This window comes from Ixodes scapularis, unplaced genomic scaffold (assembly GCF_016920785.2).
Source record: "Ixodes scapularis isolate PalLabHiFi unplaced genomic scaffold, ASM1692078v2 PGA_scaffold10__122_contigs__length_95168666, whole genome shotgun sequence".
NCBI lineage: Eukaryota > Metazoa > Arthropoda > Arachnida > Ixodida > Ixodidae > Ixodes > Ixodes scapularis.
The window spans coordinates 21,605,272-21,676,350 of record NW_024609836.1 but is presented as its reverse complement, the minus strand read 5'-3'; the positions used below and the strand labels follow the sequence as shown (position 1 = coordinate 21,676,350).

The window sequence follows — 71,079 nt, the reverse complement described above, 5'->3', positions numbered from 1 at the left end:
ATCTAGGGTCTTGCAGTAGAGTGCGACTAGTATTTCCTTTTAGATCACCATGGGTTGGTCCTGCACCTCTTCCATAGCTGTGGCCCGGTAAGTCAGCGCGCAGGCCTGCTGGTGAGCAAGTTTGTTGCCCTCTACCACGGAGTGGGCAGGTACCCACTTAAATTCTATGGGCTCCTTTGGGGGTCTTTCGTTTTCGAGCACCTGCAGCGCTTTTCAGGGCACCGAGCCCGACTGGAAGCTCCGGTATGCTTGGTGCGAGTCGGTGATTACCCTGGTTCTGCCCGGCAATAGGTAACCCCGTCTTGTTCCGCAATGCTTCGATTACTCTTTTAGCAAGTGTATATATGTACCAGTTTTATTTCACACACACTTGTTCTCACTGTTTATATTACTCACCAGCCCTGTAGGTATCAGCCACCTGTCTGTTCATATGTTGATCTTGTATTTTTCATGTACTCCTCCTCTCCCCCCCCCCCTCCCCCCCCCCCCCCCCCCCCCCGCTCCTTATGTAATGCCCCTGTTGGGACCTTTGAAATTACAATAATAATAATAATAATAAAAAAATAAAAACATAAAAAATAAAAAAAACTGCCAGTAACATTGGAAGAATTTAAGAGCGGGGCTGGGGCCAACAAGTTTAAATTCCTGTGCCGGTGCAACTTCACACATAACTTGAGCACATTATATAACATTCCCACCCATCTGATCGGCATTCCTAATACGTTTTATTTCCATATGCTCAGTGACAATGTAAGCCAGTTTTAGATACTATACTTTTATAGTATTACTTTTCCGTACTTCTCACTGCAGCGTTTTCATGGCGAGCATACTGTTTCCCAGATCACGAGAGCCGCGCACAAGTAGCGAGCCTCAGCTTGGGCATCTAGGACATAGTACGTAGCTGTTGTGCGTCTCGTACGCACTGCAAAATTTGCGTAAAACAATCCAAACTTCTTTCAGCAAGCGCTGTGACCCAAGGGGGTATCGGAGGTCGAGTGTGTTGGCGCACCGCAGCTCGTACGGCGAAAGGTCCCGCTGCCAGGGATCCCCACCCCTACCCGTTTCGATCTATTGTGAGGCGCAGACCCCAGGCTAGCAGTCGTACTGTAGTGGCTGAATTTTCTCATCTACAGCCTGAAACGGTGTCGCCAAAACCTAGACAGGCCGATCGCACGCTATTTAAAATAGTGAGCGTCTTATTTTCTTCCGCTGTGCCCAAAATGACGACAGTGCATGCGATTGAAAGACCAGCGGATAGGCGGGCTACCACTCTTGCCTTCGAATCTTTCGGGAGTCGGGCACCTGCATTTGCACGATGACTGAAGAAACAGAAAGAAGCGACGTCAAATCACATCGACACAGAATCACTCCAAGCTTCCTTGCTTGTGCCCTTTAGCTTTGTGCGCCGTCAGCCGTATCAACGCTAATCAAAATTAACAACGCCTGCCGCGCGCGCTCCGCTGCTCATACAAACAACAACAAACAATCAGGGTATTTTGCTGCACAAAGTCGCTTCCGCCAGTTTTAGCGAAATGCGGAGCTCAATCCCTGCTCAACTGACGTTATTCAAGGTATTGAATTTGGCGTAAGGATAGTGTGTTTGGGGTATGCGAAAAAGACTACGGTATTGGCTATGTCGTACGCCGAAACGACTACGGTATTGATTTTGGCGTACGCCATAACCACTACCGTAGTCGAAGCGGAGGGGTAGTGAGATCGGCGTCCTACACCGGCACAAGACGACGACACCCGACGACTCGCCTCTGAGAGCAAAGTGGCAAAGTTATGGACGCTCATTCAAAACAAGATATGAGCGGGGAGATTTTGGGCGATAGCTAGCGCCACCTGCCATAGGCACCCTGTTTCGGTTTCGGTTTCAAAACCGAAAAAGATAAAATCGCTTTATCGGATACAAATAGTACTTAAAACCACTAAAATCATCGGAACCTGAATTCGAAAGGTAGATTGGAGATAATGCTGCCTATCGCTTTGATACAAAATCTTTTTTTTTTTTTTTTGCTGTTGCAAATGAATTTTCGAACATATTTATTTTTGCACGTGATTAGGGATGCCGCGAACCACCCTAGGTTCGATTTCGAAAGGTTCGATATTTTCGACCCGAACTGATGCTCAAATTCGAACGGAGGTTTGAATTAAAAAAAAATTGCAACTTTCCTAAATCACGGGGTTTCGAAATCAAAAAGTTCGAAGCTTTCACGGTTTCTAAAAGTTGGGGTCGACTATTTCGAACTTTTGTTTACTTGAGGTTCGATAAATTTGAAGATTTCGAACTTTCCTAATTTGAAATTTTAGAGATTCGAACGTTTCGAATTGCTTTAGATCTAATATTCGAAAAATCGAGCGTTTCGAATTTGTAAAGACAAAGGTCGATAAATTTGAAGATTTCGATTTTCTTTCTACACAAAGTTCGAAACGGTCGAAGGTTTCGATTCTCTTTCAAAGCTAAATTTAAAAAAAAAGAAAAACATTTTTGAAGGTTTAAAATTTTTTTGATGTCCAAGTGCGCGAAGTTCGAAGTCGGGTTTTCATGTTCCGCCACCAGTTTCAGTTCCAAATAACGTTTTCAGGCCACACTGGTTTTCACGAAATCAGGTTTAGAAAAGTTCGGGTGTGATATTTAGACTGAGCGAAGTTGGTCAGGCAATTGAATGACACAACGAGTGTCCGGGATGTGCTGGAATATTTTCCAGTGCAGAGTGACGTGTGACGATAGATCAGTAATTGTGACCGCCAGCCCGGGGTGGTCATTAACGTGCATCACGAAGTAGTGATTCTACGAACGCACTGTTTAACGATACTCATCCAGTTCGAAACGGCCGGGGGCAGGCAGGTGGTTGAGGCTCAGAAAAACCTTGAAGTGATCTGGCAAACTGCCCCCTACCCCTTTGCGCGCTGGTAGTAATCCGATCGAACACCGCCCGAGTGACGCTGGCATATAGTAAGTTTAGTTTGTACATGATGCAAAATCCTGAGACTGGGAATGAAATTTTGAAGAAAAAGTGTAAGAAGGCAGAAAGAAGGGGACAGGACAACGCCTCAAACTCAGCTCTGGGAATGAAATTTGAAAGAAAAAGTGCCAGAAGGCAGAAAAAAAGGGGACAGGACAACGTCCCAAACTCAACTCAGCTGAAAACTCAGCTCAGGACAACATCTCAAACTCAACTCAGCTGAGTTTGATACGTTGTCCTGTCCCTTTTTTTCTTTCTTCTTACACTATTTCTTGCGAATTTCATTCCCAGTCTAGGGATTTTGCATCATGATAAACATACACCAGCTCGCCTGTATCTTGACAATTATTTTGTTTGTAATTGCTTTGGAGGTTTATTTCCCGGGGCGGAAGAAACGCCGAGCAAAAAGCACAGAAGCTGATGCAACTTGAGGTCGAGGAGCGTTCTACCATACCAGTGGCGTCGGAAGAGGAAAAACGCGGGGGGGGGGGGGGGGCAGTCCCTCCCCCCCCCCCCCCTCCCAGATATTTCGGACTGTGAAAGAAAACAATACAGGGAAAGAGGGCATGGTCTAGCTTCTTTTAATCTGAAATTATTTATGCATATGTATAGCTACTGTCGCTCTTCACTGCATAAAAGATCGCGTAGATGGTCATTGTTAGAAACTCGTTGTCAGAAGGCACCACTCGTCACATGCTCGGTGGCTCGAAAGTTCAAAGCTATGTCTTTTCGACCTAAATAACTGTGCCATTGGTAAAAAATAATCAATAAATAAACATAACAATAAATGCAAAAATAAAAAGCTGGAGAGAAAAAAGAACTATCAAGAACCAGCCGGAAGTGTTGTATTCTTGCATATTCAGAGGCCCAGAACTATGAAACAAGTTTCTCCCACCAAAATGTGTACAGGCCAAAAGAAACACGTCCCAAAAACGTAAATTGAGAAAAAAAATGTTTTTTTTTTTTTTTATGACGTGCTGAACCTGAACAATTTTAGAAATCTTCCCCAATGAGTTAATTTGTTCCTCAACGGGGGAAACAAAAAAAATACATTATTTTGTAATCTGCAGATGGTAATGATATGTACTGTTTCTGGTGTTAATTTAACTGCGATACCTCAAAGAATGTAGGCGAAAAAAATTACTAAGTTTAGGGCATAATTGCCCGTAGGTACATGTTTGGATATTTCTTCGAAACTCGTCTTGAACAACAATAATCATATCTTAAGACGACACTTACCTAGACTATACATAGATCATTCTTAAAAAGTTTAACATCTCTACCATAAATATCTTCGGCTTTAGCGCGCTTGAAATATGGCACGAACGACAATTGTCAAAAACACGTCGTCCTTCCTCGCTCCTTCGGGAATCTATTTCTTTAAAACCAAGCATGCCAGATGATTGAAATGAATGGCATTGTCTTTCGCAAGGAATGCGGCACCGCATGTAAAATTGCGAGAAGAAAAAATTACGAATGTACCTCACTGCTTGAATCCAAATGAAACCACCCGCCGGTCTTTCGAAGTTCGACGAAGTTCGACCTTTTACCCTAAAAGCTCGAAGTTCGTCAAACCTTTGACGTTTCAGGAATCGAAAGTTCGACAATTTTTGAATTCTGTAGATTATTAAGTTCAAAAGCTCGAAAATTTTCGAATTTCTTAGCGTAGGAAGTTTGAAAGTTCGAAAACCTTCGAACGTTTTAGTGCAAGAAGGTCGAAAGTTCGAAAATCATCGATTTTTTAGTCTATCAAGTTCGAAAGTTCGACAAGCATCGAATTTTGCCGGGTAATAAGTTCGAAATTTCGGAAAGCGTCGAACTTCTTAGTTTAATAGGTTCGAAAATTCGACTTCCGTCGAATTTCTCAATATGGAAAGTTCGAAAACTTGAAATCTTTTGAACCACTTGAATCGATCATCGGAACTTCGTTCGAAAAAAATTCGCAGCATACCTACACGGGATTAAATATAAAGATGGACGACTTTAATTCACAGTATGATTGAATTTGTTTATGTGCCTAAATCTTGTCACTTTACCTGTTGATATTTCACGCACAGTTTACGCCATATGGAAATAAAAGGGCACGGCGAGATTGGTGCGTTTTCCACCCATCGGAAGATAACACGCCAGCTCGTTGTCCTTTTTGAGCATTGCACGGCGATCCGGTACGCGAACAGTTAGAAAGCAGTCCGCCAGTGTCGTAGCCAGGAAAGGTTTTCAGGGGATGCTTTCCTTTGCCCAGACCATTCAAAGGTAGAAAAAAAAAATCAAGAAAGAGGAAAAGAAATCCCGCAAACACAATTTTAGTTGCTATTTTTCTGTTTCTCAGAAGACAAGAATTCAAGCTTTTTTATTTCGTCCCTCCGATCTTTAAAGAGGGGAACTTTACTGTGGAACAACGAAAACACGCAATCATAAAATATAATAATGCGCTTTGAACAAAAAAGTCTAGACAGGCTCACAAAATATTCCGGTGCGTTCACTTCTATGCGGAACACTGGGGTATCCAATGACTGAAAACTACGTAAGAGTGCCAAAGAATAGCGAAGTTTAGAATACGATTACACATAAAAACTCCAATGCGCACCGACCGGGGCAACGAGCAAGTGAAACGTCACGCTCATTGTTCCTGCGCACTAGTTTTCAGAAATGATCGTGTTGTGGTCATGTTTCGGGTTTTTTCCGTTCTTCGTTGTTGTTTTACGAGAAAGTGGCAGAGAAAAATACCAGTTTCTATCGTTTTGTGGGGTCTAAACATTTAGTGGAAGCCGAGGTCGGTCGATCGAAAGAAACGAGAGGACCCTTTCGGAGCTGTCTTAGATGTTCCCGTGAATGTTCAAAAGCGCAACCCCTATACTCCGTTCACCCTTAGCTGAAACTAAAAGCTCCGCCTTCAGCGCGAGCTTTCTGTCCTTGCTGGCACAAGTCTGAACGCGCAGGCGCGCGCAAACAAAGCACAGCGGAAGCCAGCGAGCTCGCGCTGAAGGCGGAGCTTCTGGTCTGAGCTAAGAACGGAGTAGCAAGCGCTCCGGGAAGTTGAAGCTCTCAGGTATGGCTTCCGTCTTCGGAGTCCCGAGGCCGAACGTTCCGCCTCAGCGGCGCTAACGGGCATGGTGGCCAGGATTTGCAGCAGGCGGTTGACATTAGAATACAAGACCTCGGGACCAAGGCAAGTTGTCTCTACCGGTGACACGCGCTAAGCGGTGCGGTCCCTTCACATCTGTGTCCAAACCAGAACTTCCTCAGACAGTTTGTTTAATAAAACGAATGCTCCGCACAGGCTGGTGATTGGCCCAACCCGAGGATTGCGACATTGAAACCGACGTCGTTGGCCATGACATTGCTCTCGCCTAGGGGGACGATGTTGCCTGACGTGAATGTGCCGACTCTGTTGGAGACGTTGATGGCACGCTTGAAGTTGTAGGTCAATAATCATTCTTTAAAAAAGCGTCAAGCGACAGCTTTGGCTATTGAATTAATTTCTAAGAGTCTATACACTCCGTGCGACGCGACTGGCGCGCCGCCGCGCGGCCGGTACCGAAGGTAGGCAGTGAGTACCCCAGAGAAAACGAAACCGAAACCACGCCGCGTACGTTGGTACGCATTGAAGTCGGAGTGGTGCGGTTGCGCTGAGTTCACAGCATGAAGTGCTTGCTGCCTGTGCTGCGTCATTAAGTGCTTCAATAGTTATGCGTCGTATCTCGTGGAGACAAAGTTTCACAGTTTTTCACCTCGCCGATGTTTTGTGGAAAAGCGACAACGATGTAGCCGTGCCGTACGACGCGAGAAATTTGGTCTCCCGATCATGTCTGCCACTGTGTCGGCACGGCTGACATGTTCTAGCTACACTTCCGCTTTGCGCTCTGCGTTTGTTTTCGTACCAGTAACGCCTACATATGTTAGCGCCGATGGGACGAACTGAAACGCCATCCCACACTCGCTGGTATGCAGTGCCAATTTCGTTGGAGGAATGCCCTCCAAAGAAGTTTCGTCCCCATCGTCCGTGTCGATGATATTTCCGGACAAGTATGGCACGCAATCTGTACTTCATGAAGAAAAATTCAAACGGTAAAAAAAGTGACAAATATAAATCTAAAGAAAACAACAATGAAACTCGGAATCACTGGAGATTCAACGTTTGAGTATGGAAGTTAATGTGGTGTGCTTTCTTTCTTGATCAGCCTTCTTTTGGATGTGAAAACGCTGACACCCCGAGTTCTGTAGACAACAATTTTGTTTTTCTCGGCTTTAGAGCCACCTATTGCAAAGTGGTTCGAACTGGATTTACCGTCCACTGGTCCCTTCCTACCTGTAATGTGTGCACCTCCCACGATGAGTGGTATTATCTGACAGCCTTTGACGGTCAAAGCCAGTTCCCATTTAGTTACGCCGCCCAAACTAAATTTCCACCTGGTTTCGCTATGCCAACTCTTTTTGTTATAATAAGTGTTGTGCCAAGTGACGGTCATGTCAAAATACCTGTGCGCCGAAAATCAGCACCTCGCACAACAGGTTATTACACAACAGCAGACCGCAAAAGCCCTTGGCGGGCAAACCGTGTTTTGGCCGACAACTTTGTTTTCTCGGCTTTGGAACCACCTTTCGTAAAGTTGTTTCAATTGGAAGTACAGTCCACCCTAGTCCCTTCCTACCTCTAAAGTCTCCACCTCCCCCGACCAGTGATATTCTCTTGACAGCCTTTTCATTGCCAAAACCGGTTACCATTGAGTTACGCCGCCCAAACCAAATTTTCACCTGGTTTCCCTATGCCACCTTTTTTTTTATAATAAGTGCTGTGTCATGTTACTGTCAAGAACAAGCACCTGTGTGCCCAAATCTGCGCTTTACACAGCCCGCTATAACACAACATTTTGGGTCGAATAATGGATATCCCGTACAGCTCTGTTTCTTTATTCATTAGAAACCTAACTTTCACACCTGCTGTCTTGAAGAAACTTGGCACACTTCGTGCACAAACTTAGTGAACATCTCACTCGCCTCCAGATATCATCGTTCCAGCAGTCCTAGGTTTACAGCGACGAGCGAAATAAATTTCCCACCCAGAGCAATCAAGGTGGCGGCCGTCTTGTTTTTCGGAATTCGGCCGCAACTAGAGAAATTACCCCTAATAACGACTCAAACTCAATATATAAGAAGTGGAGAACAGCTAGATGCCCTTCTTAGGTCTACACAAGTAGTCATGCAACGTCATCCTCAACTTATCGGCTCAAAAAGCAAAAGTTTCGCCCGTGCGCGCTTCCGCCGCCACAGCTTGGCATGCGAAAAGGCGCCGCAGGCTGCTGAACGCGCCTCACAGTCGAACGCCAGCTCCTCCGCTAGCGGCGCTGCGCACGTTTTTCAAAGCGCCCCCTATAGTTCCCGCACGGAGTGTATATACGTAAAGGAACTTTCACGACTCACGTGTTGAACGCAAGATTATAAACATTACCCACTGCAGCGATTAAAGAAGTAACCTGGGTACGCTTTGAAACCAAAATAATTATGAGCATTCCAAAGTGCTTCTACGGTGCATGCTGCCGCTTTTCTCTCCCGCTTCTTTTTTTTTTTTTTTCTTTTTTACATTTTGGTATGCTTCCAAAACAAATAAAAGACGGGACGAAAAAAAAAGAAAGCTAAGCTGTTTGTCATTTTGTCGTCCTGTTTGTAGGGTTGTAGGGTTCGCAAAGTCAAAGTATTCCTATTCTGAAATTTTGTTTCGCTGCCTTGATAGTGGCGTGGAGTCCTTGAGGCTCAAAGAGTAGGGGAACTTTAGTCAAGCCGCCTGCATTCTCCGAGGCGAGGCCAGCGTCCTTCGAGGTCAGGATTTCGCGGCTTATGTGACGTCAGGAGCGGAGTCATCCGCACCTGCGAGCCCGAGGAAAGGCTTAGGTTGCTAATAACACTGTCGAGTTTAGCGAGAGCTCTTCGGAAAGCCGGAGCCGGACTTCTAATTCTCACGCTCACGCAGTCCACGGACAGTGTTGTCATCTTCGTTTTGCTTTGGAATGTTCCGGCCCCTCGCCGTAGTGGGTTGTCGAACAGAAAGAAAAGCACATAGAACTTTTAATGCCTTCACAAAAAAAAAAAAACTGACAATGGAAAAGGGAAAGGGGGAAAGAGGAAAACCATGCAATTTCGAAGGTGTTTCGACCCTTGAACACGACCTGGCTATGCCACTGTCTGGTTTATCAGCGCGGCCAACCAGCGCACCCCGACGAGCATGCGTGTCTTCGCGGCAACCGCGTCGTATTTACACGTACCGTATGTCGGATTCCCAGTCGGTACCTTTTCGTTCCCGTGGTTTGGACCCGCTTCAAAACAACGATTCGGGGTAGTAGTTAGCAGATCGAAAACAAACAAATGTTGAAGGATAACGAATGCAGACCAGCATTTATTTTCTCCAAAATCTCACAAAAATGTGACAAAACACAAATCACACTATCGGGTTTGTCGAAACTAGCCGCTTGGCAGATTTTCCGGAGTGGTGTCAAGCGACTGTGGTGATTCCGCCGGAATGCTTCGATGAAATCGATATTCCACAGCGACCTCTTTCTGACAGATGGCCAGTCTGTTCGCCGAGTCAAGAAACTGACACCGATCGAAGAAAGCGGACGAAGCCTAATTACACAACGTACGCGTTTGAAATTGTAGCGCAATTCACAGAACCTTTACAAACAATGCAGAAATTCAGTCCCGTTTTCATCGCGTACCGCTACTATCGTTTACCTAGCCGAAACACTCCAGATGAAAATTTCTGGCCGGCTTGGTTAAAATGTTTCACTGGGTCCACCGTTCCCGTACATTCGATGGCGCTTGTTTCGACCGGGAACGGCTGCCATTACGTACGACTAGCATATGATAAAATATAGCACACATGAGGTCATCCTTAATTCTAATTAACTCTACACACTAAAAGTTTTTACACCTTCAAGGGTGTAAAAGGGGTGTTTTGGCAATTTACACCCTTGACTACACCCCTTTAGCACCCTTAAATCAGCTACTGCACCCACATTATTGTACCGAGAGGGGTGTTGTTTCGTGTTACACCCTCCATTTAGTGGAGGGTGTGAGAAGGGTGTAGAAGAGGGTGCTAAATAATAATATGAAAGGATTTCTGAAACCTTATATGTGGACCTCCCCATAAATATATAGGTTAAATTTATGCTTAAAAACATCGGTTGTTAGCAGTCGTTTTTTATAATGTTAGTTGTAATTCATGCAAATAGTTGATAATAAAGTGCCTCTCCTGCGTGCAATTTTTTGTGTTCACAAAATTTTATACGAGTTCATATTCAATTTTCTTAAAAATTACTCCATCCACAAAAAATTGGAAACCAGGGAGAAATTCTGAATGCTATCATTTTTTACAAATATTTATTGATCGAAGTGTAGCAGTAAGAAAATCAGTCTCCAGTTTACTTCTGACAACACAACATGAAATCAAAATATAATATGTTTGACAAATATTCATGACATGCTGCCAGAACCTGTCACATTACCATGTCAACCTATGAAAAATATTGATTTGAAAATATGACGACATGCACAAGAACTCACACGCATAAAGAAGCAGAACCCATAAAAAACCAGTCCGAGACATAAGACTTCCTAAAATATGGGCTAATGCAGTATCCTGGTGTAGATCACACAAAATCTGGAGAACCAGGAGAAAAAAGGAGACATTTGACTTTACTGTCGACAGTGACATCATTCTATTTTTACATTTATCAAAAGAAAAAAACCAAGAAAAATAAGCTGTCTTGTCCAACCATTTTAAACAATCAAAAAGCTAATTCTACTCAGTGTGTGTTGTCCAACCAGTTATCGCAGCAAGAGTCAACTGAGAAAAGGTGACAGTTGTTTTCACTGCCTGTTTTTCGACTGTCTCTCATCGTTGTTTAGCTAGTTTCTGCAGAGAGCACCAGAACTGAGTGGGCTACCATTCAATGATCCATGAAATCTCATAGCAATGAGTGACGTGCGCTTATAACAGTCTGTCCTTTGTGCTCCCGCATGTATAATGGTTCTGTTGTACAGTCTGTAAGTGATGTTACAACTTTGAATTCTTGCGTCGCACGGACAACATAGACGTGAAAGTGCTCGTCGAACCGGACTGTCTCAAGCACATTCCCCAAAGATAAAAGCACTTTGTTAACATAAAAAATTTGACATATATGCAGAAATTCGGGCAGAGCATCGTCAGGAACACTTTGGACAAGAACACATCCTGTTTTGTAGACCCTGCCTTCTATGCTCACAGAGTTCGCTACGAATGAATCAACAGTTTCAAGATCATGCTGAGAGATAAACTCCTTGACGCATTCAGGAAGATGTTCACAAAGTATGGGGCGACAACCTGTTGTGATGGGAACGCTCTTCTCACCAACAGCTGCAAAAGAGAAACACTGCAAAAACTGATGCCTCACTGCTAGACTGTGCGAAAGACTCTTAAAGTTGCGGATTTTACGAGCCATGTCTTTGAAATATTGGTGCTTTCCCTCGAAGCGCATCGCCCAAAGTTCAACTAATGGTCCAAACCTTTCCATGCACGACGGATAGTGAATAAGGTAGTGCATTTTGCAAGGAACTTTAACAGATGGGAACAATGTCTTGAAGTCGAGACAAAAAAAATGAATCTTCCTTTGCAGGTAGCCAATGTGCGAGACTGGGATTTTCCGGCTCATGATGATATCCATGATTTCGCGAAAAAGCAAGTAAAGTTGCCATACTTCGTGTTCTGTTGGAACACATTCGCCAACGAAAAAGGTTAGATGACGAAATAGGCAAAAGACCTGCGTGGCTGATCCTTTCATGGTTGCCTTTCCTTTAAGAAATTCACTAGAAATAGGCTCTGGCTTATTTCGCGCATCACAAGGGTCATAATTCCACTCACTAATTTCCTTGTTTAACTGTGCAAGAGTAAAAAGTCCTTGTGATATTAAGGAAGAAATGATGTGTCTTAGTGCAAATGGTATAACACCCTCGTGCAAGTCGTGCATAACGTCAGGCGGAAAATGCTGTGTGGCATTGAACCCCTGGCATGTAAGAGCACAAGCTGCAGTGACCCCATACAATGATGCAGTTGGCAGTCCAGCCTTCAACATGTTCATATGATGCTCGTGACCTTCCGGTGTGCGCAGCACGAAATCGGTCTCCAGGTGCTTGTAGTTGATTTCACAGTGCACGGCCATGCAGAACCTGCAAATCCTACCTTTGTTGAAACTACGTTTAAAGCCTCCCATTCTATGGCTCGACAGATTATCCCCAGTCAAACAAAGACTGACCCTCTCATCACTTTTCCGTTTGCAACTATGCCTTCAGTTTCTAATCTGCTCACATCCTCAAGCAAAGGTGCAAGAATCTTAGGCAGACCATAGGAGTCCACATGGTGGTCATTCACTAAAAGTGCCAGGTGCATTCCTGATAGCGCAGAGCGGAACCTTGCAGGAAAATTCAGCACTGAGAAATACACGGCGGTCATCTTATGCTTTCCTCTTTTGCTGCCCAAAGGGTTGCACACCTCAAATTCATCAGTATATAACTGCAGGCAGATTTTGTGATGGTCACCTTCAAAGTAGGCATGGTCGCGAAATGCAGTGCCATCAAACACAGAACACATATGGTTGTCAACCTTTGTGTAAGCATTAAAGTCACCCGATAAGGTTGGATGTTCAAGGATACACGTGAGGAGATCACAGAGCGGCACATACTCCATGGTGTCGTCTTTTCCATTGCTGTTGGTTCCTAGCACTACTGTACGGGGCTCAACAAGTGGAAGATGTGTCCTCCAGAACGCGTTCCGGCCAGCTGTCGTCAGTAGCCGGTCCAGTTCGTCAACACAGAATAGCTCCCTCACGTTGGCGGCCACCTCGTTGTTGAGCTGGAGTTGTTTATGTTCCAAAATGGATTTTACGAAAGAAATCACATCATTTGTGATTTCATCTAAGGTTGATTCTGGAAGTCGCCTTCCCTCTTTCCACTTGAGAAGAAGGAGAGCCAGCTGCTTTACACAGCCGCTTGGACCCTGGGTGGATTTACACACTTGTGAAGTCTCTGTACGCAGCTCCTCTTGCCTTTCTTCTGCGTCCGGATTACTCTGTACACCAACGTCATCACTTTGAAAGGCATCCCCAACACTCGGTGCTGCATCCACCAGTTCATTCGCTCCCACGGCTCTTTCTCTTTCGACTGATCCAGGGTGATTTCTGTACACATGTTTTTTATAGGAAGCGAAGAGTTTAAATGTCCGCATGCAGCCACTTAGGCCGCACACCCAGTTGCTTTCGTACCCATGAACTGAGTGAAAGTGCCTGAATAGTGCCCTCAACGAAAAAATGTGGGACGCACACCTTGGGCACCGGAAGTATCGGACACCTGGCATCTGAAAAGAAAGAAGCCCTCTTTTCATTGATATGACCTTCGTTACGTAAGTTTGATGCTCACACTACACGCAATCAACAAGAGGCAAAGTGCAATGTAACGTTTCTAAACCCGAGAAACACCGAAAAAGGAGATGCACACACAAACGAAAAAAAAAAAAAAAATACACGCAGTCTCTAACACAGCTGTGAACTCTTCGAGACGGTGGGTGTGTGGTCCTTTTCCGTGTCTCATTTCTGTCCTCTTGTGTTTAAAGTTTACCAACGTTTTAAATTTACCTTCTTGCCTGTGCCTTTACTCTTCCTTCAGTTGCACTGACATGCAGGTATCGAAGAAATAAAAATCGAGAAGAGACAGAAAGGACAAAGTCGTGCCTTGTCCATCCTTTTCCTTTGTGTCTTTTCTGTCCATGTTTTCATTTCAAAGGACCGAGGAAACATAAAGAGCACAATCTCTTCCGACATTAAACATTACAATGTGGCGTGAAGTATGTAATTGCAATAAATTAATTTCTGCGTCAAGATAAACTAAGTTGGAAGTAAGTTTAGAGAAGATAAATTATATCATATGCCATTAGTCAGTATCATATATAAAGTTACTCGCTTCTTTTTGCCGTACTGAGTCATCGCTTGCGAACATGACTCTAAACGACAAAGCATAATTTTTATTTGGAAATATTTGTAAAACATAGAGCACGGCCACTAAACACGATGACAGGGTACAAGAAAACACATATTTTCAACTTTCAACACACAAAGTATTGTCGAGTTAGAGCAGGGGTAACCTCGCTTTACTGCAGTGATGTGATTGGCCTAAGCCGTTTTGGAGCACCCTCTGGAGCAGCCAAAACAGAGTTGTGGAACAGCAAATCTGGCTTTTGGAGCAGATATCCGTAGAGAAAAATATATATTCATTTCAAGTAGTGGACAAACGAAGGACACATTGCTCGCCGCAATCAACCAATTATTGTTAACATAGACCACCTGGGAGTCTTTCAACATGTAACTGAAATGCCAATGACATGACACATTTTGTAATGCTTCAGTTTGTGGCGATAGCCATTGAAAAAAGAAGATCGCGTGGAATAAAAGTGCCACATCAGCTCGATTTTGGAATTTGTCAGACGTAGCCGCTTTTCGTCTGTCTTTTTCTACATTTGGTGACCCGGACGTGATACAAATATATCGGACCACATGTTTAAATTTATTTGAAAATGACCAGCTTAGTAGTAGATATCACATTATTAGGTTTATTAGTAATACAATAAATGGAAGCAATCTCCGACTGATGAAGCACGTAACTACTGCCTTGTAATGCAAAATTGTCGCGCGAGCAGAGATGGCTGTTCGATCGAAACCATGCCACTCCTCTCCGCCTCAACTAATTCCCAAAATTGTATGCAAAATGTAACTGTCCAACATACGAGAAAAAAAAAAAAAAAGTCCAGCGGCACGTTCTTGCCAAGGCGGCAAACGAGGTACAAGCTAAACACAGAAAGAAAGAAAGAAAAAAAAAAAGAAAGAGGAAAAAAAAAAAAAAAAACCTGAGCGCATCGATGCAAGACATCGCGAGCCAGGATCAAAAAGTTCTTGGATCGGTTTGTGCAACGACTGAACTCGAGACAAATAAGCACGCTGTGCGGGTTCAGCATGCGGACATTGCGTTCTTTGCTTTAGCTCACTTCTCTTCACCAACTTCCTTTCGCGGCTCATTTTTCACGTACCCGGGTACGTCTCGAAAGAAAGCCTACCGAGATTAACCTAGGTAATCAATACTTCGACACTGCAGTCTTTGAGCTTAAGGTATGTTTGTAGTAGCGCATTAAACAAGAACAGGATTGTCCTTACGTTTCAGTTCAGAAAGTGCCATTACTGCAGTGACGTGGGGACGGCAACACCCGATGTCGTGCGACCACAGTGACTGGAAGGCAGGGACCAAATATGGTTGGCCACGGCCGTTGCTTTTAGGAGCGAGTGCTTCAGCCCATAAAATCACTCCCGCCGCGCAAAAACATGGTTTCGTTTCACAGCATGACGGCATGGCTGGTAACCAGCACGCTAGCGTCGTAGCGTCCGCACATGCCCATGTCTATGATTAAATTTTTTTTAAAAGACGCGAGACTAGAGACGGCAGGAAAAACCATGCAAGACCAGATGAACGATTGATGCAGGGTACTGTGTCGGACGGCTGCTTGAACCACCTAGCTCATGTGTGCTCAATTACGGTACCCGGTTTAGTTTCGGTTTTCAAAGGCGACCAATATTCGTCCTTTGGCGCAGGCTACCGTAGCAGGACGTAGCGGGGTTAGCCCCTTGGCGCAGTTTGGGGCAGCAATCACATCAGTGCTATAGAGAGTGGCTCCAGAGAAAGCCGCGTGAAGGGAACGGTGCGAAAACGAAACTTGCCGAAATAGCGGGAAAGAACGGAAGGAAAGGCGGCATCCCGATTTCTTTCCCACCAGCATGTTCATTCGCCCGCTCCGCCAAGGCTGCCAATTTTCGGTGGCTCTGCTCTGAGGAAAAAGCTGACTTTCTCTCTCCCCGGCGCTTCTTCCACGGCGAGATTTTGTGGCGGGTGGAAGATAACGCGGAACGCAGCGTGCGTCAAATTGACAGGAGCAGGCAGAGACCGAAATCAACGCGTCCTGGGTCATATATACCTTTGGATGCGTACGACGTCGCTCGGATGTGATGCTCTGCAGTGGCTGTTTCGTTAGTCAGGACGGGAAACCGAAGCAAGTGTCCACACGGCCACACCACGTGAGTGGGGACAATGTGGTCAGGACGGGGAACCGAAGCAGGTGCCCACGCGGCCACTCCACATGAGCGCAGCCAACGTAAAGTGAAGCCGTGACAGCCCTCCACGCGCTGCGAGCAGTGCCAGCAAATGCTGGACCAGCGTTACCAGATGGAAAAAAAAATCGAAGTCAGTAGATGGGCCCCATACATATCAGTAGATCACCAAACAACCAGTAGATACTAAAAAGAAAGTAAAAAAAAGACCTTTGTGTATTTCTCATTGGTCTTAATACATAACATAACATCATAAATAATATACTAAGAAACACACGTAGAAATTAGTTGCGTTTTTTGCTTGCAGCATTTTTTTTTTAATTCCAATTTCCAGCGGCCAGGTGTAAAACACATTTTTTTCCAGAAAGCAAAATGATTACCCTTAGTACTTTCCAACGATGTAGGTACACATCGCGACACTGTTAGCACGAACACGACATTGGCGCATTTTCGCATTTTATTTCTAAATAATATTAGCAAGCACGAAATTTCATAGCTTACATTATAGAACTAAATGAGCTCTTTCCGTAGCAATAATAACTTGGATGACATCCCTTGGTTTCAAAGAGAAAAACTGAAAAAACCGGCGATCGCTTGTTCGCGCTAACAGTGTCGCGCTCTGTACATTCCCATGCTGTATTCAACGAGCTTGTATATACTTTTTTTCTTTTTGGAGGGGGCCGGAGGTGTAAAATGGCCGCTATCTGAAGAGTTGCCGCTTCTCATAGTACGTGGACGACACTGATCTCTATGACAATTGTGGACGAAACCAAGCAAAGCCAAAGACGTATCCGTTCCGAAAGTACGCGCGTACGCGCCTGCGTTGGCCATTGAGATCAGTGGCGTTGGCTGCATACGGCTTTGGGTAGATGAATCGAAGGATACGTAGATGCATATGTATAGTTTCGTTCCTAATAATTTCACATGCGTTTGATGGCTAACATGAGAACAGCCCTTCAAAATTGTGCATTGCTGTGCCCTTGAAATGTTTTTTCATTCTGTTGAAAAGAGGTCTCCGACACTCCACTCAACTTTGGCGGGGTGGCGGAGAGCAATATAGAGATCAATGGCGGAGTGTGGCAAAGCCGGCAAAGCAGCTCGACCATGAGCTCGGCGCTCTATGCGGTGCAAGGTGCCGCCATTACTTTCTGGACGTTGCCTGTTTACGCCGTTTACGTATCCTCAATTTTGAGAGCTGTCGAGTAGTAAACTTGTTAGTGAGCGCGTTGGTAATGATATAGGTTTCAGAAAGAGTTATATACGTAAAGACAGGGGACGGGACAACATATCTTTCAACTTTCAACAAACAAATGATTTATTGCCGGACGCTTCTCCTTCGGAGCTCCACTACAGGAGAGGGAAAGTTAAAAGGAGGGAGAAGGGAAAGAGGGGGCAAGACAAGGCCCCGGGAGGAAACTGCGGGAAAGTAAAGCGCAGAGACAGCGGGAAGGAGAGGAAGGAAGGAGGCATCCCAATTTCCCTCTCAGGAGCAGGGACCACTCGCCCGGCCCGTCAAGGACGTCAACTCCGGTCTAAGGAATGTCACCTCCCTCGACAGCCCGCTGTGTTCGCCCCCGCAACGGTCTCCCTGTGTTCTTACACCTCCCCTCATCGCCCTCCCCTCTTTCCCCATCGCCTCCCCAAGTCGAGCTCTGAGCGGCTAGCCGCCCCAGTAAATCTGTAGCTGCAAGTCGAAAGCTGTGTCGTCTGTTTCGTCCTCTTGTGTGTTTCTTTCGTTTTAAGTCAATGGAAATGTTCTTCGGCGCCTCTTTTATGGCGTACGCCTCCACGATCTCGCGCCCGTAGCGGTTCTTGATGGCCCCCTTGGGAGCAGGGGCGGATTTAGAGGGGGGGTCCGGATGTCCTGACCCCCCTCTTGAATTCTGCATGTGTAAAATTTAGGGCGTGAAACGAGGGAGAGGGGGGGGGGGGGTCCTAAACATGTGGTGCGCTGACCAACACCTGACCCCCCCCTCAGGAAATTCCTGCATCCGCCCCTGGTTGGGAGTCCTCGTCGTTTTTTTTTTTCTATTTCTCTCCTATGTTCGCGCAGGTGGCAGTTGAGGCCGCGCCAAGAGGCACGCGGCCCCTTTCGTTCCCTGCGCGGTCGGACGGGTGTATTCCGTGCCCTTCTCGTGCGGGGCAGAGTACATCGTACAGACGGGCCGCTGCCTCAACGACCGCCTGCGCGAACATGAGAGAGAAATAGAAAAAAACGAGGGGGACTCCCAACACCCCATGGTCCATCACCTCAAGGTTTGCGCTCCATGTGCCCCCGAGTTCCCGTCCGCGCGTGTTCTGGGGGCCAACAAGAACCGCTACGGGCGCGAGATCGTGGAGGCGTACCCCATAAAAGAGGCGCCGAAGAACATTTCCTCGGCCTCGCTGTCGCTGTCGGAGAGAGAGGTGACATTCCTTAGACCGGAGTTGCCGTCCTTGGCGGGCCGGGCGAGTGGTCCCTACTCCTGAGAGGGAAATCGGGATGCCTCCTTCCTCCCCCTCCTTCCCGCTGTCTCTGCGCTTTACTTTCCCCGAGTTTTCTCCCGGGGCCTTGTCTTGTCCGCCCCCTTCCCCTTCCCCCTCCTTTTAACTTTCCCTCTCCTGTAGTGGAACTCCGAAGGAGAAGCGTCCGGCAATAAATCATTTGTTTGTTGAAAATTGAAAGATGGTGTTCTCCCGTCCCCTGTCTTTACGAATAGTAAAGTGTTTTTGTTTAAATTCTTAGTTTTGGCGCGGTTTGTTCCTCAAGTATTTTCCGGAATATATTCTGTGCTTAAGCTACACTAGGTGGCGCAAGCTGCCACATATACACCATTAACCATCGGTTCAGCCATCTATCCACCCACAGCCTTTGTTCTGTTTGGCGCGTTACTTGCGGTGGTGACGAATGACGGTTGGCGAGTTTACCGAGTTGACGAGCCAAACGAATGTCAGTATTTTCGCGCCTAGCTGCTCGCGTGGCTTTAGCAGCGTTCGACAATGCCGCCCGTGCGGTGTCTGGTCACCGTGCCTCACCTAAAGGCTGCCAGGTCTTTCAAGCTCGAGGATGGATCGGTAAACTCTTTGAAACATGCGGTGGCTACGTGCCCCGTTCTTGGGAACTCCATCAAACTGTCTTCTGTCAGGTTTCAGGCAAGTGCCTCGTTTCTGTTGACATTTTCCCCGTGCTCGAACTGTAGCAGGTCACAGTAAGCTAAGTAAACGAAGGATAGAGAAGACACCGAACTGCGAAGCTGTGAACCACCTAATCCAGAAAAAAATATCCAAGTGATAAGATTTTAGCCGCCTAAACCACCGTCATCTTCGAATCTATCTTGGAAAGGGTACATGTTATATGAGGAAATGACGTTTTAGCGCGAAGAGTAAAGTATAGACCGCATGAAAGCGATTTGGCGAGTGACGAGGCAAGCGTCGGTGAACCCGCTTCGCTGTCGCTCGGTCACTCGCGCGACGAGGCAATCCGCATGAAAGCAACGGGAGCAAGCGACATTGTAATCCAAAAGGAAGTGTCTAGAGTTCCGTCCAGGCGGAACGATGGTCGCCACTAAAGTAACGTCCAAGTTGGGTCTCGTATAAAGCAAATGTTGAAGGCTAGTTTCTGAAGGAGTAAAGCTATACGCACTCCGGAGTGCGCTTCGGACGGAAATGGCTACACGCACTCTGCGGAGAGCTCATGCCGCTCGGGTCACCCTTTTCGAATGGCACGTGTATCGCTGGGGAGCCCGCCTGCGTTCCCCCCGCTTCGCGGCGACAGTGTGAGGCTGCTAATTACAAAACGTAACCAGTACACGCCGCTTCGCGGCGTCCAGCCGGCAACCCAAGCCCCGCTGTCCCCGATCGCATCAGGAAAGGGAGTCCCGTACCATTTAGTTTTGCGAAGTTTCGTCGGCAACGAATCTTTTAGTGTTCACCGGGGAAAAAAAAAAAAAAAAAAAAAAAAAAAAAAAAAAAAAAAAAGTAAATATTGCCAAATGCTTCGACAAAACAAAATGTTTGAGAAAACGAAACAAAAAGAAAGTGGGACCACCGCGGATCGAACCCACGTCCACTAGCGTACGAAGCTGACACCTTAACCACTACGCTATGCCACCGCTTAAAAGAATGAGTTGTTGTGACTATTCCTTTTATATGAGACTAGCGGAGTGCGTATAGCCATTTCCGTTTGAAGTGCACTCCGGAGTCCGTAGGCTTTATCCTTTCTGAAGTGGTGGTGTAGTGTAGTGGAAAGGTGTCTGCCTTACACGCAGCGGGCCCGGGTTCGAACCGCAGTGTGGGTTTACTTCTTTTTTTTTCTTCTCGATTTTTTTTTGTCGGTATTCACATTTCTCTTTTACAATTATCTCTGAAAGACATGAAGGCATGTTGTCGACGAAACTTCGCTGAACTAAATGGCCGGAGGTGCAATAGGGCATAGCGGGTTTGGGTTGCTGGCTGGGCGGCGTGTACGGAGGGCTAAGTGGGTTAATAGGGAGTTTTCATAGACCGTTTTCGCCGTCCCGCAATGCCCTACGCAGCTTGCTATGATGTCGGAACTCTACAGTCAAGGGCATGGGCGCACAGGCGCAGTAGCGGCTTCTTCGTTGCAGAGGGCTTAGCGGTGAACGAAACATGGTCTACGAAAACTCCCTCTTAGTTTTGTAATTAGCAGCCGCATACTGTCGCCGCGAAGCGGCGTGAATGCAGGGGAGGGGGGGGGGGTGTTAACGAGCCCCCCAATGATACACGCGCCGTCGGAAAAGGGTGACCCAAATGGCACGAGCTCTAGCTCCGCGTTCCAGACGGAACTCTAGTAGCAGCTATCGTTCCGTCTGGAACGCTAGCCACACCGTACGTCCAAATCGCCGCCTTCCCTAGGTTCACAGGGGCGAGAGAGGAGGGTGGGGGAGAAGGTTAGGCATATCCATTTCAGTGCTCTGTCTGGACGTAACGCTAGCCACAGCGTTGGACGTAACGCTAGACACCTCTTTTTTTTTTACTTTTTTTTTGTAGGGCATTTGACAATATTTACAGTAAGCTCTCCACGTCGTGCGTATGGCCATTTCCGGTCAACGTGCACGAGCTCGTGCCTATAGCCTTTACTCTTCATTGAATAGGACTGATTTGAGCCAGCACATATGAGAACTGAAAAGAAGCTAAGTGCCTCTGGAGCTGATTTACTAACTATATAAAAATATTTTTGGGTTAGATATATGTGAAGCTAGTCCATGCGCATACATTTTACAGATGCTGGATTTGGTATTTGAAGAATACATTGACCTTGCTGCGGACGACGAAATACATGACATGGCTAAAATCACTCTCCTGCCCATTGTAACTGTCCCAGAGGGTGGGCCAGGCTCATCTTCCACTCAGGTATTTGGTTTTGCAACAAGTTCAAGGTATATCAAGCATTAATGAAAAAAAAAAAAAAAGAAACGGTTTATTACTAGGAATATAATCACAACTGTGATAGGCTGTGTCTATACGAGCGTTTTTTTAATTTTTTATTCTTTAAAAATTTTTTAATGGTGATAGCTATGTTAATGCCGCCTTCACTGTATGTTTGTGGAGCTTGGTGCCTGATTATGATTGGTAGAAAAGCGTCCTGTCACTTCTGTACGTCCGTCACTATCCAGCAAGTGTGACGCCGGCGCCTCCAGCAGACACGCTGTCTGTCGAGATAGTGGCGAAGGGCATGAAACACGGGCGTCACTTTTTTTTTTGCATCATAATCAGGTGCACCTTTCAGCGTGTGGTTTTGAGTTAACCCTTTAGACGCCGAGGACGAGTCTGACTCGTCCACGGAGTTCGTCCCGCAAATGCCAAGGATGAGTGTGGCTCATCCGCTCGTTTCAGCCCGTGTCTGTAGTGCCAGCGACGAGGCACGCTCGTCCAGTCTATTTTTGTGTTGAGAATAGTTCTCCCGCTAGCCAGCAGGAGAAAAAGCGAACCAGAATTTCGCTAATTTTTGCATCATTTTGAGAATTTATCATGCTCCTCCGGCAACATGGGTTTTTAAAAATGGCGTCTCTTTCGAGTGGTGACATGCATCGCTCGTCTAGTCGGAAGCGCGTTTCTTTAGTTGATGATGAGTTTTCTACAGGGTGAAACAAGGAGACGGCACGCTCTTTAAATCGACCGGAAAATTCGGTTTCTTAACCTATCGCGCTACGGCTTTGTGCAGCGTTGCCCACAGATGGTGCATATTTTTTGTAAAATTTGCAAAGAGCGAACTTACCCGAGGAAAAAGTAAAGAAAGAAAAAGGCTTAGCTCCTATGGAAACACAGCGAAGCCACCGGTCTTCAAACAACACGGCGCCGGTTAGCACGGGACACAAGGGGTGGCGCAAGCGGTCGCGACGCCAACTGCCTCCAACGAACGAGCAGACGACGCCGAGACTCGAGAGCCGGCGTATTTAGCAGACAAGGAACTGCAGTTCTTCGTTGTTACTGCGCCTGTTTTTTGTTTCTGCGACTGTCGCCGCCTGCGGAACGCGCGTCGCTTTTGAGTCGAAAAGATTGTCTGCTAATGACGCTGGCTCTCGACGCCGTATGCTCGTTCGTTGACGGCGTTCGTTGCGCCATCTCTTGTGTCCCGTGCTAACCGGCGCCGTGTTGTTTGAAGACCGGTGGCTTCGCTGCGTTTCCATAGGAGCTAAGCCTTTTTCTTTCTTTACTTTTTCCTCAGGTAAGTTCGCTCTTTGCAAATTTTACAAAAAAAATGCACCATCTGTGGGCAACGTTGCACAAAGTCGTAGCGCGATAGGTTAAGAAACCGAATTTTCCGGTCGATTTAAAGAGCCTGCCGTCTCCTTGTTTCACCCTGTAGTTTGGATGATGATGACTTTGCGCTAGACGATAGTGACGGAAGCGGGGAGTCCGCGGAAGAGTTTGAAAGCTCAAGTGACTCGGACCTTAGCGGCGATGAGGTCCATGCTTCGGCGCGAGACTGGAAAAGTGTGGACACGACAAATCCTCCATGAGCCCCTCCCCGCTTTCCCTTTATTGCCACGCCGGGCGTCACGACACCCGTCGACACGTCGCTCGTCGAACACGACACCCTCAATGCTGTTGGGTACTTGTAACTCTTGCTAAGCCAGACGTAATGACTCTGGTCGTCAATGAGGCAAAGAGGTACCTATGCCGATCAACACTTGGCGACCGCGCTGATCTCAAGGGGATCCCAAATGAAGGCGTGGTAACCGGTGACGGAAGCAGAAATGAGTCTTCTTCACCCTGCTGCTTCTACAGGAAATAGTAGACAAGCCAGTTGTCGAGTGGTATTGGTCAAAGCGCACAGTGATTGAAATCCTAGTGTTTGGGGAGGTGATGAGTAAGAGCAGATTTATTTTGCTCACGAAGTTTTTCCACTTTGCGAATAATGGAGATGATGCTGGTAAAGTGGGGCAAGCTCGTCAAAAACTTCTCAAGATCTGGCCGGTGTTGTTGCTCATGAAGGACCGCTTCAAAGCAAGCGGTCTCGGTTCCCATTTTTAATTTTTTTGCCTCACATGGCCTAAGATTGGATCAATTTTGGTTTTCAGTTGTTAAGCTTTTATACCCATGTCTTACATGCTTGAAATAAGGAAGAATTCTTCTATCAAAGTGTGCTATAAAAAAAATTTGAATTTTGGGTACATTTTTTCGAAAACTGGCTGGCGCTTAAAGGGTTAAGCAAAAAAAGGAAAAATTAACAGATGAATATCTCAAAGCCTGTTGCTTTTTCGGGAACCGTGTCAATTGGGTTGGCTTTTATTAATGGCCACCTTTAAAACTACAATAGACCCTTTCCGGAATTCAGTCTGGCCACTTTGATCACTATCATCATCATCTGAAAACGCCATATGTGCTACACTAATGGCGGACTTCTGTTTACTGATGAAGGAAGTTGAAGATGCTCCTGAGCATCTTCATCTTCAGACCCTCAGGGCTAGGGTGACCAGACGTCCCGTTTTGGCCGGGACAGTCCCGTTTTTCAGGTCCATTTCTGCCGTCCCGTCTTTTTATCCCAATATAGAATCATGTCCCGTTTTCGCAGAAGTACATAGTTTCAAAATTGGCACCAAGCGAGTAGAAGCAAACTGCAACTATGCCTATTCGTTGCAAGTATATTTTACAAAACTAACCGTAGGTACTTTACAATATTTACCCAGAGAGTAAAATTTAGGACTGTTCTTGCCCACAAACACTTTTTCTTTCGCGAGGACGGTAGAAATATTTTTTTTTTAGTTACTGGATATAGCACGGATGTAGAATCATGTAGGAATAGCACGCATGTAGAATTTAATTACATTTTTTCTCAAACTTTAGTACCCCCCCCCCCCCCCCCCCCCCTTTACCGCTGGGATGTCCCGTTTTCTACCTTGAGGAATATGGTCACCCTACTCAGGGCCTGAGGACATTGCAGAGGGGAGTGTGTTACAAGGAGACATCAAAAGCAAACAAACAACAATCAAAAGCAAACAAACGACAATCTTAAGAATGAAAAAAATACATAATAATGAAATGCTAAAAGTTAACACTGTTAAGGCATCGTTTAGAAGCGATGGAATCGGATATGGATGCCACAGATGCTGGAAGGTGATTCCATAAGACCGTCGTCTGAGGTATAAATAAATTATAAAAAGTTGTAGTGTTACATTGAGGAATGCCCATCTGTGGATGGTCAAGAAATTATGATATGTAAAGAGGTGTCAGTAACTTGTCACATAGCAGAGGATTATAGTAATAAATTTTGTGGAACAGACACACTGTTAAGATTTCCACGTAATGCAAGGTTAGGTAGGTTCAAACTTATTTTCATTGATGTTACACTGGCAGTGCAGTGATAATTAGCAAGGATGAAACAAACAGATCTGTTCTGAATTGCTTCAAAAGCCAATATCAACACGTTAATGCCAGGGTTCCCAATTCAAGAGGCATATTCCAGCTTAGAGCGCACGAGCGTTTTGTAAAGAAGCACCTTGAGAGATAAGGGAACTGATGAGAAGTTCAGTGTGATTGTTCGCCTGCACTCAAGCACGTAGACCAAAGTATAGGGTGGTCCAAGTCACCAGGATCGATATAAAATGGATCATAGAAATCGACACCTGCACGTAGCAATCTAGACTTTTTGTCAGAGGTGTATTTCACATGTCGCTTTCCTTTTGTAAAATTAGAAAGCGTAGCTCTCTTTCTGTAAAAAATAAGGCCAAGAAACTTGCCAGGGTCTACGGCGGACAGTGACGCAGACGACAGGGGTCTAGTAGCAAGGTGTGTTTGGCGTTCGTATAGATTGATGGGCTACCTCCTTACTGCGACGGCTTGCGACCAAGGTTTTATAAAATGAAGATAATCTTTTTCAAATGTACCTTCGGTTAAAAAATAAATGCGGGCAATAAAAGCAGAACTTAAAGTAAAAAAAAATGTGTCTGCATAACGACAGCGCTTTTGCTGCCAACGTGTCGTCTGCTAGCTTTAGCTGGTCGGCTGCACCGTCGGACGCTGCTCCCGATGCCATCTATGAATACGATCGCCAAACACGCCCTGCTACTGGGCTTGGTCGTCTGGGTCGTTGCCTGCCGTTAACCCTGGCAATTTTCTTGGTCCTATTTTTTGTAATTTTACAAAAAAAAAATTGACCCGTGAAATAGATCTTTGACGAAAGGTTTAGATTGCTACGTGCAGGCGCCTGTTTTTATGGTCCATTTTAGATCGATCCTGGTGACTTGGACCACCCTATATATAGAGTATTGTATCGGGCACATAGGGTTTTGTCGAGGGGGGGACCGCCCATGTCAAAATGGCATAGATGGGGGAGGGGGAGCGGGCAGGGAGAGGAGGTCCCAGCAAAACTGAGGATTTGGGGCTATGTGCTCGTATTGTATATGCAAGTACAGTTGCTGGTGGTGTGAGCTGGAATATGCAAGCGGTGACCGGGCTGCGCAGACCACATAGCCGCAGCAAGTGACTGGCCACAGCCTGGTCGTCACTCATGCTTTCCTGCTTATATCGCTTGCTAATGTATGTATCGAGGTCCTCGTTAGATAAACTTTGTTTCGTGTTAGTACTGGATACCAGAGCAGTTTGAGTGTTGCATTAGAAGGAGGGGGCCAGTCAGGGCCATGTCTTTTTCAAAGTGATATGGCTTGCATGCTCTACTGGACGGTGTTGCACTGTACTCCGCATATTATTCTTAGCATTGAACAGCATCTCTGTTTGACACTATGTGAAATTGCATGCTGTGCATGTTTGCATCTACCGAAGAGCTTAAGCTTCAAATTCGGGCTCAGATTATGAGCCACGAACCAAGAATACGGTGCCGAATTTCTGTATTATTGAAGACGAGCGTATTGGTGAAGGTTCATATCCACACACGAAAGGATAAGAAACGGAAGGTGGACAGGGCCGAAATAGGACCTCTGGAAAGATATCTTGGTTTGTTCTTGTCCACTGCGTTTTTTATTCTTTCATGTGTGCATATGAAAATTTTGTACATTACGATTTATACTGAATTCCTGAAACGGCGAGCATCTAGCGGCATTTATTAGTAATAAATACACCAAACCTTACTTATAGCATGTAAAGTACAAACCGTTATATCATTAAAACAGCCTGCTGGGGTCCTTAACACAAATCCAGTAACTTTACACTGCAGGGATTTCCTTTCGTTTTAGGAGGAGGCTTCATTGGAGACGGTGCGCACTGAAAACTGTGAAACCGCCCAAAGAGAGAGCTTGCCAGATGAAACTTCTCCAGATGACTCCTCTCCAGATGTACCATTGGTAGGCATCGAGCCCTTTGAGCTGTAAGTGTGTTTTAATGGTTGCGACTATAGAGGCTATGTTGTGATACAAGGCAGCCTCGAAATGCTTCTATTCCGCTGTCACTATAGAACGGCGGACAAAGTGGCATCAATGGAAACGCTCATACCAGCTGCACTAGCGTCTCACCGGGTGCCTACCGTACATGTGCGCTTTGCTTAGGGTGGTGACATCTAGCCATTTTGGTTCGCGTCTTTTTATTTATTGTTTGCTTGGATCACATGTCGGCTAGTAGCTTTACCTGCGCGGTGCCGTTTTGTTTCATCTACTTCTTTGACGCATCTCACGTACATGGACCATTGTGTTCTGCTGCGTTCCCTGGGCAATGGAGGAACCAGGCACGTATCCAGGGGGGCCCATGGGGCCCGGCCCCCTCCCCCCCCCAATATCTTCCATTTTGCTGGGGCCTCCTCTCCCTCCTCCCCCTCATACAGCATTTGGCCTCTGCCCCCCCCCCCCCCCTCCCTCCCTCCCTCCCTCCCTCCCTCTTCCGAAACAAGACCCTGGCTAAGTGCCTGGGAGGAACACGGGCGCTTCACAAGACTGATACACGCATGTGTCCTCACCACATGCAGTTTATTCAGGGAACACAGAGCTGATAGCTCAGGTGGTAAAGCACTTGGCTCACACACAGTAGGCCCATAGTTCGATCCCTGGCAGCGGCAAAGTGTAACAAATGTTTTAGAGCATTCATCAATATCGACGACGGTTTCTCTACACCATCATTTCAAAGGGGGGTGAAGAGCCCATAACAGCTATCGCTTTAAAATGAGGTTGAGAAAAAGCATGTGAGACGCCTATAACATATTTATTGTATTTCTGTTTTTTTGTTTTTTTTTTATATGCTTCTACATAGCAACATTTTTTTTCTTTTTTTTTTTTAATAATCATTTTCTTATAAAATAATTGCACTATTTTTAGGCCTTCGTGTTCAGACGACGATGGGAACACCTTCATTTTCCCCAAGCTTGGAGCTCTCCATGATACGATCATCTCTGGCAAACCTCTGACATCTTCATCATTCCGAAAGATTGTGGAGCTCCTCTTTCGTGCAATGGTGAACATAACAGTGTAAGTAAGGTGGTCTCAAAATTCGGACTTATTCCTAGCTTCATCATTTCCAGTTCCTTTCATGGGTGACTTCTTTGTGGGCACCGGTCAACCTTTGTCTTGCTGTATCTTTCTGTATCCAGCTAAACCTATGTCTTAAATCACAGTATCGAAGCAGGTGAAACTGATTTTTGCAATATATTTGAAGTGGGTTTAATCCCTCTAACCCTCCTTGTATACAAAAAAAAAAAAGTAATTCGGAAAAAAAGCTAGGTTGCTTCTTTCTGGTCCTTATCTTGCCAAATTTTGTGCAGTGGTAAACATAGTAGATTGATGGCTTATTTGCGTTGTTTCACAAGTGCATCTTTGTGCTGAATTTTAGGCTTCTTGGTCGAGACCGCTGCGCCAAAAATGAAATTAGTCAGTTCAGGCTAGAGAAATGTTTGGTTAGTTAGGTCACTTCTTGTCATTTGCTAGAAGCAATCCATGCCCTCGCTGTATTTACAGGTGTATGTGTTGCTGGTGTGTAAAATTAATGGAAGCTTTAAGTAACTTGCTCGTTTTCCTTCAATAGGACAACATGTCTCTTTGTCGAAATTCATATTACAAGAATTTGCTAAGCGGAAAATGTGTAGATATTCCTTTTTTTTTTAAAATATCTGAAAATTTGGTGCGACTAGTTATAATCGATTGGGGGTCATTGGCATGTTTAAAACATTGATGCACTGTGTACCATCTGAACAATACCTTGCATCTTCCTCGCGTAGGCTCAGTCTGCATACGGGACCTATTGATTCACAATGTGGGTTATAATATTAGAGATTGTTGAGCCATAAGAATGGGCACGACTTTTCTGCAGGTTCCCATCTCAGCACTTTTACTCCAAGGTCACTCAGCTACTAACTGACAAGTACCCTCAGCTCCAAGATGTTATAGGAACTGGATCAGTAAGCACATTTCTTTTGCACGTTTATAATAATAGCTGCGATCAATTCTTAGCATTGGTGCTTCTATACATCTTTCCAAAAAACGCTCCTAGGCCGCCGCCATGTTGCTGATGCTGATGCAGCTGGCCCTCTATCAGCTAGAAATTTTCTGCCACCCTCTTGGACTGTGAACACCCGCTCAGTGCGGTTCTCTACCTGTTTTGGCGGTTTTGCATTCAACGTTTTCTCGCCCCTCTTGAAAGTTCCCACTTAATTTTTTTTATGAGTGCTGCATACCCTTTCTGTGTTATCTTCCATTGTGATATATAAGACTGGTAAGTGCCTGCCATTCAAGCTTTTCTGCTCGACATTCATGGGAAACGAAGGAAGTGATGGACGTCGAACTGCCCTCAACGCGATTTTGCAAACATTCTTCTCCCCCCTCCCAGAGATAATCCGCATAGAATCCTCGGTCATCTCCAAAAATAGTTGTCTGGGTTGGGGTGGGAAACGGGTCAGTCGCGTTTGTTCCTTTACCTTGGTGCTTTAGTGAAAAAGAAAGCTCTCCCCAGCTCAAAGGTGAAAAGAGTATAGCTGGACGCCATAATTTCATTCCTTGGCGCAGGAACGATTCCCTTGGTAGGCTCCCAATAACTGATATCGCAGCAAAAATGCTATGGCTGGACCTAAATTTAAATTTAGATAGTTGTTCAAGCTGTGGTATTTCTTTATTTTACAGGACTCGTGGAGAGTAGCACTGCGGTACAAGTTCAAAAATGAAAGACGTCGCCTTTCAGACGACGTCCGGGTTGCTGAAAACCGTGCAAAATTTGGATCAAAAAGACCAAATGATGGAGGTGCAGCCACACAGCTGAAGCGGCAAAAAAAGATTAAGCTGGTGAGGGGCAATGTTTAAACTTTCCGGGATAAACTTGGAAGATCAAAAATTGCTGATGTGGTTCGGATGCGGATATCGTGTCTGCATAGTGGATGATCAAATTGTTATCTACGCATGGTTTTCTTTCTACTCATCAGTGTCTGCCTTAGAAATCAACGAAACGCTTCCATCAATCAGATAACGCGAATCGGGAAAACTACAATGGTTTATCCCGTCTCCGCCAGTAGGTGGAAGCATGAAATGCTTTCGAGTGGAAAGGATTCGGAAAGATGATGATGGCAGGGAGCTCGATTTATTCCGATTCGATGGTTGGCACTCACTGGAAGCTCACCTGAGATTGGAGCTCACCTGGAAGCTCTCAAGATCCCAGGCGAGCTTCCATTAAGTGTCAATCAGTGATTTGGAACCAGTGGAGCCTCCTGCAATCGTCCTTCTTCTTGGGTCCTTGTCTCACAATGTCCATAAGATCTGAGAACATGCAGCACTCTAATGAGCAGAAAGAGTACTACCCTTGTCGCACTATGGTTTTCGAGATCACTGGCACGTAAAGCTCCTTGCACATCGCCAAAGAGCTTTGCACATGAGCAATCTTCAAGACTTCGTTAACACTACAATTTCTTCCTGTTGTGCGACGGCCATGTTCAGTAGCATACTTGAAAACCTTAATCTTCAAACCGCATGTTAGCTAATGTATGAAACCATCGTGGAAACCCCACGATCGTGCTGTTGGGGCAACCATAAGCTATAGACATTTGCAGAAAAAGCTCTCTGGCCGCCGCCATTTTGCGAACCAAGCGGCCCCTACCAGCCATAAATTTCTGCCACCTGCCTGAGCTGTGGAAACCCGGTCAGCATGACTCCCCAGCTGCATTGTGCATTCAGAGTTCGCCAACTTTTCTTGGAAATTTTTACTTTATTTGCCTGTTTAGGATGCTTACCCTTTGTGTGCTATCATGCACTGTGAGAACCAGGGAATACCAGGGCTCATAGCCTGCTCGGCCTTCGCAGGAAACAAACGAAGAGAGTGAACGTCAAGCAACTCGCGAGTCGTGACGGAGGCAGTTCGACATTCTTGAAGGATTATTTCCGTTGAGATAATCTCCAGAAAGCCTTCCCGACTTGTGTTCCGAGTCTTCGCGAAAAATAGCTGATAGGGTCGGGTCCGGAGTGTTTGCTTTGAAGCTGTGCAAAAAAGCAGCTCTATTCTACATGTGCCCAAAACACGCCGGATTCCGTCTGATCGTCGTGAAGTTACTATCGTCGACACTGTTTATTGGATATGCTGTGTTATTTGAGACCTTTCTCAAATCCTGTTCGGATAACGCGGCATTGTGGGGTACGTACAATATATGTTGTTCGATTGATGAGACTCGTTGAATTTCATTTTGTGGGCGAGTAAATCTATGCAGTTTGAATATCCTGTGCGGTCAAATATTTTTGACGGTTAAGATCTTTGTAGATTGACAAGGCGGAGTGTATGGTGCCGTAAAAAGACCAACATAAAATAAAACAAACATCCCAGTTGCATTCGTTCTGTCGCTCACGGACTCACCAAAACAGCTTTCGTTGCTTTGTTTTTGTTCTCAAAAATAGTACAGAGCATTCTTAAAAACCCCGAGAAATTCTATTTGCCATAGAATACAAAAGAAAAATAGAACACGGCAATTTAGCCTCCACCAGCGTCCGAAAGTGTGCCCACGCAGGCTGCCACAGCCCACTGACGAGAAACTCCACAGCTCAGCGCAGTCTGGCAACACTGACTTATCCTCTCAAAACCAGGGATGCCTGCTGTAAATCGCTTCGTTCGAGACTGCCGCTTGAAAGGTCTATAGGCAACTTTCAAAAATCCTGCCATGCAACATTGCATGCGTTGCACGCTCGGAACAGTTGGCTGCGAAGCTGAGTGACATGGTTTCAGTCGAACAGGCGTTGTCTCTGCTTGCGCGACGAAACATGTGCAATCGCAAGTATGCTGAAGTTTCTCTCGCGTAAAACATCAACCAAGGCACCTGCAATTTTTTTGCTTAAAACCTGGCATGCTCGAAACCAATAAAATAGTGGCCAGTGTTTTTTTAATTGCTTGGCGACATTTATGGTATTTTACACTTGTGGGATGTCTCAGTTGTGAAAATGAAGTAGCGAGTTCCATTATGACACAATAATCATGGCAAATATCTGAAGCCGGAACTAAATGGCCCGCTAGTACCCGGAATTCATTTCTTGGCATCTCCTCACCAGGGGCCGCCCCGATTCGGAAAAAAGCTTATTGCAAAATGGCGGAAGGTTCATTTCTTCCCACGACCCCGGCTTGGCTTGGCCACCTGGAGATGGAGGTCGTTCCTTCCCATGATCGTCTAGCTGTTTATCGCTCAAAGTGGCGCATAAAAAAATTTGAACGTTCCCACCTCGTGATACAAAGTTGGGGGTGCATTTATTGAGCAAGGTGCAAGGAAATATGTTATATATTTTTATCTGGACTGTTTCCTTTTTTATATTGTGTGTTTTCTACTGTTTGTGCTCCCGTAGGGTAATGCCTTGGGCAATGTTAGGTCAAATGATTGAATTCAATTTTACCTTATCAGAAATTTTGGCATGCTAAGAGCATCAAGCACTAAAAAGGTAGTCAGTTGTTGTCCTTCTGTTAATGAATATTCATGTCTAAATCGCGCCCTTTCGATCATGCCTCTCAAGAACATCACTGCTTCGGCTTTGGCTGGAGAGGACGAAGCCAGCCTGATCGCCCATGAGGAATGGCTTATACGAGAAGGACGAAAGGCAGCTCCTGATGAAAAAGGAATCCATGAAAGGATGACTCTCACTGCGAGGAAGAGGCTCTCTGACATGGCACAAATGGGCATTGATGCTGTTAGGACAAGGTACCCATACCTGATGGACTCTCAGCGAGTGAGTCATTGCTGCTACTCTTCCGCTTTATTGAATACGAAGGTGTTGTTGACTTTTTTTTTGTACTCTTGTTTGAATACAGAAACTCTTATTGAAGGGACACTGACAGGGTGTTTATGCCCGCCGATGTTTTTAGTTGTACATGGCTTATGAGAACCCAACTGCCCAGAACAGAATTTGAGGCTCAAAATTCAGTTTCTTTCCGCCCGAGGACCGCCACGAGAACTGGCCGGTTCGAGTTGCGCTCTCTCTCTTTGTGATCACGGGCTGTTTTCTAAGGTTTAGACACAACCACCAAATTTAATCAAAGTCGTGGGTCATTGAAGGCACACAGTCAATATTAAAAATAGCAAAAAGATGAAACCCTTTTTTTGTGACTTCTAAAAAGCTGTTAATAAGATTATTGAGGAAAAAAAAAGTTGCACAGAGAACCGGACGCATTCTGTGCATTTCCTCGTTCAATAGCCCTTTTGCGGAATCCCCCAAGCGCCCTGGCCCGCGCGCGAGGAATTGTGGGAGAGACTGTCCCTGGCCTGGCCACTCTGCCTTGAGATCGCATTGCCTCGTCGCTCGTCTCCTCATAATCTTGTTTTTTGATTTCATTACCTATTTTTATATGTTCAAGTGTATATTTATTGGTTCTAAGTGTTTCTATTTTCTTCTGTGCGCAGTATTTTTTGCATATATATAGTTTTTGTCTTTATTATGCCTTTTTCGACGGGAGTGCTGACGAACAACAGGCCGCTTCGCGTGTCGTTCTCCGGGTGAGTGTTATCGTTGCTACTGGTTCCTGTCGTGCTGTTAGCTGTTCATTTTGGTTCACTTGACCCGCGTGCAGTCGTGAGGAGCCGTTTATGAACACCCACGCAGATGTCATAGGGGTAGGCAGACTCTAAATCAAGAATTGCGACGCAAGAGCAGAGTGCGCTGTGATTTAGCCGCCCGCGCCTGCTCCGTTGACTCGCAGTGCAGCGTATGCCTTCGGGTGCCGCTTGCTTGACCAAGATACAGCAAGCTGCTTTGTCGCTGCGAACCATTTGTCCGAATGTTTGCAAAGCTGAGGCATATGCAACGCTGTGGCGTTTGACAACTGCGCGCTGCGGTGCGATCCCTTTGCAAATGCCGACGGCTCAATGTCGCGGCTTGAATGTGCCTATGGCATGCCTTCATAATCTTTCTTTTAAGCGGTTGTCATTTGCCAACGCCCTTTTTCAAGTGCAGAGATAAGTTGCCGCGAATCATTTGTCCGAATGCCTGCAAAGCCGTAGCACCGTTTGTCATATCCAACGCTGCGGTGCCTGACAAACTGCGCTCAGCGGCGCGAGCCCTTCGCAAGCGCCGGGCGGCCCAACATCGCGGCTTGTGTGCGCTTATAGTATGCCTTCTTAAACTACTTGCTAAGCGGTTGTCAGTTAAAAGCACCCCTTTTCAAGTGCAGAGGTGTGCTGTCTCCCAGGCAGTCATCTTGAAACTCGTAGTTCCTTCGATAATTTTATTTCTCTAGTCAAGATGTCAGCTCAAGGTATTTTATTTCTTTAGGTCACCTTCAGCAGTAACATGCCCTCATAGTACAGTTTGCTGTGTGCCAGGCTGTACAAACAGTACTGCCGGCGGACGGCATGTTTCCTGGCACTGCTTCCCAAAAGACAGCGTCCTGCGAAGCGTTTGGGTGAAGACAACTGCGTGCAGTTGTGAGGCGCTGCAAAGTTGGACATGCCGAACAGTGTTACGGTTTCGCAGGCATTCAGACAAATGATTCGTGACAGCAAAGCGGCGGGCTGTATCTTACTCAAGTAAGCGGTATTGAAGGCACATGCTACAGTGCCAGTCAACTAAGCGACGCGAGAGCCGAGTGCGATTGAGCCACCTGCACTCGCTTTGTTGACTCGCACCGCACTCGGCTCTCGCGTCGTGATTGTTGATTCAGAGCTCTGCCTACCCCTATGACATGGGTGCGGGTGTTCATAAACGGCTCCTCTCGACTACACCTGGGTCAAATGAACCAAAAATGAACAGCTAACAGCACGATAGGAATCAGTAGCAATGGTAGTACTCACCCGCGGAACGACACGCGAAGCGGCGTGTGCAGAAGAGAATAGAAACATTTATAAGCAATAAAAAATACAGTGGTACAGATAAAAATAGGTAATGGAAATGAAAAACCGGATTAAGAGGAGACAGGCGACAAGGCAATGCGATTTCAAGGCAGAGCAGCCAAGCGAGGGAGCCTGTTGAGTGTTAGCAACATCCTAGCTAATGCAGCGACCAACGACTTAGTTGGAAGCTATGGTTCACAGGCCAGGTTTGGAGATCCTATCAACTCTATGCCATACTGCATGAAAAGGACTCGAGGGTCCGAAAGAAAAGAGTAAGAGATTGCATGTGAAGAAGAAGGTTTGATATTTCATCAGCGTGATGTCTGTAGTACCAATTATTTCTCTGCACTCTTGCAAGACTTGCTTGGCAAGTCAATAGACATATTAAGAACTTCAGAAGCAAAGGGAAGTTAAAAAAAATAATGTTACTAAAAAAAGAAACTTGCGTATTGTGTGTTCGTATGTTTGTTCCTAAAGCCCTTCCCACACCTTCAAGTTGTGGTAAATGGGGGATTCGGCCAACTCGCTGAAAGCCGACTCATCGACAGTCAATTCGTAGTATAGGCCAATTTGTTGTAGGACAATTCATCAAAAGGCAACTTGTCGAAAGGCAACCTGGGACTGTCATTTAACCCATTCGAGGCCGATTCCTCGAATGGGTTAAATGACGGTCTCAGGTAAAAGTTCATGGTTCCTTGTTATCTTTTGATCTAAATTTTTATTTGTGTTTGGACTAGGGACAGCGGTCTTTTTAGGTTTTAGGACAGTACCTTGAGACAAGTTTAGAAATGTAAATTTCGGGATTGTCCTTTTGCTAGTTTTCTTTATTACTTTTTGTAATGAGCCGCTGCGGACTGTTGCCGCGAAGCAGCGTGGACGGGTAGGCCAAGCAAACTCACACGTGCCACAGTGATGCACACGCGACGTAGTAACTGTCCCCCACTGCACCGTGAAAGTGGAGAAAGCTGCAAGTTGTTATCTTCGACAAGAAAGAGCGCACTGGATGTTTATTACGATACGGCGATATTACGCATTACTATAGGGCAGGATTTGCTTTAACATTTCAGGACAAAATTATATATTATGGCTTTGAAACAGCGGCGACCAGTTGGCGTCTTCGACTAATTTTTCTTCGACGATTTGCCTTATGACGATTCGGCCTATTCGACAAATGGGCTGCTGACGAGTTTACCGTCGATGAGTTGGCTTTCGGTGAGTTGGCCTAGACTCGGTAAATGGTAGTGCCAGTAAAATCTGAATTTAGGCGTTGTTTCTTGTTTCCCTTATTTAAATTAATGAACAAGTGCCAATTTCTTTGTAAATTTTATTAAAGAAATGCCGTGGCATATTTCCTGAACTTTCAATTTTTATATTTTCTTTTGTGAAGTTCGCTAAAGATTTCGAGAGGCTCACGAAGATGAACCTGGCCGACAAAGTCGCAAAAGGGATTGACAAGATCGTTCTGTTGGCCACAAAGAAGGCGATCGACTGCCAGGAGCATGTCCTACTTACACTGCAAGCAGCACCGCACATGGATCTGGGGAGGCTCAGGACACGGCGTGAGTACAGTAAGAAAACCGCTGCGCAAGGGAGGCTTTTCGACCAAGCGATAAAATACCACCATTCAATGCATGCATGGGAAAAGATAGTAAAAAAACAAACAAAAAACTTTCAGTCTTTCTCTTTTGTTGAGGAAGGAAGACTAGCGGAGCTGCACTATGGTGGGAATGAAGTAATGGCCGATCGCTAGTCGGCAAGCCAGAGTGGAAAGGTTGCGGCCATCTATGATGGTTGCTGCCGTCTCCTATATATGGCGGTAGCTGTCCAGAGTTCTGTGTCATCGGGTTATTTGAGGACTGACACGACCCTGGGGAAACTAGCCGCTAACAGCTCCACTGTAAAAAAAATAACCGAGTTTATGTGTGCAACCACGTTGGCGCATTGCTCGGCTGAGAAGTAAGCGAAACTATAGCTTTCAAAATGCGGCCTTTAGGGTGGGCTGCTTTGTGCTGGCCTCCCCTGTATTGAAAGATGGAACGTGACTGGCACTCTCGCTATCAGCGCGCTCGGAAACAATAGTGCTACGTGCTGCAATTTTGCCGCTCTGGTCGTTGGTCGCTCGTGCTAATCTTTTTCTGCTGCAGCTGTACATGCGCAGCGCCTTGGCAGAGGAGAACCCTCTGCCAAGGTGCAGGCAGCGTGGTGGAGGGCCGTAGAGGACAGACATTTGGGCTGCACACCAGTGTATGGGGAATAACTTTGGGAGTTTGTATCATACTCCCAAGGTTATTTCCCCGTGGTGATTTGAATTGTTTCATACCATTTGGTGACATGTCCAATGGCTTATCTATAATATTATGTTGCACCCATTTAGGTCGTTCTGGTGTGTTGCCTTCTTTTCTTTTAGTGGGGACAGGCTTGGCCAAGTGAACATCTTAGTATTCGTCTGAAGTTCCCTCATTGTCACTGATCCTACTGGAAGATAAGCAGAACAATGCATACATTTTTTTTCTGAAACCGTCCAGGACACGTGCAACGAAGAGTACAAAAATGTATTTGATATCTTGCACAAATGTTGTTGGTGTTTTTCAGACATCCTGACTGTTGCAACTCTGCGCATTTTGGCACTGAACGTCAAGGAGTCAACATCACTGCCCCTAATGTTCGTGCAAGAAGATGTAAGTTATTTCACTATATTTTTGCGAAAGTTGATGCTAGCAAGAACAAAGTTCCAGCCTACCTTCAATGTAGCAGGGTTAAATAAATGCTAACTAAAGAGGTTTTTTTGTTGTTTTTTGTGGGTAGAGTGTTCGTTTTTTTTTTGTTTTCACGGTATGTTTTTTCATAGTGCCCGCAGGGGCTAGAATTGGAGCCTTCTGAATACATATTAGTGACCATGTTGATGTCAAAGGAAACAAACATGTGAAATGCACATGAATACAAGTCCTGAAAAACCAATGAAGGCTGGAAGGCGGCAGGCATGCTGATCTTTCTAGGGTTTTCAATACAGAGACAGTGTAGCGTGTTAACTGGCTTCCAACAGTTCAATAGCAGCTTGTTCACCTGGCCCCTTTTGTTAATGGGGTGTCCCAAACATTAGGCCCACCAGGCCCCAAATACTTCTGTAACGCTCAAGAGATAATGGCCACCTAAATTACAGAGATATAAAGTAAAAATTTGAGGCGAACCAAGTTTCGGGTACAATGGCTGAAACGCCAAAAACCTAAACGTTGAGCATGGCTTCCAAAAACGTTGAGCATGGCTTCCAAAACACAGCCATGCTCAACGTGCCTCATGCTGGATTTTCACTGCTCCGGTTGGTGTTCGGACGGGAGAGATATGGCCAGCGACTGCACATAAAATGTAAATGTAGCTCGTGAAAATTAATTTATACAACTACATACGAGACATTGTTATGTTTGCTGTTTTCTGGAACCTTCATCTTTGGGTTTTTTCAGTGTAGAGGAGGAAGCAAAAAAATTAACATTGGCCAACGAACAAATAATAGCATGTACCGTTATGGTCAGTCGGTAGCCCTGTACGGTTCATAAATGCGGGGTGGCGAGGTAAGCAGGGTGCGTCCGTGGCAGACATAGATTGTAGCACCTGAGCTGCCTGCCTTCTGTCGGTGTTTGCCCCCTTTTTTCTCCTTGAAACTTGTCTGCCCTTGGCTATGTTCGCTGATACCGATAAGAACCCATTATTGCACCCAATGAGCGCTGACGACCAATGACACTGCCTGACAAAGCGCGTCTGCGCAAACATCCCTGCTTTTTGTCTTCTCTTCCTTCTGCACGTATTGTTTCTCATCTGTGCATTTGTTGGTGTCCTCTTATCCAAACAATAACCTCAAATGTACACAGGAAGGCTGCTGTCCGCATAAAGAAACCAGGCCACTGTAAAAGTGAGATGTGATAGCAAAGCAAAAAATCACTCTCATGGTGAAAACGAACCAGTGATGCGTCAGATTTTTGGCGTGACTTTTATTTTTTTTATCTCCAGACCTGTACTCATTTCCAACAATAAATAAGTCTAGCAGCGTATCATAATGCATCGGAAAAGTATCTCACTATTGAAATGCAAATAGGTTTCACAAATGCATCTTCATACTGAAATAGAGATACTAAAATATATCTCTAAGCTTATATCGCAATATTTTCATGTCGTGATGTTTCCCCAATTGTAATTCCTCATTCATTTTACATTGTTGCAGATGCCGGTTACTTATTTAAACATAAGCAATGCTCATGGCCTGAACTGGAGTGAATAATAGCAGTTGACAAGAGCAAACATGTTTTGGCCTTCTACATTAAAATATGTTGTGCCTTTTCCTTTTACCTAACGCAGGATGAAAACATCCCACCGACACCGTGTGTCCTGTACAGCGGGCAAGACTTAGAGGATGCAGACTTCTTTCACCTGGTTGTTGATCGTGAGAGGTTGTTCTCCGTTCCAAATGCCGAGGAGGGGCTGTGTATGTTGTTGGCAGCCTATTGGTTGTTCAGTATACAATATGAACGGAAGGCCTTCAACATGCTCGTCACTCTGGAGAGGCTTTTTCTCGGCATGAGCCACACAACTCCAAGGGCAGTGGTAATTAAATTTTTAAACAAAGTTTGCAGGCACGTGCATGGTTGAAGCAATGATTTGTGCTTCAACCACACGCGCATTAACTGCTTCGTTACGGTTCAGTTTGAGCTTTTTTTTTTTTTTTTTTTTTTTTTTTTTACGGTGTTAGTTTGCAGGCTCTGTAAAAATGGATGTCCACCCACGGGACAGTGGGGCTTTACAGTTCAAGTAAGGAAAATGAACACACATTTTATTCAACATTTTATAAGTTAATTTTTACAAAATAGGTTTTGGGAAGAATAGCAAAACTGGAGTGATACCGGCAGAGAAATGAGGCTCATTTATTGGTACGAAAATCAAAGAAGCAGTGCCAGTCAGTTTCAGTGCAGAGGTAGATTTCACAGGACGTGCAATGGTGCTGAGTTTTCTTTGAGGAGCCAGGGTTCCTGCACTGTGTAGCATTCTTGACGTCTTCTTTCTTTGGCACGTGAAGTGCCTGCGCCGTCTGGACTGGCGAGTTCGGCAGTGGCTTGACTCTCTTGCGCGGAACCTGTGGCACCGCACAAACTTTCTAAAATGGCATCAGCCTGACTTGTTAGTCCTGAAAATCGAGCACAATCAATCAAACCAATTGTTTTCACTTCGCGAGTGTTTCAGATTGGTGCGAGCAAAACATGATCATCGCGAAATTCGTGTCATAAGTTTTGGGTCCCAGCGTCCACCCACGTAGACAATTTGACAAGGGACTACTATAACCCTTGCTAATACTGTTGAAAATATTAAGCATTAGTGACCATCTGTGAACTTTCAAGAACTCTAGAAATATAAATTAACACAGCCTCCGTTTGTGTAAATCACATAAACTGATTACATACCTTGGCGTCGCCCGTAGAACATGCGAGTGCTGCAGGTCGCCATTTTTAACAGCAAGCAACAAGTTTTCAGTGCTGTTTGCTCAACACTCCTCCAGATGGCAGCACAGACTACGTCCATGACGGTGGACAGGCGTCCTTTTCTGTGTGCAACGAAGTTTTTTTTTTTTTTCTTCTTCTTACAATTCAAAACCCAATGTTTACACTGGTGGACGCAGGGTCTCAGGAGGTTATACAGGGTGTTTCACGAAAGGTGGACAAATTCAATATTGCAAAAACTGCTCGAAGGCTTGTGTCGTTTTGGCCCTGGGCTCGAGGCCTATTTAGGAAAACTTTTGAAGTCCGGGATAATTAGATTGTTAATTATTTTTGAGTAACTGACTTTTTAGTATTGTGTTTTAGGTTATGGTTTCAATTAGAAAATTGCTCAGCATCATTGAAAAACACTAGATCAACATATTACACAACAATAGAAGGCACGTGCAGCATCTTACGACTTTCTGAAAAACCTCACAAATGGGATAGGTTTTTAAGTTTCGGTTTGCTATTGGAGCGCATCTCGACCTCGACGGCACCATGCCCCGTGGAGAAATGGTGCAACCAGCCTCTGCTGCGTTGCGCAAGGACATCGCAGCAGAGGTTGCTTGCGCCATTTCTCCATGGGGCGCGGTGCAATCGGGGCCGAGATGTGCTCCAATTGCAAAACGAAACTTAAAAACCCGTCGAATTTGTACTGTTTTTCAGAAAGCCGTAAAATGCTGTGCACGCCTTCTGTTGTTGTGCAATATGTTGATCTAGTGTTTTTCAATGATGCTGAGCAATTTTCTAATTAAAACCATAACCTAAAACACAATATTAAAAAGTTAGTTACTCAAAAATAATTAACAATCTAATTATCCCGGACTTTAATCATTTTCCTAACTAGGCTCCTCGTCCAGGACCAGAATGACACAAGCCTTTTTTTTGTTGCGACCCATAGTTTTCGCAATATCGAATTTGTCCACTTTTCGTGAAACACCCTCTATGTGGATATTGCACTTTTCGCGACAGTATTATCAGGTTAATTTTTATTTTGCTTACAGAACAAATGATAGAATGTTTTATGGAGGCATGTTTTCTTTTTCTGTCTTTAAATGTATAACTTATGCCGACCTCCTGTAGGTGAGGTATAATTTATCTGTACGGGGGTTCCTCATTCCTAGTCACTTTCCAAAACTTTATAATTTTCTTTGTACTTGAGATTTCTGTGATATTTTTCATTACATGTTGGCAGATAGCATTGTTTATGTCAAGGAATGGCATACATTGTATTTTTTTTTTCGTTTGTCTTTTAGGGCACAATAAATGTTCAATTTTACACATTCTAATTGATGTCATAATGAGCTTCACTTACTGAAATACTGCTGTGGTTCAGTCAAGGGCTAGACCGCCATGCTTCCAATTAGTAAATAGATATGCTTAAGGAGATGAGTGAAGCGTGTTTCCTGCAATCCTCTGAGACAAAACTTGGCACTTGATCTCCAAACAGGAAAGCTCCACATGCTTCATTTGTAAAAGCCCATTATGTTTATAACTATGATTTAGCCGTGCAGTACGATGCTTGGGGCCACTGCTTGCTCACTTGAAGTTCGAGAAAGGGCGGCACCGGAAGCACTACCAGTTGCCCTCAGGCTTATGATGTGGCTTGCAAGTAGCTCTTTTGTATTACTTCATGAAGTGAGTTGCGTTCAATGTGACTCGTTCTTTCTTTATCATGTGCCTTGTATGTGATTTGGCAATACCCCCCCAGGTGAAAAAAAGTAAATGTGTTTAGTAAACATGATAAGCTGAGAATCATGATAAGAATATCCAATACTTTATATGATTTTCGTACAATTTAGAATTTCTGATATGTGTATTGGACACATGCCTATAAAATTTTTACTAGGGCCTTCATTTCAGCTTTCGTCCGAGTGCGGCAGACGCTACCGGCCAATCCAGCATCGGCAGAGTGTCATGTGAGCTTGAACTCCACATAACCAAAACGTTGCATGATACTCTCCCGGCACTGGATTGGCTGGGGTGGCCCAGCATCCACTGGGCCACCCCAGGGGGCGCCCATTTTACGGCAAGCACCCTCTACCAGGGGTGTTTGGCAAGCACCCATTATAAAGGGTGTTTGCCTGAACACCCTAAGGGTGTTAGCCCTGGGACAAACTGGTGTACACCCTTAAGGGTGTAAAAACTTTTAGTGTGTACCTTTGGCGCGTCATGGAGATTCCTGCTTGTGCCGGCTCCTCACCACCACCACCACCGGCTGTTAGACCTATGGGCCCGAGCTCGCTAGACGGATAGGCCTATCGGCGGTAGCACATCCTCGGAGCAGTCCACGTCCACAGTCGCTCAGTAAGCGCACGAACGTTAAATATGCACACCAGCACGGGAAAACGTGGACAGCAGACGACACGCCGCAAGAACGGCGGGTTCAGTTCGCAGAAATGAGCGCCTCGAGCACCACACTGGCCCCAGCTGCCCCGAATTCCGTTCCCGTACATTCGATGGCGCTTGTTTCGACCGGGAACGGCTGCCGTAACGTACGACTAGCACATGATAAAATATAGCACACACATGAGGTCATCGTTAATTCTAATTAACTCTACCTTTGGCGCGTCATGGAGATTCCCGCTTGTGCCGGCACACCACCAGCACCACCGCCTGTTAGGCCTATGGGCCCGGGCTCGTAAGACAGATAGGCCTAACGGCGGTAGCGCATCCTCGGAGCAGTTCACGTCCACGCGCACAATCGCCCAGTCGAGCGCACGAACGTTAAAAATGCACACCAGCAGGGAAAAACGTGTACAGCAGAAGACACGCGGCAAGAACGGCAGATTCAAATCGCAGAAGTGAGCGCCTCGAGCACCACACTGACCCCAGCTGCCCCGAATTCCCGAATGGGGTGCTCGCGCGTGGGCTTCTGGGTAGTCACCGCCGTCGGGCAGCGCTCTCCGGGCTCCTTGACGACGCGAATAGACGGCATTCTCGGCGGCGGCGTGCAATGTTCGCGCTCGTCGCTACGAGTGCACAAAAATTGAGAAAGCTGCCACGCGCCACTGAAGCTGCCACGCACCACCGACCTGTGCGCACCCGAACTCGTATGGACCAAGAAAACGCAACCTACGTATCCATCCGTGGATCGCGCCGTGTTTATTTACTTTTTTTCTGCTGTGGCTTGGAATCGGGAAGAAATCTGGCCCCGCCAGGTACCGACGCAGGTATTTCCAGAGAGGGGAGGTTAGCGTATCAGATGTCTTTTGAACCCCCCCCCCCCCCCCACCCTTTCCCTTTGTTTTCCCGCCCTAAATTTTTACACATGCACAAATCAAGAGGAAGTCAGAACATCTGGACAGACCGCCCCCCCCCCCCCCCCTCCCTCTTAATCCGCCACTGGGCCCCGCCAACGGCTCGCTTATCCTTTTGAGATCGCGTGAAAGCTTTCTCGAGAGGCCGTTGGCTGTGTTTTTCGTGAAAACCCAGGAAGATGCAGACGCACATTTTTCGGTCCTGTTCAGACGGCGCATTCATTTCACGAAACTCGTTTCGCGAGTCAAGATGCGCCAGAAAAATGCATCGTGTGAAAGGGCCTTTAAACAACACACAATGGTTGCACTATACTTGAGTCTGCCCGAAAAGAGCTGGATTGTCTTCTGCTTCCCCATAGCACCCTCAACTTTTGAGTATTCGCCAGATTGAGCGAAAAGTTCGTATTTTGTGATTAGTTTTTCACTAGTGTAATATTTGTTGTTCGAGAGCGTCGGGATTTTGGACAAAAACAAGCCCCAAAACGTCTTGGACCCATTATAACGTCCTCTTCCACGACGGGAAACCCGTTGGTGCCAGAGCCGGGACTGAGCGGAACGGGGGAAACGCCGGCTGTGTCAATGGCGGCCGATCTCCCGCAGACGGGTGGACGGATGGGAGTATTTTCAACTCCAATTTCGTCTTGCGGAGGGTTGTCATTCAAGAACTCCAGTTTAAAATGGGAGTAAAATCAGGTGTTGTCGCTTTTATACCTCGTCTCTTAGCGACCAGAGTAAAGTGGTGGTGTCTAGTTTTTATACTCCCATGTGCGGGTGTGAATGCTTTAGGCTTGGGAGTTTAATCGGTATCTTATTCTTTAAAACCCCCATCCGGGCTACTTTTCGTTTACAGTGTATGAGGTGAGCAGTCATTTCTGGCGGTCCTTGGTACATGCCGTGCTGGGGGTTTATGTAAAACTGGCCTTGTCTTTGTTACTTTCTGGTATATGGAACGCTGCATTGACTTTCTTGTAGGTCCCAGCTGCACCAAGCGGGTAGACCAACCGTCAAACACTGCAAGTCGCTCTCTTCAAGCCACGCAGAGTGTTCTATGAGGTAAGCAATCATTTCTAGCGGTCTATGGCACATGCTCTGCTGGGGGTTTATGTAAAACTGGCCTTGTCCACTTTGTTCCAGTGTTTCTTAACGAAAAAGTGGACCTCTACAGTTGGATGGTGCACGGCTGCATGCACATGCACCCGGAATTTATAAAACCTTTTATATACACATATACAAAGCTTTCTACTTCAATTCAAACAAAACATAAAAAAACGGCGTGAATGTTACCTGGATGCCGCCTTCACCGTATGTTTGTGGGGCTCTGAGGGTATTACATAAGGGGAAAATTCTTCGCAGTATGTTATTTAAAACTATTTAACCAAAATTTTAATAACATTTTTAATAGTGGTTTTGTGGGATATTTCTTAACTCTAGTTTCAAAGGCAGTGAATATTAAAGACTAGCCCCATTGACACAAATCTGTGAATGGCAACAATTTTGAGATATTCAATCCTAAACATCTGCCTTTTTGTCGCCCAATAACAAAATCTTGCGCTCAGAAGGCCTCAGGATGTCGTGCGGACGTGGTTGCTTCGGACGCACCTTCACTATCCTGGAAGTATGACGCCGATGCTTCCACTAAGGACACACTGTCGAGATAGTGACGACATACCCGGTACGACTATGTCACTCATCAACGACACGAATTCTTGAGCTCAAGCTGAGCGTGGTGTTTGCACCCGACATTAAAAATGCAAACGTTTGACAATCACTACCTCAAAGCCGCTTGGCTTGTCGTGATTGCTTTAAATCGGTATAGCCTTTCATATTGACTGGCTTTTAACACTGCAGTTGCAACATGGTCCATAAAGCCATTAATTATAAAGCTAACAGATTATGGTCAATTAGTCAACATACTGTGACAATTATTCCCTTTACTAATGTCCGCCGAGTCCCACGAACACGCAGTGAAAAAGGCATCAACGTAATTCTCACGGCCTTTTTTAAAATTCTCTTAGCTTTCAAATAGTGTGCTGTGTATGCATGTAAAACGACTTCTAGAATATAATCATGCACATAATTCTTACAATGGCTTGCTTTTCACCCAATAAAGTATTGCATTTTTATCGCAACCTTTAAAACATAAGCAAACGATCCAGTTTGATACTGAAAGTGTATTCTATTCGGCAATAAATCAACAGACTACTACCTTGTTCGCCTTTGGCTTCATGCTTAAAATAATAGGCATGTGCGAATCATAGATTTTGGGCTTAAACTGAATAATGATTTGAGCTTATTAACTTTTCAGTTCAATATCACAAAGCTTCTGCACCTCTCTCTATGCTCGCGAATTCTGGGTCCGTTAACGGAAAGTCATCCAACAGCCGCAGGTTACCTTTAGGGCCTCCGAGATTGCTCTTCTCTTGACCTAGACAGCTCGTTTTATATTTTGTCAGAACACGTTTCGTCTGTCACGAATTCTAGGGGCGCAGCGAGGTTCAAACTCAACAATGTCTCATAGATAGCTGTAGAAATATATTATCACGAGCACCTTTTTATGTGCAACCCCCCTCCCCCCCCCCCCCCCCCCCCCCCCCTCCACCGTTGATAACCACAACCGTCAACCTCACTAGGCTCGACGCGCTGCGTGCTGAATTTTCGCTGCTCCGGTTGGTGTTCGACGGGGGAGCTGGTATGGCCAGCGACTAGACATAAAATGTAGCTCGTGAAAGTTAATTTCTACAGCTACATGAGATACATTATGTTCGTTGTTTTCTGTAACCTTCATCTTTGGGTTTTTCAGTGTAGAAGAGGAGGCAAAAAATTAACATTGGCCAAGGGACAAATATTAGCATGTACTGTTATGGTCAGTCGGCGGCCCTATACGGTTTATAATGCAGAGTGGCGTGGTGGAGAAGGGTGCATCCGTGGCAGACATAGATTGTAGCACCTGAGCTCCCCACCTTTTCTCTGTGTTTGTTCCTTTTCTTTTAAAACTTGCTTTCCCTTGGCTACGTTTGCTGATAGCGTTAAGAACCCATTATCGCACCCAATGAACGCTGGCGACCGATGACACCGCCTGGAAAAGTGTGTCTACCCAGACGTCCAGGATTTTTGTCTTCTGACTCTTTTGGGAATATTGTTTCTCAGCTGTGCATCCTCTTACCCAAACAGTAACCTCAAATGTACACAGTAAGGCTGCTGTCTGCAGAAAGAAAACCGGCCGCTGTAAAAGCGAAATGTGAAAGCAAAGCAAAAAACCACTCTCATTGCGAAAACGAACCAGTGATGCGTCGGATTTTTGGCGTGGCTTCTATTTTGTTTTTACCTCCAAACCTGTCAGTTCATTTCCAACCATAAATGTAACAAGATACATAAGTCTAGCAGCGTATCATGATGCATCACAAAAGTATTTCACTACTGAAACACAAATAGATTTCGCAAATGCATCTTGATACAGAAATAGAGATACTCAAAAGTGTCGCTAATATTATATAGCAATACTTTCATGTCGTGATGTTGCCCCGATTGTAATTCCTCATTCGTTTTACATTGCTGCAGACGCCGGTTACGTGTTTAAACATAAGCACTGTATGTCTATGTGGAAGCTGATGCTCATGGCCTTAATGGCAGCGAATAATAGCAGTTGATGAGAGCAAACATGTTTTGGCCTTCTACATTAAAATATATTGTGCTTTATATTTTTACCTAACGCAGGGCGAGAACATCCCACCGACACCATGTGTCCTCTACACCAAGCAGGAACTGGACGATGCAGTCTTTCTTCACCTTGTGGATCGTGAGCGCTTGTTCCCCGTTTTTAATGCAGAAGAGGGGCTGTGCATGTTGTTGGCAGCATATTGGCTGCTCAGCATCCAGTACGAATGCAAGGCCTCCAACACCCTGGTTGTTCTGGGGAGGCTTTCCCTTGGCTTGAGCGACACAACTCCAAGGACCGTCGTAATCAAAATTTTGAACAAAGTCTGCAGACAGGTATGGGGCAAAGAGATGTTTTTTGAGCCGTTTTAAAAGTTTATAATGCAGTTTTTTCGCCAGTATTATCAGGTTCATTTTTAGTTTGCTTCCAGAACGAATGATAGAAGGTTTTATGAAGGCGTGTTTTATTTTTCCTTCTTTAAATGTTGAGCACTTTCTGTGATGACTTATGCTTACCTCCTGAAGGCGAGGCATGCTTAGAATTTAGCTGTACGAGTTCCTCTTCCATAGTCGTCTTCCAGAACTTTATAATTTTCCTTCGATATGTGGAAGAGGATAGCGTCTTCTACCGAAACATTTGCTTTTTTGCCGCAGAGTGAAAGTGCATTATGCGATATTTTTCATTACATGTTTGCAGATAGCATTATTTATGTCATAGAATGGCATACATTGTATTTTTCATATGTCTCCTAGGGTCCAATAAATGTTGAATTTAACACATTCTAATTGATGTCGAAATAAGGAAACCCTTACTGAATCCACCTCTTTCCGCAGAAGTGGCGCTACCTGTTGGGAGACGTCCGAACTAGCGAAAACTGGGTTCGAGGCGTTCTTCGTATGAAAACACGCCCGCCATTAGGCTTGAATTGTACACGTTGCGAGCAGGTCCAGTGTTCTTGCACGCCGCTTTTCCGCCTAGTATTCGTAGCTCGGCTACCTTTCGGCAACTGTTGAGGATGGCCGAGGACGGCAGCATCCCGTTCCCGTTCCCACCCGACGGCTGGACTGAGAACGCTCCGCCGTTCGCCAGCCTCTCGCAAGATGAAGCGTGGCGGTTCCTTCACCGCAAGACGGACTCGCTCCGACAAGCTCACCGGGGATGGGCCTTCAAAGAAGGAGGGTACGTCCGGAACGTCCGATGAAACACATCGGACGATTCCCGGATCGGTCTCGTCCGGGGCGTCTGCCTGCCGTCAATGAAGAAGGCGCCGTACACCGTCTCGGCGTGGTTCGCCAGAGGCACCGGGAGCGTCATCGGCGGCACTTGCAGCTGTGTTGCTGGGTGAGCGATATTTTGCTTATACATGCATTCAAAGTCATGCGCAAACCTATTATAAGCAAGGCTAATTGCGTTCCGCTCACGCTATCCCCTACGCGTAAGCAGCGAGATCGGTCACTCCTTGAAACCTGGGAGCGATACCCGGTTCGTCCAGGTTCATTTCATCGAATACACGCGAGTTACATTGGCCAAGACAAAGCCCATCGTGCTATACTCCGTTTCACCTTATGCTGTGCCGCAGCGAAGGCTAGAAGCGCGAGCTCATAGCGTTAGCAGCTGCCCTTGGTGCACGCGAGCTTGTGCCGCCGAGATGTGCCATAGAGCAAGGAGCTCGCGCGTATAGCCTTTCCTGCGGTACAACACAAGGTGAAAAAGAGTATAGTAGCAACCTCACGTGGTTTATCGCTCATGCCGCAGTGCTTGCTCCTTGGCTTAGGTAGTGTAAAAGATGCGTGTCTCCATCATGCACCGACAGCCTGTGTACAACGAAGGCAATCAAGAGCTGTTACGCGTGCAGTTATAATCCCGCTAATTTGGTCTTGGTTGACTGCCTCGATTTTCCAGGAAAAGCCAGTCCTGCCAACATATTGCAGCACTGCTGCTCTATGCTGAAGAGAGCTGCAACGCCTGCTCGACGAGCTGCGCCGACATACCCTGCACCTGGATTGTGCCTGCTGAAGGTGTGTACTCTACGGCCCTTAAAGGGCTACTCCACCGATTTTTTCATTGTCTCCGATTTGCTTGAAATTTTGCTAAACTAACCAACAAACATCGCGAAAATAGTATCCCAAATATTAGGTCAGAATATTGTTTTTTCGCGAAGTTATTGAATTTACAGTTTTGGTCCTCACCGTGTTTTTCAAGCTCGAAGTCTCTACTGGCAACAATGAAAAAGTGACGTCAGTGGAAGGCAGGGGTTCACTCTTTGGGCTGTAAATTTCGTTTTAAACTGATTCGAAGCAGTTTCATGGTGTCAAATGAATGCTTGGGAAGCTCGCTGCAGTACCCGCGCTCCAGCACGGAACAAATGATTGGCATATTCTATGTTTTGGCTGCTTGCTCGACTGGCAAGCCTGCCTGCCACTGACGTCACGGCCCTGAAAAGCGCGCGTATATTTGAATGTTGGTTTTTGCATCATTTTCATTTGCCGATTTCGCACTAACTATTATGAATTTCGCGATTCTAAATAGCATACCGGAGAGAGTAAAGGCCGGGGAGTCAGAAAATATAGTTAGTTGAGAAGCTCAAAAAATCGGTGGAGTACCCCTTTAAGGAGGCTCCATAGGAATCTTTTGCTCAGAAATATGTTATTACTTCGTACCTAATATATTGGAGAATAACACCAACGTCCAAGCTGTCTTAATTATTTAGCCAAGCTCACGTTCATTGCTAGATAAATGTGAAACCAAACAGCCAATGCTTTTTGTGTTAGTTTTCATGAATTCATGAAAGTGAAACTCTTCATTTTCTACATAAAGCAGCGTGGATGATAAGCTATTAACATGATTACAAGATGGAAAACCTAGATGTGGCTTATTTTAGAACTGAACTGACAAAACTTCTCTTTGCAGCCAGGAAGCCTGCTCCCCTGGTGCCACTTGCAGACATCACGTTCCGCAAGTACTTGATCAACAGGCCGGTGAAGCAGAAGAAACGACGCTCTTTTGACCCTTGTGAGAATGTTGGTGTTGCTTCGGCTGAGGAGATTCAGCAACTGCGAGATGCCCTCGGTGTGTCTACACCGGGCCTCCAGTGGCTTCTGTACAGTGGTGTGCAGCAACTTGGACAAGCGGCACCAGTGCTCCCCATCCAAGATGATGAAGGTTTGTGGAGTAAGAATGCCCGGGACGTTGTTGAAAAACACATGAAGTCCCTTCCAACATTGACGGAGGAAGAGAGGGAAGAAGTGACCCGGTCCACCATCGGTCAAGCCAATAATCCAAGGTGGCACAAAGAGCGGCAGGGCAGGATTACAGCATCAGTCTTCTCTGCTGTTATCAAGTGTGTCAAGCCCGAGTACCTGGTCAAGGGTATTTTGTACCCGAGCCCAGATGCCTCAACTGAGGCCATGCGCTATAGGAGGACGCAAGAGGGTGCCGCCGTCGCAGCCTATGCATCACTCATGGCAGCATTCGACACTCCCGTCGAGATCCGCGAGACTGGGCTGCACATTCACCCAGAGTGCAGCTTCATTGAAGCATCGCCCGACCGCATCGTGATGAAGGACAACGAAGAGGCCTGGCCTTTTGGAGGTGAAGTGTCCGGCTTCGAAGATTGGGCTAACACCAATGGAGGCATGCAAGGACAAGAAGTTCTGCTGCGAAGTTGTGGATGGCTTGGTACGACTTAAGAAGACTCACGCCTACTTCTACCAGGTGGCAGATGGCAGTGACCGGACACCAGTGGTGCGATTTTGTTTTTTGGACTAACAACACGACTGTTGCCAACTCAACGCACGTCGAGACCATCGCCTTCGACAAGAAGTTCGTTGATGGAGCACTGCTGCCAGGGCTTATCTACTTCGCCAAGCACGCCCTCTTCCCAGAAGTGGTAACGGGCTGTGTGAGGCGTCGAAGAGCCCTGATAGCTCGCGGCCAGTACGTCTCCTTCAAGAAGTTCTGCAAAGGGTTTTATGTGGTGGAGGACGGTCCCGGACTGAAAAAGAAGCTGCGTAGGTTGGAGTGAAGGAGCGCCTGCATGAAGCCCGAGGCTTCTCCAAGTCACAATGGCTCTTTTTAGAGTAAAATAAATATGCTTGTCAGGGGCAGTGTTTTTGTAGCCACTCCCGTGTCTTTGAGAATGGTGTTTACTGCAGAAAAACAGGACACAGTGTGTGGGGGTTTACATTTGTACAGCTTATTACAATAAATAGAAAACCATTTGCCTATAAACATAAACAAGCAGAGCTAAATACTTCTTAAACTGTTCAGAGTAAAAAAAAAAAAAAACAACAAAAGGATTCTCTAGCTCCAACTTGTATTAACACATGATTTGTTGAGGTAGCGTGTCAAAGTCATTAACATTACAATCGACTTTGCAGGGAAAAAGACCCGGGGTAGCCAAAATTTCGTTGGCTTATTCAAACTTTAATCTCGCTATTGATGCACAACAGAGAATTCACACTAGCTACTCATGCACTTCCCAAGCAATATATTCAAACACCAAAGATTGGTGCATGAGAGTTTTTTCAAATAAGGAAACTCCGGACATAACCCAGCTGAACACAAAAACTCCGAGGCAGTAATCGCCCAAACTGCATACTAAACTAAAGCCAAAGAGCAAGTTCTAGATAACGTACAAAGTTGCTAGAATCATAAATGTGAGCAGTGATGCACAGCAGATAATTGACGATATCTATTCATGTACTTCCCACATAGCAGATTTAAGTAAAAATTAATGCACAATATGACCCAACTCAACACACTAACTATGAGGCAGCAATAGCCCGAACTGCATAAGGAAGATAGTGTTTTAGATCGACACTGTAAAAAGCAGCAATAGTCATAATAATTGTTGCACCCCTAAAACACACTGGCAAGATGTATAATCATACAAAAAATGCACAGCCCATTAGACATTGAGACCAAAGACCACACACATGAAATAATGAAATGAAGACATTGAATGCTTTGATATATCTAGTCTAAACTCGTATGCCACTTGCGGATCACAGCCAAATGTGATTAAGGACAATCATGGCAGGCACTAGGGGGGAACAATGACCAAGCGCGCTACTCTGTTTCATAGTAACTTGGCGAACTGTGGAGCTTACCGCCTCCGCGACCCAACAAGAGCGTCGGAGCGAGGCACATAAAACCACATAGCGGAAGCGTGTGTGTCACTGCACCAAGGAACTGGCTGTTGTCTGCAGGCCAAGAGTTGTGCCACTAAAGCGGTACCAGTAATTTATTTTGGTTTCGTTTTCGACCATAGTTGCCCTGCAAGCGGTTGATTACACGGCTGCAATCACCAACGACCACGGCGCTACAAGAAGAAAAAAAAAACGAAGTGAATACAAATGTCGCATTACTTTTTCGTCATCATTTTAATATCATTAAAATTTGTCAATATTTTTTTTCATTATTTTGTTTATATTTATTCTCGATAAAGATGGAATCACTCAAGTTCAGTTAGCACAAAAAAGAAAGAAATGAAACATTGAACAACTCTTTGGCGACACCTTGGTGCCCCCAAAAACGACGCCTCGGAGGCCTCAACCATGGAGTCTTATCATGTGACTTGCTCCGACGCTCTTATTGGATCACGGGGGCCGCAGCCTCCATAATTCGCCAAGTTATCGTGAAATGGAGCATAGCATGTCACAGCACAAAGCATGTAAAGCGAAAGCTCGAGTCACAAAGCCCAGAGATCCTAGGTCCGATTACCACCCCCGTTAATTTTTATGAGCATCAAACCAGGATGCGTTAGTGTTATTACTACTACATGATGCACGTTATAGACCATATGCTAGCAGTCGTATTCTCTCATCTAAAGGGGATGTCACCCAGTGAGGGTTAAGGGCACGAGACAAATAGTGAAAAGAGGGGCGAGATGCATTCTGTTACTGTTCCAGGGTATTATTCCAAAACCGAAGTCGTTGGTGCACGAGAAACAACCTTCTATTACATTAATATTAAAGGAGCTGTGCAACGATTTTAACGTTGAAAGAATTGGCATCTTCTGCTTTTGATATTGTTCACCTTGCCACAAATGACAGAAAACAGACCTCCTTTCGTCGAAATGTTGCGATTCCGCCACGTTAGAATACGTATTCCCCGACCTGCAGCCGCGAGCGGCGGCCATGAGAAACACGCGGCGTGACGTCAATGGGGAGTCTTGTAGAAAGATAGCAAGTTGTGCGAATACCTGCTCGATAAAAGGTAACTTTTCTATAAATGTTGTACTTCCAAAATGCATATAAATGCGTCAAAAATCTGGTATCATCGACAAAACTTTTACTATACGGAATTTTAGTGGCGCCATCTATCCTAGATCCACAAAACCGTCGGCTCTCTCTGCTACCGCGAACAGCCGCCAGAAGCCGGAGGGGGAGGGGGACAGGGCCGGACGGGTGTGGCCGGACCCGGATGAGACTTTCCTACTTCTACCATATTGTTTGCGCGGCGCCCGCCAGCACGTGGTCGCGAGCGGATGAGTTCTCGCTGCTCACTGATGGCTCTAAAGTGAGAACTTTTCCGGAACCCTGTGGTCCATTTAGAGTACCTCAAAACCACCTGCGACGTGCTGCATTTAAAAACAAAACCCTGGATTCCAACCACAAGAAGGAAGTTATTCTAAAATGTTTATCAAGCTGAAGGTTGCCACTGAAGCCGACACATATGTCCTGCTGCTACTCAGCACGGCTGAGTGGGATACGAAAGTTGCTTAAAAAGCAACAAACCTGAAACGCCTCATCTGCAATGTCTATCATGGAGATGGGGAAGGGTCGATCAAGGAACTGAAATTGCTTAATCCTTCCGATCGCGCGTTCAATAACTACACGTGCACTGACCACCTGCCGGGTGTGTGCCACATCTTCCTCCGGCATCTGAGGTTCGTTCGGCTGCCTGAAACACGGAATGTGCACTTGCACTCCAGGTGGTAGGCTATTAAATTTGAATCCCTTGTCTACCATGATTGCATCGCCCGACTCCAACTGATCCATGAACCCACTCTCCTCAGCTATAATTCTGTCTGACACAGTCCCACCCCACAGTTGTGAAACATGGCAAATGTACCCTTCGGGTATACATCCAACAACCGCTTTGTAGGTGTTGTAGTGTTTGTAGGGCGAGAAGGTCTGCCTCTGAGCAAGCAACGACGACGGCTTCTAGATACGTACCTCAGTTTCATCAAGGACAGCCCTCGTGTTAGAAAACTTGTGGAAGGCATTAGGGAGGTTGGGCTGAATCTCGGCAACTGTCGGAAACTGTAACATTACCCTTAACTGTCGCTGGAGAAACTTGATCCACCTAACAAACACCTTGCTTACTTGGCCTTCAGAAATGTTGAAGTTGCGGGCCAGTTCCTTGCCTGCCATCCCTGTCCTTAACCGCACGAGGACCATAAAAAACTCGTCAAGCAGAGACATTTCCCGTGTGCGGTCTTTGGTCTCACCAGCTGTATTTCTGTTACCTAGCCAGTAGGTCATCTTGGCTGCCCGAGGCTCAAGAAAATTAAACAGATTCTGAAAAACTGAAAACTCAGGCAGCCCAGTATAATAAAAACAGTTCTTAGGCTCCTGGATAGTGTTTAGACTAAGCTGCCTGGCTTGCAGGTGGCAAACCTGCCTTTCGAGACGTTGTTTGTCTGCTTGCAGATCAAGAATGACCTGCAGCATTTTGGCCATCTGCAGGTCACGCAGCTTGGACACCTCAGGATTCCCAGCCATCTAGGTTAGGGCGACAGCGGCATCCTTCTCCATTTCTGTGAAGGAAGCACACATAGATACATGAATCTTATGCTGAGTGATGTTGCCCTATTCCTCATTAGTAGATTTTCGGGAACCACATACAGCTCTTTGCAATTAGTCCTACTCTACTGAATTTAGATAAATAATCAGGTTACATCTTTCCCTAGTTTGCTGCAAATCATGTGGCATAAATAATCTAATTTTCCCATGACACCAAAGATATGAGGTGAGGCAAGGAAAATAATGAAGAATAATGTGCCTCAGTCTGATCCAGCATTGGCATTGTAACCAATATATTTTTTTTCTTTTTGTAAATAAAAATCTACTAGCACAACCATTGCCAAGGGGCCTAGCCAGGTCAGCGGCTTTTATCGAATCCTAGTTGAATCACCCCCTCCTTCTTGCCCTCTTCTTTCTTGATTTACAATAATTAATTTGGTGTTGCTTGCTTTACAAATCGGTGTGGTGTTCCTTGTCTTTTGAGAACACCAAGTAATGAACTCAACTTTTTTCTTTAAGTTTCTCATTCCCTTACTTAGCCCTAAGGCATAGCAGAATGAGCCCGCCATGTTTCCCCTTTCCTTAGTTAAACACTAAAACAAAAACAATGCTTCTCTTCAGTTCATCCCATTCTGCAGTGAGGCACCGCAATACTTTCCACTTCCAGCAAGTGTGACGGAAGCATGTAGTAGCAAATGTACCAATCACGCTTGTGCATGGGTGCATATCTGCCTTTGCATCTGGTGCTTCAATGTAGGGTGGTGGAGGAGGGTTTGCCCTTGCCTCGACCCTACAGGTAAAGTCGGATGACACATGTGCAGTGGGTCTACTAATGTTTGCTAGGCTTGTTCAATTCACAGGTAATACACTGCACATAATGTGTCGTCTGACTTTACTTGTAAGCTCAAAGTACACTAAATTTTTGCTGGTGCCAAATGGAAGGCAAAGCATGCCAACACTATACCTTACCCTCGCAATGACTAACTGGCAATAGTATGAGCGGGAGTGGGTAGCTTTAACTGGTACCCCTGTGGAGAGCTTCTATGCATGTTTGCAAGTCCGGCTTCAGGGCACTGCCATCCTGCTCGGTTGAGGTGCGCTGGGACGCGTCATAATCTGATTATGGCCACACCCAAGCGCACCCCACTGGGCAAGATAGTGGCACCCTGAGACCGGACTTGCAAACGCGTAATTTCGTGATGAAATGCAGGGGGCTCATACATACGTCATGCGTTCACTCCGTGTCAGCTGCGTGACTTATGTGCTGCAGCTGAAACGTTGTCATCTACGCCATCCAGTAGCAGATTGCACAGGTGTACAGCATCAAGCTCATAATTGGGAGCTAGTGTAGACGGGTGCATGTACTGTATCTTCTTTAATTAGTCCTGCACATACACAGTCATTCTTTGTTATAAGACTTACATAATTTTACTGAGATAACAGGAAGGGGGGGGGGGGGGTAGTCGAAAGAAATGTTATCGCATTTAACAAATAAAGAAAGCAAACTTCTTTCCGATGTCCTAAGCAGAGTTAAGCTATTTCCTTAGTTCAAAAATGTATATGAAGGGCTGTAATAATCTGAATAATTGATTTCCTTAACGGTATCACAGCAGCCACCTAGTACACATGCTGGTGTGTAGCAGCAGCTCATAGTCCCATGAGTCAATATTTGTTGTGATGACACAGCTGCCTATGATCCAATCTTTTTGGGAATCCTAATTTATTTTGCAGTGCCTTTGTAGACCTCGAGGTCTGAACACTCCAGCCAAACAATTAAATTAACACCTTTTATGGAGTCTTGAGTGCATGGGTCTTCCACCGCCTCTTCAAGCATCTCCAAAGAGACGTCACTTGCCAGCTGTGCAGCTACCTGCTGCACACAGGTGGAGACAGCACCACTCCTTGGGGCTGGATTGTTGTTCAAGAAGGACATAAAGTTCTAGTGACAAAACAAGCAAGGCTGGGCCTGTTTGCTCGAAGCATTAACCGCGGCTAAAGTTAGCCGCAGTAACTAGGAGAGGGATTTTTAAATCACGTGACTGGCTCGGTAGGGATGCGGGGAAACATGACGGTGCCCCGGTGAGTGAGCGCTGCTCGCTTTGGAACTAATATGTTGTTGAAGCTGCAATATCAGGCGCGTTAGTCAGCAACGAATGGTGCAGGAGGCTTTTGCTTTGCCTTACCTCACTTAAATCGCAAAGCATGAGCAATGACCTCACCGCATTTTTTTAGATAGTCTTGATTTTGGCCATTCCTAAGCCTAAATGAACACGGTAATTGTCGACATGGCAGCGTCTTTGGAAAGTGGGTTGCCTTGACTCAACCGGCCAAGTATTGATAGCACACAAAAGCAGACAGTATCCCAATAGACCTTTTTCTAAATTGCCCAAGCATCGAGAACGCTGGTAGTGTAATTCTACGGCCTGCGCGCGGACCATAAATTCCAAGAAAATAATCATAATAAGGCTTTGACGAACGCGCGTGCAAGGCAAAATTTGTTTTCGACTTTTTGCTTTAGAACAATTACTACTGCAGACGCCAGCTCGTGCAATGCGTGTAACTACACTCGTAGCATGGACCTCGGCACTTGGGAAATTTAGAAAAAGGTCTATTGAGGTGGTGTCTGCTTTTGTATGCTATCAATACCCGGCCGATTGAGACAAGGCAATCCACTTTCCAAGTACGCTGCCGTGCCGACAATTATCGCGTTCATTTAGGCTTGGGAATGGCCAGAATCGAAAGACTATCTAAATAATGTGGCGAGGTCATTCCTCATGCTTTGCAATTTAAGTGAGGTAAGGCAAACTGAAAGCCTCCTGCACCATTAGTTGCTGACTAACCCGCCCGATATTGCAGCTACAGCGATATATTATTTCCATAGCGAGCGGCGCTTACTCACTGGGGCGCCGCCATGTTTCCCCGCATTCCTACCGAGCCAGTCACGGGATTTCAAAATCCCTCTCCCAGGTACTGCGGCTAACTTTAACCGCGGCTAGCGCTTTGAGCAAACGGGCCCTGGAGTATGATTAGAGCAACTTGCTATAATCATATCAGACAAAGGCAATGGGCCAGCTGACAAGTCAAAAGACAAAAACTGAAGTCGTGGTCACATGCAGGTTTCTTGAACCAATGAGCGTAGAGGACAAAAGGCCCGTTCACGCATCTGCATTTGGGGCAGCCAGAACATTTACAAACTCCAACAATGTTGCAACGACGAGTTGTCATAGCAACGGAGCACCAAGCACCCGGTTGTTTCTAACGGAGCAAGTAGGATCGGGTCGAACTTCTATGCTGCGTCTCGGGCGACTGGAACGACCGAAAGAAGCGACCAATCACGTTTCAAGAAGAGAGCTGTCACGTGTATGCCCGGCGGCCGCGACCCGCTGGCAAGCACTTTGCCGGAGATCAACGTTGGCGTGGCATGGCAGACTGAAAATTCATTGTGCATGTGGAGCGCTACCGTAGTTGCAGCGGTCTAGACGCATGTCCCGATGGTGTACCAACACGTTCTCGAAGAGACAAGCTATTTGGTGCAACGACAACATGACAGCACTTGGAAGGGAAACATTTTTGCCTACGTGTTTGCTCGTGCCCGTCTGCACTATTGGTGCATAGCATTTTAGAGAAGCAATTATTTTACTTTTCTACTTCAGGGATGTGAAATGATTAGTGCTAGCATTCTTGAACGTTTACTTCACTCATGCAATGTCTAAATCGTTTCTCTTTTTAAGTGTGTCGCAACTACATCTGTTTTCACCTCAAGAGAAAAGCGAGTCTTGCGCATTGTTCATACGCAGGGCAAAGTAGTTCTTACAAGATTTAGTTATCAGAGAAAAAAGCAACGCTTTTGCAGTTTGGAATGTGTACGTCTTGATAAGATAACATACATTTAATCTAGAATGCACCTACATATATCTTAATTCTCTACATAAAGGTGGAAATCAGTAATGCTCCACAAGGCGGCGAACTTTTTTTACTACGGTTCTTGATGTGAAAACAGGTATAAAATTACATCTGTTCCTAAACAAAAATTGTAGAAGTAGAATGTGGCTAGATTTGTGTCCTCCGCATGGTCTGGTGCTCTGTCGGCATCATCTCAGGATGGTGTGTCACCTTACATTCTTTCACTGGGTCCTGCGAACACTATCTCAAGAAAACAAGGCAAGGGAATAAGCCCCGCATCTAATAATGATAATTTAGTAGCAATGACTGAGTTAGTAGTCGATCCTTATTTTCGGGCAGTGGCTCTACGTTCGAAATACCCGTTGAGATTGAGCACGGGACTGGGTTACTGCCGGAACCTTCTGGAAGGGGTCGGCAACTGGGAGCTCCTTAGCAAGGGCCAAGGAGGGTACTGCTGCTGCAGAAGGCTGGGCTGCTGGCTGTGATGCTCCCTGCTGCACGCACGCAGAACCAGCACTTGGTACTCGTTCGTTGTTTGAAGATGACATACAATATCAGTGGCGAAACAAGTAAAGCTCGAGTGTGATTATGGTAATTTGCCCACATTCTCAGTTTGGTACAGGCCACTTGGACTTACTGGAAAATGAAACGCGCAAGGTTATGCTTGTTTGAGGTTGACGAGCAAGGACACACACAAACCAGAAGATGCTGTTTAATACTACTAGCTCGCGATTAGATGAGTTCGTCATGTAAAATGGCTACTTGGTGCACTGACTGTTATACAGGCAGATTTCGCGCTTGCATATGCGCACGATTATAAAGTCCAGTCAATACCGATCCACCGTCGTCAGGCAGAGGATAACTCCTCTGCCTGACGACGATAAGCGCGAACACAACACAAACGTCGGCGGGCATACATTTCCAAGAACTGGCATTAGAAAAGATCGCTCCAGAAGCGATGAACGCGCGCATCCTTTTTACGAGACGCACGTCTTTTTTCTTGTCCTGTTCAGACGGCGAATTCATATCGCGAGTAAAATTCCACAGCGTGAACGCGCCTTTATGACCATCGTCACTTCGTACCTTCAGTGGACCTGCGATTTTTCCATCGTTCGTTGAGATCGAGAGATGGCTGCTGTTTCCGGTGAGCAAAGATAGTCGGCACATGGTCCGTGTGGTGCCTATCCAGCGACGGTTTTCCTGTTTGATAGAGCGGCAATGCAACGATCATGCAACTACCCAACGCTTTGTGTTTGTTTTTCTCAGCTGCGATTAAAGCGACTTACCAGTGACGAATTGCGCCCCACATAATCGGGACTGCTGGCTCGGCTCCCAAGCCTTCCTCGGGCCTGTCGGGTGAGCCCGCTTCACCGCGTTTACCCACGCCGCTCTTCGATTTGGGTCGAATTTCGCAGAAGGAAAGCAAAAGAAGCTCTTCCCCTCCCCCTTCCAATGCCAGTTTCGACACCCAAACGCCACACAGTGCGTCGGCATCGTATCGAACGACGTCGGGACGGTGCCGGGAGCCTCAGACTAGCGCAAGATGGAGGCTTTGTTTTCCTACGCCACTAATCCGGCCTGGCAACATGTGCTTCGGGTTACCCTCGAACCGGAAACTCAGAAAGTGGTGGATTACTGCTGTGGTTCGGTCAAGGGCTAGACCACCCCCTCTACCCTGTTTCAAATTAGTAATCAGATGCGCATAAGAAGACAAGTGATAAGTGAAGCGTGTTGTCTGCAATCCCCTGAAACAAACAAAACATCTCACTTGATCTCCGAACAGGAAAGCTCCCTTTGCCTCGTTTGTGGCAACCTATGATGCATACAATGGTTCAGCCGTGCAGTACGATGTTGGGGCCACTGCTTGCTCAGTTAGAGTTCGAGAAAGGGGTGCGCCGTAGCACTTCCCAATTGCCCCCGGGGTTATGATCTGGCTTACAAGGAGCTGTTATGTATTACTTCATAAGTTGCGTTCAGTGTTACTCATTTTTTCTTTATCAAGTGCCTCGTATGGGGTCGTGCGGCTATCCCCCTATGATAAAAAAGTGTAAATGTGTTCAGTAAACATGATAAGCTGTAAATCATATCATAATAATATTATAAGAATATGCAATACCATATATGATTTTTGTACAATTTACACATTCTGATATGTGTATTGGACACATTCCTATAATATTTTCACTAGGGCCTATAGTTCATTTCACCCTTCGTTTGACCGTGGCGAACACTATCACCCAATCCAGCGTCGAGAGAGTGTCATATGACCTTGAACTCCACATAACCAAAACTTCGCGTGATACTCTCCCGGCGACGGATTGGCTGGGGTGGCCCAGCATCCACTGGGCCACCAAAGCGGGTGCCCATCCATGCCAAGCACCCTTTCCCAAAGGTGTTATCAAGCACCCATTATGAAGGGTGCTTGCCTGAACATTATGAGGGCGTTAGCCCTGGTACAAACGGATTTACACCCTTAAGTGTGTAAAAACTTTTACCGCGTACTGAAGGCTTCGCTTTCTTACTAGTGCCAGTAAGCTTGTGTAAGGTGAAAGTATTGTAACTGAATATCGTTGTACAACCTGCAGCTTGTACGAGCGCGTGGTAAATACTGAGTCTCGAGTTCAATTTTCAGCCTTTTAAACATCGTTTATACTGCGAAGTATCCAGCATATCCTTTTCTTTCTTTTCTTTTCTAGAGCGCAGCTCTTAGGGGCCCGGTCCCGGCTTGAGCGGCGTCGCCGTCGGCGTCGGCGTAACCAAGGTCACCCCAAGGTCACGTGACCGCCAAGGTCACCCCAAGGCCACGTGACCGCCAAGGTCATCCCAAGGTCACCCCAAGGCAGACTTGGACGTAGTTCAACTACTCTACTCAAACTACTGTAGTTTAACTACTTTTTCGAGTAACTTGGTAACTTTCAATTACAACTTGATTTGGATAATTAGTAGTTTAATTTAACTACTTTTTTCAGGTAACTTCTACTCAAATTACTAACTACTTTCGAAATTATATAGTGCTAATTTTGCCCATCACGAAAGTTTGAGCGCAGAAATGAATAAGACGCCAGCAGATGAAGTGACATTCCCCAACAAGGGGCCCCCTTGTTCGGGAAGGCGTCCTTGGGCCAAGGTGGCGACGAGCAGCCAAAACATAACACCGGCACGCACGAACGCAGGAAGAGATGCTGAACAAGCCTTGGTCTGGTATTGACCTAATCCGGTAATGCACGCAGGCGCCGCGTTTCCAGCTGCAACCGTGAAAGACGGGGGCACTCTGAGAGTTGTTGTTTTCGTGTTGTCTGTCTTTAGTGAGTTCTGACTCAAGCGGTAGGTTCCACGGGAGGCGCCACTGGAATGACCTCGCAGCTGGGCGCCTTGCCGTCAGCGCATACGCTTTTGCAAAGCCGGACTCCCCCGCGCACAAACCCTGGTACGGATAATCCGTTCATGGGAGCACGTTCCCGCTTCCAGCGACGATGCTTGATCACGTAATCCTTCGCGTCCTTCCGACCATCCATGCCTGGGAGACCTCTTTGTTAAAAACGATTCAGGCGCGTCAGAATATTGTAGTCGCCGACGAGGATTGCGAGTTACCCTTGGGAGATCTTTTTGTTGGACCCGGCGTCAGCGGCGAAGTATACTTCGATTCATCTTCTGTTAAACCAAAAAGTTTTTTTTTTTCAGTAGCGCAGCACTAGCACTACAACGGGACGCGCAGTCGTCCGGATGATCTCATCGTCGTGGCGCGAGACTTGAACCCTTGACGGTCTGGTGCACTCGCAAGGCGTACTCTCAGAACGACGTCGGAATAAAGAATAAAACAATCTCAACTTGAGGAATAAAAAAAAAGGAGGAAAGTTTGTTATAAAAGACCCTCTACCCGAGACAAACCTGACATGTTTCGTCATGGACACCTAAGATGCCGACTCTCGCTTACCCGACCCTGCACAGCCTGTTTCTCAAATTCAACGCTGCCGTTCCATCCAGCCTGTCGGTGGAACGTCTATTTAGCTTGGCTGGGGACGTCTTTAGAAGGAAAAGGGGAAAACTCTCCTATCAAGAACTTTGAAAGTCAATTGCTTCTGCGAGCGAATAAACTGTTTTGGCGAAAACGCAAGCCATGAAATGGCTGCATTTATTTTAGGCTCGCAGGGTTTTTCATTGATCAAAACTGCTGTTCATTTTGCTACCACAAAAATATAAAAAAGTAACTTCGAAAGTAACTTCAAAGTAACTCGCTACTTTTTACAGTAGTTTGTAGTTTACTCAATTACTATTACGAATGCGTAATTTCTACTCTACTCCAATTACTTTTGGCGTCGATACTCAGCAACTTAACTACCTTTTTTGAGTAATTTGTACATGTCTGCCCCAGGGTCGCGTAACCCCTAAGGTCACGTGATACCCGTGACTCCCCAAGTCACGTGACCCCCCCGAGTTCACGTGACCCCCGGGGTCAGGTGACCCCGATGACGTCAACAGTGACGTCACTGATGACGTCACTGGCATACGCATCGTCATCATCATCATCACTGATGACGTCACCGGCTTCCGCATCGTCATCGTCATCATCACTGATGACGTCATCAGTGACGTCACTGATGACGTCATCGGTATCCGCATCGTAATCGTTACTGACCCCCCTAGGTCACGTGACCACCCCAAGGTCACTTGACCCCCCCCCCCAGTACCCTTCCCTCCTCCTCCTCAAGAGCTGCGCTCTAATTCGGCGTTACCGGGAGTTGTAAAGGGCTTTAACTTTTTGCAACGAATTTAAATTGATTATGTACTCCTCTAGTCGTTGAGAACAAATACAAAGAAATACATTGTCGTTTCCGCGTAGTAAGGAGACACTACTGCCCGAATACTCGTTAGTATATTTTCCAGGACATCAGAGTCTGGCTTGCGCCATCAGCCGCTCGCAGTTCTACGAGTTCGCGCGCTCAAAGATCACGCGACCCTCGCAGGCAAAACGATCTTCTGTATAGACGCTTTACACACGCGCCAGATTGAGCCGCCATAGCCGCCCTTCTCCTGTCTTACCGAGATGCCGAGCCACTGAAGCGGGCGTTGACGGGTCTTCACAAGGGCCTATGCTGGGCACAAGAACACGGTAGCATCTAAAATGGCAATAACCTGTCCTGCTGTGGTGATGATGAAGTGAAGCGAACGGAATAAGAGGGAACAAAAACTGAAGGTCAGTTATGGCGGCGCCCATGCACAGCTGCTGTAAAGCGTCTATATGCACGAGTGGCAGAGCGCTAGACGTTACACTCCTTTCCCCTCAGATGTTGTCGCCGTATCCTTGAGGAGGCCGCCTTTGACGTTGAGGCCTAGACGAACGCGTTGTGATAACCGCGTCTGGGACACGAAGGATGTCCGGTTGAGCGTCTGGGGTATCTTGCTCCTCAGTTGGTGCCGGTCCTTCAGTGGTCGGAATGGTGCACTGTGTTGGCACAGCTTGTAGGCCATTATTATTATTTCGTGTTGCAGAGGATCCCGTGACCAATTTTTCCGAAGAGTCTGTGACGGTGTTCTTTATGCCGTCTTCATGTCGCCGTACCAAGCCTCGTTCTGTTTTGATTAACCAAGAACGAGATCCGAGTCTTTTTTAATACGGTTCCTCGGATCCACGATGGCTTTCTAGCAAAGTTCTTGAAATACACTTCATGGTTAGCCGAAATATTTCTTGGGGACGTGGTCAACTCCCACGTCTCCTCATCTCTCCCTCTGGCTTGTAGATGTACTACAGTGATTGCGGTTGACAACTCACGACCATACATTAGCATAGCCGGGGTCTTTCCTGTCGTGAGTCCAATCATTGTGTGCGATTTTAGTAGAAAACGGGCAAGTCGGCATGATAAACTTCCTGTCTTGTCTTTAGACAACGCCTGCTTGGTTTCGTAAACCATTCTTTCCGCTTGACCATTGGTCGCCGGATGATACGGAGCACTTGTCACATGACGAATTCCGCTATTTTTAAAGAACTGTTCGGTCTCGTTTGACACCAATAACGTACCATTGTCGCTAACATCCTTGCGTGGTACGCCGAGCGCTCCGAACAAGTTACGAAGTCCCTGAATTAGTGAGCTGTAGTTGATACTTTTCATTTGACGAACTTCCAGCCACATGCTGAAGGCGCCAACTTCTATCAGCAACATTTTACCTTGAATGGGACCAGCGAAGTCGATGTGCAGTGTACGGTGTACCCCATGGTCTTGATGGTCGTTGCCATTCCAAGTATTGTGCCTTAGGCGGTGCCCGTCGGTGACCTTGGCAAATGCTGCACGCCTTTGCCTTGGCTTCGATGTCTTTATCCACTCCAGGCCACCAAATGCAACCCCGGGCAGCTGCCTTCATTGCCACAATGCCTCGGTGTCCGGCGTGAAGCAAGTGGAGTACTTGAGCTCTCGCTGTACTGGGAATCACTACCGTTGAGTGGCGAAAGTTTGTTGGCGATTCTTTTGTAAGCTCTACACTCGTCCTTATTTAGCTCTCCTAGTCTGCCGTGATGTATGGCCTAGTAAACGAGTGTTAGAACTTTGTCTTTTTCAGTGAACATTTCAGTGCGTTCTGGACAGAGTTGTGGAACTGGCCAGCAGGCTAACATTCGCACGCACGTCGTCGTATGAATATATACGCGTCCAGAAAGCTTACATTCTATGTCAATGTGACGACAGCGGTGGTCATAGAGTGCAGAGCTATGACAACGCGATGTTTCATGAGTTGAGAAATAAAAAAAGGAAACTAGTTTGCTCTGACCAGACGTACACCTATAGGGCTAATATTCGTCTAACAAATAAGTGGCATTACGAGCGCCTCTGGCGTTGGTTATAGCAAAAAAACCATGTCAGCAAGGAAGAAAAAGACAACTGTCTTGCTTGCGGAAAATTCTTGTGATATGTGAGAGAGCACAAGGGAGATCGGTGGCCGAGTGGTCTAGCTACTAGTCTAGCGCACACCAGCTCTGAGTTCAATCCCCAACCCTGGCCGTTTCAATCTGGATGAGCATCATACCGGCAAGTGGTCGTGTATCATAACTGCGTGGTGCACATTTAAGACCCCGTTCTGGCGGTTGTACCGCACTGGCTAGATTCCTCATCTACAGCTGTGACACCAGACACCCACGAGGCAGACTAACTTGCGGCTGCATAAAATACACACAATTTGCTTTGTTAGCTTTTGAGACAGCACGCACTCACGCTATGTGAAGTGCTATTGAATGTACGAAACGTGCCGTACATTTAGGATAATGTTGATGATGATGATGATGATTGGGGGCTTTATGGCGCAAAATGCTACTGAGGCCAAAGTGCGCCAAACTAGGTAGTTCATTCACATTCTAGATAAAATGGGACATTGTTCGTCATTATCATGGGTATTAGAGCTGGTGTAAAAAGCCAGTGCTAGAAATAAAACTGAGCACTCGTTCAAATGGGATAAGAGGGTGATTTCCTAATAACAGAACAGGGTGAAAAGGTATACAATATCTAAACAATTCAGGAAAATGATGCCGTCGTTTTTCATCAAGACCGGAACAGAGCCATAGAATGTGTAGGATGGAAACATCATCCCCGCAGTGTATACATCGGGGTGGTTCTTCTCCACAGAGGAGATATTTGTGGGTTATATAAGAATGGCCTATGCGAAGGCGACATAACAATACCTCATGAAATCGATTTTTTAAAGAGGCACTCTCCCACAGTCCAAGAATGGACTTGGTGAAGTGAAGCTTATTGTTGGATTCTTCGTTCCATTCTGTCTGCCATCTCTGGAAAATTGATGCCCTCACGACCGGTTTGATATCCTGGTAAGGTAACGAGGCTGCTAACTGCCGAAGATTCCTGGAGGAAGAAGCCATCTTATCAGCTTTTTCATTACCCCATATACCTACATGACTTGGCACCCAGCAAAGTATAATACGATGTCCGTTCTGCAATGCACGATTAATTTTGGTACGCACAAGCTGTACAAGCATATTTTTGGTGTCTTTGAGGGAACTAATTGCAGTGATCACACTTTGAGAGTCCACATATATAATCGATCTTACTTTTCTCTTCAGTCTAATATGGTCAATTGCTAACATCACTGCATACAGTTCTGCTGTAAAGATACTGGCGATCGAATTAAGGCGCTTCGTTCGAGAAAAGTTCTCAGAATATACGGCACATCCAGTGAAGGATTGAGCCTTAGCACCGTCAGTATAAAACTGACAATAATCAGCATACTTTGTCTGCAACTCTTGAAAATCTTGCAGTATAACCACTGAAGTAACGCAGTGCTTATTATTTTTCGTAAGTGACCAATCGCAACAAACCGGCAGTCTCTCCCAGGGAGCAATACAGTCAACTTGTGAGAGTAGCGACATTCCATCGGGAGAAATCTGAAGAGAGGTATGATAGTCAGCAAGGCGGAGGCTTAATGGGCGTACAATGCTGGGCTTGTTTTCGAAAAGGCGAGAGAACCTTGAACGTTTTATGGAATCATATGTTGGATGGCGAGGGTTAGCTAATATTTTGTAGGCATATGTCATACTTAGATATTGGCGTCTTTTATCTAACGACAACTCGTTGGACTCGGGGTATAAACTCAGAATGGGGGATGTACGGAAAGCGCCTGTGGCGAGTCGTAATCCAAGATGGTGCACTGGATCTAACATTTTAAGAGCTGATTGTCGCGCTGATCCATACACTATTGCACCATAATCAAGACGGGACCGCACAAGGGAATTGTATAGGCGCAGCAGACATCTTCTATCTGATCCCCAAGTCTTCTTAGCCAATACTTCTAAGAGGTTCATACTTTTAAGGCATTTTTCCTTCAGACACTTCAAGTGGGAAATGAAATTAAGCTTCCTGTCGAAGATCACCCCCAGAAACCTGTGCTCATTTTTAACAGGCAACCGCATGGCTTTCAGTTTGAGGTCTGGATTCAAAGGCAGCCCACGGCGCAAGCAGAATGGCACACAAACCGTTTTTTCTGGGGAAAACCTAAATCCATTTTCATCTGCCCAAGTACCAAGTTTCTTTAGAGCCAACTGAAGCTGGCGTTCACAGGTAAAACTGTTACAGGAGGAACACGAGATTTGAAGATCGTCTACATAAAGTGAGTATGAGATGGAAGACGGGAGAATTGTGGCAACGGAATTTATCTTGACTGCAAACAAGGTAACACTGAGGATGCCCCCTTGAGAAACTCCGTTTTCTTGAACAAATGGATCAGACAAAGTAGAGCCCAATCGAACCTGGAATGTCCTATTCGTTAAAAAGTCTCCTATACACTTCAGCATCCGGCCCCGAATACCATAATTGTAAAGGTCTTTAAGTATTCCATACCTCCATGTGGTGTCGTATGCTTTTTCTAGGTCAAAGAAAACCGAGACACAGTGTTGTTTATGCACAAAAGCTTCACGGATCATTGTTTCCAGGCGGACTAAGTGATCCACTGCAGATCGTCCGCGACGAAAAGCACACTGGTTATTTGCAAAAAGATTTTCTTTTTCTAAAAGGTACATTAACCGTTTGTTAATCAGTCTCTCATATGTTTTCCCCAGGCAGCTAGTGAGTGCAATGGGTCGGTAATTGGAAGGGAGCGAAGCGTCTTTGCCATGTTTCAGGGGTGGTATGATGTGAGCCCGCTTCCATGCTTGGGGAAAGCATGCCTTCTCCCACAGAGAGTTGAAAAAAAGAAGGAGGGTTTTGAGCGAGTCACGTGACAACTTTCGAAGCATAGCATAGTGCAATGTGTCTGGCCCTGGAGCAGACATCTTTTTTACATCGAGAGCTTCTTCTAGCTCGCACATTGTAAAGGGCCCATTATATGGCTGCGAGTTACACCCCCCCATAAAAATAGAGCAACTCTCTGCACGAGATTTAAACTGTTTAAATTCAGCACTATAATTATGAGAGCTAGATACACTATGAAAATGCTTCGCAAGAACATTAGCAACGTCTTTGACTGAACCCAAAGGCAGATTAAATACTGGAATGGTAAAAGCCCGGTAGTCACCTTTGATTTTGCGTACACGATCCCAAACCTCTTTAGCCGTAACAAAACTACTTATAGAAGAGAGATATTTCATCCAAGATTTCTTTTTTGCCTGCTTTCTTGTCCAGCGAGCTTGCGCTTTTCGTCTCTTAAATTCAATTTTGTTGTCCACGGTGGGGTACCTACGAAAGGCATCCCAGGCTCTATTTTGTCGTGTAAGTGTGGTTGAACAGTGTTTGTTCCACCATGGCTTGCACTTTTTTGGCAAATTACCGGAGGTACGTGGGATAGATTGCTCAGCTGCATTGACTATCTGTTGAGTAACATATGTTGTAGCCTCATCAGGGGACAGAGTGGCCAATAGTGAAGCATCAAGTGTAGCAGCTAGGCTGAAACGTTCCCAGTCCGCCTTGTCAAGTTTCCACCTAGGCATACGCTTTTGTAGTGTGGGGAGATCGACCACACTCTCTAAAACGACTGGAAAATGGTCGCTGCCAAATGGATTATGTAAAACCTTCCAAGAAAAGCAAGGAAGCAATGATGGTGATAAAATAGATAAATCAATGCAGGTGAAAGAGTTGTGTGCAGCACTAAAAAAGGTTGGGGCTTTGTTATTTAAAAGACATAAATTTGAAGACAATAAAACCGTTCAATCACTTTTCCGCGGGAATCAACTCGTGCACTGCCCCACATGGTGTGATGAGCATTAAAATCACCCAAGATTAAAAAAGGTTGTGGAAGTTGAGTTAAAAGCTTCTGGAGGTCATGAATATGTACAGGGGTGTGTGGTGGAAGGTACAGCGAGACAACAGTAATGAGGCGGTCCGTAAGAACTCGTGCTGCCACAGCCTCAAGGGGCGTGTCAAGGGGGACCTGGGTACATGCCACTCCACTCTGCACAACAATGGCAACACCACCGGATGAATGAGAAGATGGGTGGTCTTTCCGGAAGAGGTGATAGTTTCGTAAAACTTGGGTATGTGTGGACGTCAAATAGGTCTCCTGTAATGCTAAAGCGATTGGGCGTAGCTCATTAAGTAAAAAGTGAACATCATCTATATTATGAAGGAGACCCCGACAGTTCCACTGCATGAAACTAAAATGACTCATCACAGATTAATTAAATTACAGTTAAAATTGTGGGGTTCACAGCTGTGAGTGGACACAAGCTATGGTACACTCGGGGCAGTGACTCGAGAAAGTTTTTTCTTTTGGTCCCCCTTTTCGGGGGTATGCTTTGTACCTCCCTTGGCGGGTGGAGGTGGTTCTGTCGGATCAACAGATACCTCCATGGCCTCCTCCTCCCGCTGTGAAGTGGAAGGAGTGGGCCCCTCGCTGCTCTGAGAGGGAGTGGTGTCAAGCACCACTCGGGGCTTAGGGCCAGGACGATGGGGAACCGTCCTGGCACGTGGGGCTTTGGGCAGGGCCGCTGGGGTCTGAGAACCCACAGAGGCCTCGCTGGTGGTTGGGGGGCTAGGTGAGCACTCCAAGTCGCGAAGACAGTACTGAGTGCCCACCGTTGCCTTTAGTGGCGGCGCTGTCCCCCTGGCAGCCGCCTCGGCGTAGGTGCCTCCTTGGAGGAAGAAAAATCGCTTCCTTGCTTCAGGGTACGTGAGGTTTTCTTTGATTTTTAGTGTTAGGATTTTCTTTTCCTCCTGAAACTTTGGGCAGGCTCGAGAGTAAGTGGGGTGGGCACCAGAGCAGTTGACACACTTGAGAAGTGTACCCTCGCATGTGTCAGCTGGATGGTCCGTAGCTCCGCACTTTGCACATGTCGTTTTCCCACGACAGGTAACAGAGCTGTGACCAAATCGTTGGCATTTGAAACATCGTCTCGGGTTTGGTATGTAGGGGCGCACCTTGCAGTGAAGATAGCCTGCCTTGATGTTCTCGGGCAGCACAGTGGAAGCAAAAGTGAGGACTAAGTGCTTCGATGGTCTCTCCTGTCCGTCTCTGCGTATGAAGATGCGTCGCACGGCGACCACACCCTGCCCGGAAAGGCCCTCCAAGATCTCCTCTTCGCTAGACTCCAGCAGGTCGTCCTCTGAGATGACGCCCTGGCAGCTGTTCAAGGTGCGATGTGGGGTGACAGATACTTTGTAGTCCGAGATCTTGTTTAAGTCTAAAAGAACAACACTTTGCACTCCGTTTTCCACCTCAACGAGCAAGTCGCCAGATGCTAGTTTCTTTGCTTTGAAGTTTTTACCAATT

At 46.0% G+C, this 71,079-nt stretch overlaps 3 protein-coding genes and 2 pseudogenes across 3 annotated transcripts; 2 read left to right on the top strand and 3 right to left on the bottom strand.

Annotated features, from left to right (window-relative positions):
* Positions 1–12,237: 12,237 nt before the first annotated feature.
* On the bottom strand, positions 12,238–16,529 carry LOC120850351. The gene is made up of 2 exons (XM_040222823.3): positions 16,009–16,529; positions 12,238–13,350 (listed from the first exon to the last, which is right to left on the bottom strand). The coding sequence occupies exon 2, from the start codon at positions 13,348–13,350 to the stop codon at positions 12,238–12,240; it is 1,113 nt and encodes a 370-aa protein (XP_040078757.1). The 5' UTR covers positions 16,009–16,529.
* A 4,835-nt stretch (positions 16,530–21,364) lies between these two features.
* LOC115330915 (sterile alpha motif domain-containing protein 3-like) lies at positions 21,365–39,602 on the top strand. The gene is made up of 9 exons (XM_040222815.2): positions 21,365–21,493; positions 26,776–26,906; positions 27,844–27,993; positions 28,832–28,919; positions 29,638–29,796; positions 32,488–32,700; positions 36,184–36,355; positions 37,389–37,474; positions 39,144–39,602. Exons 1-9 carry the CDS (start codon positions 21,365–21,367, stop codon positions 39,432–39,434), a joined length of 1,419 nt encoding a protein of 472 aa, XP_040078749.2. The 3' UTR covers positions 39,435–39,602.
* An 80-nt stretch (positions 39,603–39,682) lies between these two features.
* Positions 39,683–40,374, bottom strand: LOC120850347. Its single transcript, XM_040222817.1, has 2 exons — positions 40,241–40,374; positions 39,683–39,966 (listed from the first exon to the last, which is right to left on the bottom strand). The coding sequence occupies exons 1-2, from the start codon at positions 40,356–40,358 to the stop codon at positions 39,764–39,766; spliced, it is 321 nt and encodes a 106-aa protein (XP_040078751.1). The 5' UTR covers positions 40,359–40,374; the 3' UTR covers positions 39,683–39,763.
* Positions 40,375–50,637: 10,263 nt separating this feature from the next.
* On the top strand, positions 50,638–51,254 carry LOC115308695 (annotated as a pseudogene).
* A 2,665-nt stretch (positions 51,255–53,919) lies between these two features.
* Positions 53,920–54,609, bottom strand: LOC8041882 (annotated as a pseudogene).
* Positions 54,610–71,079: the final 16,470 nt, after the last annotated feature.

What these genes read in the sequence shown, in the direction of transcription:
- LOC120850351 (XM_040222823.3), bottom strand. Translation starts at nt 13,350, where the DNA reads ATGCCAGGTGTCCGATACTTCCGGTGCCCAAGGTGTGCGTCCCACATT.
- LOC115330915 (XM_040222815.2), top strand. Translation starts at nt 21,365, where the DNA reads ATGCTGGATTTGGTATTTGAAGAATACATTGACCTTGCTGCGGACGAC. An exon ending in GCAATGGTGAACATAACAGT is followed by an intron (nt 27,994 to 28,831) that starts GTAAGTAAGGTG and finishes ACTTTTCTGCAG; the next exon opens with GTTCCCATCTCAGCACTTTT. An exon ending in GGGGAGGCTCAGGACACGGC is followed by an intron (nt 36,356 to 37,388) that starts GTGAGTACAGTA and finishes GGTGTTTTTCAG; the next exon opens with ACATCCTGACTGTTGCAACT.
- LOC120850347 (XM_040222817.1), bottom strand. Translation starts at nt 40,358, where the DNA reads ATGGACGTAGTCTGTGCTGCCATCTGGAGGAGTGTTGAGCAAACAGCA. An exon ending in GTTCTACGGGCGACGCCAAG is followed by an intron (nt 39,967 to 40,240) that starts GTATGTAATCAG and finishes CTCGATTTTCAG; the next exon opens with GACTAACAAGTCAGGCTGAT.